The following is a 70941-nucleotide window of genomic DNA, read 5'->3' as shown; positions in this document are numbered from 1 at the left end:
ACTGTGTTTGACAATATCTTATGATGATAATATAGTTCTCAAATCACACATAACCGATGTGTTATGTGTGTTCAATAAATTTGGGGCATGAGTACATTAATAAATAATGAATATTCATACCTATGAGCTTAAGAAAACTGGCCTGGAAGCTAGAATATTCCTTTATTATATTGTTTCTATAGAAAAATATGTTTTGCCTTCCAAACAACTGACTTTAACTGGATTTTTGCAGAAGTTGGGGTTGCTGCCATGGGGGTGGGTTACATGACACAAACCACAGTCTCTAGCCTGGGCCTCTTGTGACCAACCCACACGTTTAGAAGCCTACGGAGTCGGCTCAGGGAAGTAGCCATTGGCTGAAGGACAAAGTATTGCTTATAGGGTGATACCCTAGGATGTAAACTCACAACAGAGAGCGGGAAAATGGTAAATAAAACCCAGCCTTTCTGCTTTAAAGTTAATTGCAACTTAGTTAACCATTAACCGTTCATTATTTTCATTCAAAAATAACTGGGCAATCTCCATTCTCTCTCTCCGCAAACACTTTGAAAATAACACCAAAGGGATTTTAAAAAATTGCATTAACTTATAAGGACAGAAAGGACAGGATAATAAATAACAACAGAGATATCAGCAGAATTGTGGAAGACAGAAAGTGGGTGTGGGATGGGACAATTTTTTGGCACATGTAATTATGTGAGAGTTGGACTATAAAGAAAGCTGAGTGCAGAAGAATTGATGCTTTTGAACTGTGGTCTTGGAGTCCCTTGGACTGCAAGGAGATCCAACAAGTCCATCCTAAAGGAGATCAGTCCTGGGTGTTCATTGAAAGGACTGATGTTGAAGCTGAAACTCCAATACTTTGGCCACCTGATGCAAAGAGCTGACTCATTGGTAAAGACCCTGATGCTGGGAAAGATTGAGGGCAGGAGGAGAAGGGGACGACAGAGGATGAGATGGTTGGATGGCATCACCGACTCAATGGACATGGGTTTGGGTGGACTCTGGGAGTTGGTGATGGACAGGGAGGCCTGGCAGGCTGTGGTTCATGGGATCACAAAGAGTTGGACGTGACTGAGCAATTGAACTGAAGTGAATTAACTTAGCAGAGCAGAAGGAGCCCAAGTGAGGTGCTTATTGTAGAGGGTGACGGGGGAGTGGCGGACATGGGGGTGGAGGTCTCTCTACAGACCTCTGTGAGGCTCAGCATCTGGGGGCACCAGTTAACTGGAGTAGGAGTGAGGGGTGAGGCTGAAACCAGGGAGACAACTTACAAATCTGAATCAAGAGGATCACCCCCTAAGGAGCTTATCTGACCCCCAGCAGTCAGATGACTACTGTCCCACCCTGAGAAGCTTCTTTTAAAGGAAAATTGAAACTCGGGAGGCTCAGGACATGAAGATTCCAGGCAGGGCATGGACTTGGATGAAAATTAGCAGCTTCAGTGAGGCTATGCACATTCTAGACTTTGGGATGCTTAATACCACTTCCTACTCTGCTCACAGACAGCCCCCATCAGAGGGACGTTGGAGAAAAGACAGAGTTAACATTGAGGTCTTCCAGTGAAGAATTCATAGCATCACCCTGGGGCATCACCACCAGGCCATGCGGCTCCCCCCTACGCAAAAGAGGCCCTGCATCCTCTTTTTAGCGCCTCTCTCTCACCTGCTAGATTGGGTCAGCAGTATCTTGAAAGTGAGATGAGAGGGATAATTACTCTTTTTTCAAATTTAATTGTAATTCTTATCAAAGTAATACATGTACAAAGTTTTAAAAGTCCAACAATACTACAAGGCTCCAAAATGAAAAATGCAAGTCTCCCAGCTCAGGCAACCCCCATCCCTGACTTCTATTCCCCAAAGGCAATTATTTTCCATTCTTTTAGCCATTTCTTCTCTGTATTTATAAATAATATGCTTATTCTGCTAACTTCCGTATTTTTCCGTTTTTTGGACGTTATGTATTGATTCCAACTCTGGACATTTTGGATTTGGCTCTCTTCCTCCACCATCCACATAATCCCTCCTTCAAATGCTCAAAATAATGCCACATTTTAGTTGTCTTCAAAGTTGATCAATAGCTTCCTTTTCAAAAACGTGTAAACATAGTTATATTTTTTTTAAAAAGAAAGTGATTGTCTGAACTTGAAGCCAGATAAACATAGCATCACTTTGAGCAAAAGAGATAACCCAGGTGACTGGTTTGACTAAGCATGTTTTCCGTTTAGTGGCAGAGAGGTGGTGATTCTGAGCAAGCAGAGAAGGAAATATAATACTAGCAGGTTCCCGGCATCAGTACAGACAGTGTCGGCTTATGATGGTTCTATGTAACAACTGTTCAACTTGATGAGGGTTTGACAGTAATATGCATTCCATAAAAACCATATTTCAAAGTTTAAATTGTGATCTTTTCTCCGACTAGTGATACACAGCATATACTCTGTCCGAATCCTGGGGAGGGGCAGTGAGAGCCGCAGCTCCTATTTAGCCACATGATCACCGGGGTGAACAGCTGATACACTTAAAACCATTCTGTTTTTCACTTTCAGTACAGTGTTCACTGTATTACATGAGATATTCAACCCTTGATTATAAAATTGGCTTTGTGTTAGACAATTTTGCCCAACTGAAAGCTAATGTATGTGTTCTGATCATTTTTAAGAGTGGTGAGGTTAAGCTACAATGTTTGGTAGGTTAGGTGTATTAAATGCATTTTTGACTTAGGATATTTCCAACTAATGATGGGGTTTATTGGGATGTAACCCCAGCATAAATTAAGGAAGATCTGTAACCCTAATTTACATAGTTGCGATAAACCCTGTCTATTAGCTTTTCACCCTTGAAGTCAAACTATCCACAAGGCAAGGACGACTTATGATGGTGACAGAGCTGACTATAGATGCTTTCCTTCCGGATGTAAAGGTAAAGGCACAGATAGCAGATAATGGGTAGGAGAAGAGACAGGCTGAAAGGCTTATGCTGCGGAGGGTTAAACGGTACTGCATAGGTGGAAGAGAAACTGGAGGAGTAAGCATCAGTGTACAAAGCATCAGTGTACAAAGGGGGCCAATAGAATTAAATTATAAATCAGAAAGCTGGGGGCAAGGAGTAGGAAGTTTATGTCCTTGTATTTTATGTAGACGAGTCAACAGGAGTCAGTGTCTTAAACTGACCAAGAAATTGGCTTTTTAAAAAACCTGAATGATTTTTGAAAATAATTTTTAAGACAGGCAAGTGAAAATAGTAGTCTCTGAAAAATGGCCTGAGTATCAGGGTGAACACTGTTGCTTTTCTTTAAAAACACTCCCAAACTATTGGAAAAATTTTTCATCTTGTGCATACCTTCCCTCTTGTTACAAAAGGGAAATGCCTTGTAGAAGCACACCTTTTTTAAGGTTTTTAAACCTTTCATTTTATATTGGAGTATAGCTGATTAACAATGTTGTAATAGGTTCAGGTGAAGGGACTCAGCCACATATTCACATGTATCTATTCTCCCCCAAATTCCCCTCCCATCCAGCCTACCACATAATATCTAGCAGAGTTCCATGTACTGTACCGTAGGTTCTTGATGGTTACCTGTTTTAAATACAGCAGTGTGTACATATCCATCCCAAACTCCCTATCTCTTCCCTTCATCCTTCCCCTTCGGGCAACCATAAGTTCCTTCTCTAAGTCTGTGAATCTATTTCTGTTTTGTAAGTTCATTTGTATCATTTCTTTTTAGATTCCACACACAAGGGATGTCATGTGATATTTCTCCTTCTCTGTCTGACTTACTTCATTCAGCATGACAGCATGGTTTTCCATCCATGTTGTTGCAAATGGCATTATTTCATTCTTTTTAATGGAAGAAGCACACATTTTTAAAAGTTGAATTCAGTGTGAACACAGGACCCCAAACTACAAATGTTCATTTCGCAATGGCCATGTGTCACTATTCCTTCAAACACCACACACTTTCCAGACACCTTTAAATGGTAATCTAAGCTTAATGGTCTCTTGTTGAGAGACTTAGGAAGTTGCCATTGGCTATGGGCAACATTCAGGGAGCAGGATAATGATTTTCATTGCTCTTACTTCTGGCTACAAGAGCTGACCGCTTATATAAGGAGGAGAGGTGTACAGAGTGAGAAACTTCTCTTTATTATGAACCTGGTTCCTTGTATCAGGCTCTATTTATAGTCTGGAATCTTCTTTTAATTTCTAAGCAGGCGTCTCTTACTTGCCCTGGTCCCACCCATACCTGCAAAGCTGGGTGGAGGAGGATTAGAGAGTCAATATGTAATATATCACTCTGGACGCTACAGCCAGGTGTCCCAGGCTGTATACTGGGTAATCACTTCCCTTCATCATCTTTCTTCTCAATCAAACTTCTTAGGGGGAAAGGGGCACGGCTCATCTTTGCAAAGAATGTGCCCCTTAGTAGGCTCTCAGTTTATTGAGAGGATGAAATTCCTAGCAAGACATATAAAAGCATCCTCCATCTGATGCCAGCTAGCTTTTCCAGCCTCTTCTTCCCTCCTGGGTCCCTGCACCTGGAGACATTCTCCTCTGGGCGCCCAGGCCTTGGTAGATCCTGATTCCTCTATCTGGAATGCCTTTCTCCATTGTCTTAAGGGCATGTCTACAAGACTCACTTTCTTTAAGGCAACCTCTCCCGTGAAGCCTCTTCAGGGAACTTAGGCAACAAGGGCTCCTCCCAAGTGTTTTTGACAGCTGGTATCATCCTGTTGCTCAATAGAGGTTCTTTATATTCAGCAATTATCACCAGGCCACTATGGCAAGGAAAAATCTAAAGCAATATCTTGGCTTATGCTTGTGGAAAAAATATAATCTAGAAGCTCATCAATCTGGCTGAGAAAGGTATTAGGTGTCCCCCCAAGGGCAGAGGTCAGGAGAACACTGTCACTGAGGGATGCAGCCTTGAAAGAGCCAGCACTCCTTAGAACATGTCCTATGGAGCATCCCAGGGGATTCGGCAGAAGAGGCTCTCCAGAGCCCTGCTCCCAGTCCGTGGCGGGTGCCTTTCCAGTCAAGCTGGGCCCAGTTACATTTGCTGACAGATTTGCACTGTATTCTTTTACACTTGAGAGCTAGACATTTAAAAAAAATTTTTTAATGGTGTGATTTTTTCAAGCATGTACTTACAGATCCTTATATATCCCATTACCCAGCCTTAACAATGATTAATATTTTGCCAGTCTTATTTATCTATCCTTCCACAGGTTTTTAATGGGAGAGGGGAAGGGAGAGTAGGAGCATCTTAGAACATGGGTATCTCAGGGTATATCTTTTCTTTTTTTTTTTAATCTTTTAGCCATGCCGCATGGCATGTGGGATCTTGGTTCCCCGACCAGGGATTGAACCCACGCCCCCTGCAGCAGAAGCACTGGGTCTTAAACATTAGACCACGAAGGAAATCCCTTAGGGTATATCTTTAATAAATAAGTACTTTTTAAAAAATGTGGTAAAGTACACAACCATAACTTTGCCATTTTATCCATTTTAAGCACACAATCCATTGGCATTCACATTGCTATGGAAACATCACCACCATCCATCTGCAAAACACTATCATCCTACACTGAAATTTCACCTCCACTGAACAACAGCTCGTTCTCCCTTCTCCAGAGCCCCTGGTAACTTCTGTTCTACTTTTTGCCCCTGTGAATTTACCTGTTCTACACAGCTCATATGACTGAAATCAAACACTATTCGTCCTTTTGTGTCAGGCTCATTTCACTTAGCATCATGTTTTCAGGGTTCATCCATGCTGTAACATGTATCAGAATTTCATTACTTTTTCAGACTGACGAGGACTTTTAAAATAATAATCACAACATACCTAACAAAATGAACACTGATTTTAACAGTCATCTGATGAGCTAGGCTGTGCTATGTTCCTGGTTCCAAAATTATCTATTGAACTGTTATTTACAGTTTGAATCAGGCATCAAAAGTCCATGTGTTGCTGATAAGTTTTTCCAGTCTCTTTTAATCTATGATAATTCCTCCTTTGTTTTTTTTTTCATGCTATTTATTTGTTGAAGAAACAAGGTCATTGGACTCATAGAATTTCCTCCATTCTGACTTTGCTGATTGCATCCTCATAGCATCATTTAATCGTTTCCTCTGTCCCCTATCCTGAAAACCAGTGGTCAGATCTAGGGTACTATTAGATTCCAGTTCAGTTCCCTTGATGCGCTGTGTGCTTCCTAGTACATCACAGCAAGAGTTGCCTGGTGTCTGGCGGTCCCACTTCTAGGGATACCCCTAAGATCAGTGGGTTCAGGTACTGCCAGCCTGACCCTCTCATTGATAACATGGCATTTAAAAATTAGTGTTTCCCCCTCAAAAAAGCTAGTGTTCTCAAGTCTTTGTAAGGGATCTTAAGCATGCGTATCTATGTCTTTCTGAGTGTGTGGTTTTAGTCACTAGGCTCAGCCGAGAGCTGTCGTTTATTTGTTCTGTAGATTCTCAAAGCTCCCCGTAGTCCTGCTCAGTCTGTGATCTTGAATAGCCACTCCTGGAACTCTTGAGCTCTCAGATTACACCCAGGACAGCTCTCTATTTCCCGTTAGTCCTTGAGTTGCCTACAAATGGGTGCACACTCAGAGCCACACAGACCTACCTGAAACGAGTTCTCTCTAGGCTGTCTTGATAGCCGGTGCTAATGGTTAAGCTCTCATGAGAGTAAACGTTCCTTCTGTCTATTCTAGCCCTCTTCCCGGAGTTGAATTCTGTTTCCTCTAGTTTAGGGCTCAGTGGCACTGACAGCAGACCTTGTAGACGGGAGCTGGGGAAATGATGCCCCAGGCTAAGACCCATCCCAGGGAGCCTACACGCTTCACAAATTTAAGGAAAGATTGGCAAGGATTAGAATGTGTTTTATTGTAACTTCCCAGCTTGTGTTTGTTACTTTTCTTTTAAAATTAAATATAGGTTAAATTATTTTTTTCAAAGTAAATGTCCAGAGAATATTCTTTAAAAAAAAACAACCTTGATAACTTTTCAAAGTTGATGTAGTGCTTATTCTGTGCCCTTAAAAATTAGTAGAAAGCAACAAGCATCAGGCTTAAAAGTCAGTCTGCCTCTTACACATTCTGTCTCGTTAGGGAGAAAGGATGGAGGAGATAAAGGAGGGAGAAGGCAGAGGAGAGACAGTGGGGTGGACGAGCCTCAGATGAGGGTGGCCAGAAGGAAGAGGAGAGCTTGAGTCTATAGACAAAACAGAGCAGGAGCCAGGATGCTAGCTCTCGATCAGCTATCCCAGAGAAATAAAATACAAACCATGAATGTGAGCCGCATAGATGATTTTTAATTTTCTAGTAGCCACATTAATAAAAGTAAAATTAGATGAGTGACATTCATTTCAACAATGCATTTTATTTCACTCAATGTAGTGTCATTTTGATGTGTAATTAACATAAAAATTAATGTGCTGTTCTACATTCTTTTTTTTTTGTCCTAAGTCCTCAAAATCCAGTGTGCATTTTACACTTTCAGCACATCTTTATCTGAATGAGCCACATTCAAGTGGTCGATGGCCACCTGCAGCAGGCGGCTATCATATAGGATAGCGATGCTCTAGATTTTGACAAAACTGCCCGGGCTCTTCCTTCAATTCTAGTCTGTACAACAGAGATAACTCTCCCTTCCCAGATCCCTTCCCAGGGTTGTATAGGATATTCAGGGGCTAATGGGTGTAGGTCCTTCACAAGCCTCAACCTGAGGAGAAAGAAAACAGTGTCTGTCAGCACCTGTGAGCAGAATTAATCCATCAACTTATCACTGGGTCATCTGGACTCAGCATGTACTAAACTAAGTGTAAGTACGCAGTGCCACAAACATAGTCTTCCCTGGTAGCTCAGTTGGTAAAGAATCTGCCTGCATTGCAGGAGACCCCAGTTCAATTCCTGGGTCAAGAAGATCCCCTGGAGAAGGGATAAGCTACCCACTCCAGGATTCTTGGGCTTCCCTTGTTGCTTGGCTGGTAAAGAATCTGCTTGCAATGTGGGAGACCTGGGTTCAATCCTTGGATTGGGAAGATCCCCTGGACAAGGAAATGGCTACCCACACCACTATTCTGGCCTGGAAAATTCCTTGGATTGTACGGTCCACGGAGTTGAAAAGAGTCAGACACGATTGAGTGACTTTCACTTCACTTCGATTTCACAACAAAAATCAGAGTAATAAAGATGAGGTGACCAACTGTGGTTTCTCCATCCACTATCACAATCGTTCTATTTGTTTTCAAGTTGAAAGGATATTTCATCCTTTCAATACTATCCCAAGCACCCAGGGATGGTAAGATGAAACAAACGAGCTTCTTGCTCCCAAGGAACTCATAAGCAGTGAGGGAACACAAACACAAATGTATAAGAACCAAATAGATGTGTTTCCCTGGGATTCTTGTTTGCAGGTGTCAGAAACCCCAATTCCAAATGGCTTAGGCAAAAAGGAGGGATTTACTGGCTCGGATAACTGAAAAGTGCTCGGTACCTGTGACTGGAGGCCCACCTTGCTGCAGAGCCTCTCATATTCTCTATCTCCTGCTCCATGAGACAACCCCAGCAACCTCTGGCTCACAGCAGTCCCCCATGCCCCTCGCTGACACATTCAAGTCTGGCAGGAAAGGGAGTGGGTCTGCGAGTTGCCTCAGTCAACCGGTTCCAACAGCTCCTTAGCTCTGATTGGGTCCTGAGCTGGTTCCTGGACCAATCACTGTGGTCCTTGGCAAGGGGCGTGGCTTTCCCAGAAGAAAACTAGGAAACCTAAATTGGGGTGGATAGATGTTGAATGGCCAAGAAACAACAGTATGGACTAAGAATTATGGGAACACAGAATAAATGTTACCAGGGCTGGCTCCATGAATGTGTGATCTGCCATCCCACTCTTTAAAGGTCCCATGCTTAAAGCTCCGCTGTCACAGTTTGAAATTCTTAATCATTTTTGAACAAGGAGATCGATGCTTTCGTTTAAATTACAAATTCATAGCTCATCCTAGTTTGGACTAAAAATACATACACGAGAAAGTGACTTTGGAACTGGATTTTGAAAGATAAAACACAATAGCAATTTTCCAGGCAGAGAGGGCTGCGCTGTGGGAAAAAGGAGGAAATTCCAGGCAGAAGGGTCAGCATAAGCAACAACGTAGTGATGTGAAAGGTTCAGTGAAAAGCTGAAACTACTAGCACCTCAAGTGGTTGGGAGGCATAGTGCTGGTGGGAGTGACCCCAGCTGAGCTGGAAAGAGGGGCAGAGAAGGACCTGGAGTGGCAAGTCAGGAGGTTGGCACTCAATAAGTATTCCTTAAATAAATTAATAGATACAAGCCAAGTGAGTTGCAACCTTAAAGTATTTTTAAAACCTATATTATTCCAAATGATCCTTACAAAATAACTGCCCAATTTTCCACCTTATTCTTCTGCTCCAGACTAAGGCTAACTTTTCACTGTGTAATATTAGCATCTACTGATCCTTATCATCAGCGTGTTAGCAAGGTTAGCATTCCACCTCTGTGACTTCACAATCCAAGTATTTATGAATCAGAGAGATGTTTCTAAGAACGTGTTTTCCAATTGTTTACTTTATAGCAATAGTAGTGTGCTTTAATTACAAAGATGACGTTTTTAAATCTAAATAGAACCAGCCTCAATTGTGTGGGAGTGCATTGCTTTGGTGATAAAGGAGAAACACAGACAGTGACTCAGGTAGAGCACTGTTTCATTTTCATTTCGCGTTTCCTTTAGTTCTACATGTCAGGACATGTAGCAGAGCCAAAGCAGAGGTGTGCTGTGGGGAATGTGAAAGTTAAAACTAAAGCTTTCTATAGAAGAATGAAAAGACATGGTCCCCATTCTCCCAGCCTCTCCCCTTTCGAGGCCAAAATGAAAGGGGAAAAAAGAGGTGTTGGCTTCCTTCCAACACATAGCCAATGAGCTGGTAAAGGTCAGTATTTTGTTGCCTAATTCTTTTTTAAAAAGTGTGACGGAGACAACATTGGTTCTTCTGAATTGAGAATCCTTTTGAGTTTCCACACTGGCCTTATTTTACTTGAAATTAAATGTAAGAAGATAAATCAACGTTCAGTATCTGCTAAGCGCCAAATGTGGTGCCTTTGTCTGCCTTGTTCTTTCTTGTCCTCCTAGCACCTTGAACAACACATGGTATGAGGCAGGCATTTGAGAAATATTTGATGGATAAGTCAATGAATTTATTGCCCACAGTAATCTTATGTGGCTGTGGCAACTTTTCAGGTCAGAAAACAGAGGCCAAGACTATGAGCTGGAAATTGAGGGAAAGAGATAATCTGCCTGGGCAGGGGGTGTGTCGAAGGCTGGCAGAGATAACATGGGGCTTCCTTGATGACTGACTTTTATGCAGCCAGGCAGGTGTCTCTTCTATAGAATCCTCGGTCAACAGAAAATAACATCAGGAGAAAAGGGGCTTTTAAAATGTCATATCCCCATCGTGGTCATCATCATCAACATTGACTGTAGACATAGAGCTTAAGATCAGATAACTGAAAAACTGTCAAAAAAATTCAAAATTTATACCACTATATTTATATAAGTGAGGTAAGAGACCTGGGTTCAGTCCCTGGGTGGGGAAGATCCCCTGGAGAAGGAAATGGCAACTCCCTCCAGTATTTTTGCCTGGAGAATCCCCTGGGCAGAGAAACCTGATGGCTACATGTAGTTCATGGGGTCACAAAGAGTCAGACAGGACTTAGCGGCTGAGCACAAGCACGTGCAAGTGAGGGACAGCCCTCCAAAGGGGATAAGTCCCACATTCATGAAGGAACTTCAACTTTGCAATGGAAAGAGGGGACTAACAGTGAGTTCACTTTCAGTACACATAAGGGCATTATGGTTCGTGGATAATTTTTATCTCGGATGAACAACACACAAGAGCAGGGTACCACCATCTCCTCGGTTCACCTGGCCTTCCATCCTGACCAGTCGCGGCTTTCCGACGCCTCCGCCTGCAGCCTCCTCTCCCACCCAGTCCCCCCCAGCCCTGTACCAGCTGTTTTCCTAAACAGCGTTTGGCGTGTCTATCCACTGCCGAAAGACCCTGTGACCCACCTCTCCCCTTATGTCCTGGGACACAATCCAAACTGATTATTACAACCTTCAAGGCCGGTCACACTGTTCCCCACCCACTGGCTCCCAGTCCCCTTCCCCTCCACGCACATGCCTGCCCAACAGCTGCTTCACCATTCTCCAGACCTGCTATGGGTGTTCACAATTCTGTGTTTTCACTCATGGCACGCACGTCTGCTGTGTGCCAAGTCCGTGTCTGGAACAGTGCAAGGAGCTGGGGATGAACGGACAGACCAGCAGGGCACGGTCTCTGACTTCCTGGCACCGCCGCCTCTGCCTCTGCTTCTCTCTATGCCTGGAATGCTGCCCTCCTCCCCTGCCCAGAAAGTGCTCAGCTTCAACATCTGAGCTCAAAAGTCACTTTGTCCATCAGCCTTTGCCAGCTCTCCTGGGCAGAGCTTTCCTGCCCCACTTTAGCCCTTATGACATCAGCTTTACCTCTTGTCAAAGTCTGTCTGTCCATGAGCTGTGGGCATCTTCCAGGCAGGGCAGCAATACTGGGTATCTGCAGCTCTCATCATACCATCCAGCACATCGTTAAGTACCCATTAAACGTCTGCTGAAACAAACAACCGCCATGTGCTGGATACTGTTTCAGGCATCTTCGTTTGCCACCTAAACAAGATTTTAGACTCCTCAAGGGCAAAGGATACTCTGGCATTGCCCTTGTAACCCCAAGACGTCTGAACATACTGCCGAGCACATGATCTGGCAATAGGACAGAATCTGAAGGATTGACTGGTAGGTATAAAACTCACCGGAGTGACTCACTCCACCCTCAGCCACTCGAGTTTCAAGTACAAGTTCATCATCAGATGATCTCAGTTCATCACATTTTGGGAAACAGAACAAAAGTCCGAAAAGCCCTACTCCGTTTACTCAGTCAATAGCCGGGCTTGTGTTTGTGGTTAAAGCAAATTATGGAATAATTGCAAATTTGGCAGACAGGATAGTATCACGAGGGCACGGGAATCTGGAATTTGTCACGTGGGAGACTTCTGAGACTTTAGGAGTGCGGTAAGGTCAAAACTAGAAGGTTCTAGGCATTCAAGAAGACTTGGGTGGGTGGGGGGGAAGGTTTTTCAACCAGAGAGGCAAAGTTAAAGGAAAATGAGCACATTCTAAACCTCTCTAAGATTTGGGTGGTAGTGGAACTTAGCAGAAGTTCTGAAGGGAATTAGACCTGTGTTTGAGTCAAGTGCCTAAGATTCAGCCTTTCTGAGCTTTGGTTTCCTCATCGATAAAGCTGAAATAATAATACCTGCCTCACGGGGTTATTACAGGGATGAAATAAGATACTGGATATTCTTTAAAGTGCTTACCATTGTGTCTGGCACGCAGCATGTGCTCAGTATATAGTAATTGCTAAATATGACCTAGCCTCCCATTGATTTTTTTATTTCTTTTAAAATCAGTCGGTAAGTCAACCTGACAGATGGCGTTCTTCATCGGGTTCTAGACATTTCTGATGTATCAGGGTTCTTTATGATGTGTAGGCTTCACGACTAAGGCAAGGGAAAGAAAACATTCCCTGCCTTCCACCCCTCTATCACTCACTTTTCAGCTCTGGGGACGTTGCAGGTGGTCAGTCAGGATGCCCATCCTGCCCATCCCTCTCACAAGCAGCTGTTCTTTACCTTGACCCCATCTTAGCAAATGGAGCATCTTCTGGGGCAAAGGGCAAGCAGGGAGCTCAGAAGTCTTCTGTTCGGTGTAAGAATTTATGATTCTGCACACTAAGAGAAATAATTCAGAGAAAGACAAATGCCATATGATATCACTTATATGTGGAATCTAAAATACGACATAAATGAACATGTCTATGGAACAGCAACAGACTCACAGACACAGAGAATAGACTTGTGGTTGCCAAGGGGTAGGGGGTGGGGGAGGGAAGGATGAGGCGTTTGGGATCAGCAGAGCCAAACTAATACATATAGGATGGATAAACAAGGTCCTACCATATGGTGGCTCAGGTGGTAAAAGAATCCGCCTGCAATGTGGGAGACCAGGGTTCGATCCCTCGGTTGGGAAGATCTCCTGGAGAAGGGAACGGCTCCCCACTCCAGTATTCTGGCCTGGAGAATTCCATGGATTGTAAAGTCCATGGGGTCGCAAAGAGTCAGACACGACTGAGGGACTTTCACTTTCACTCCACTGCACAGCACAGGGAACTACATTCAATATCCTGTGATAAACCATGATGGAAAAGAATATGAAAAAGAATAGACATAACTGGGTCAAAGCTGCACAGCAGATATTCACCCAGCACTGTAAATCAACATATTTCAATAAAATAAAAACAATTTATGGTTCGTACGAGAGCCACTTTTCTTCTGTGAGTTCAACATCCCACCGCATCCAATCAGGGCGCTGAACCTTGTCAGAGCTCCCCAAGTGTTCCTGTGAGCATTTGCTGAGAGGCAGTAGGTGTCAGGGTCAAGCACCCCGACTTGGGAACCAGCCTAAGCTAAGTGGAAGTCTCTCAGTTGTGTCCGACTCTTTGCAACCCATGGACCATACAATCCACAGAATTTTCCATGCCAGGATACTGGAGTGGGTAGCCTTTCCTTTCTCCAGGGGGTCTTCCCAACCCAGGGATCAAACCCAGGTCTCCCACATTGCAGGCAGATTCTTTACCAACTGAGCCACAAGGGAAGCCCACTTGGGAACCAGCTTACTTGAGCTCAAATCCTGCTCTAACACTCACTAACTGTGCAACCTCTGTCAATTATTTACCCTGTCTGTGCTTCAGTTTCCTCATCTGCAAAACGGAGATGTCCACAGTAATTACTTAATAGGGCTGTTATGAGGATGACAGTCATTAACTACAAATAAAGGGCTTAGCCCATAGTCCGGAACACTACACAACAGCCTTTGCTCATATTACTTTATGTTTACTTAAGAGAGGGATCTAATCCCCCCGAGGGTCCTAGGAGTTTAACTTTTGATAGCCCATCCCAAGCCCAAAATGTATTTGATGTCTTCTTCCTTAAAAATTCTTGTGCAACATATTTAAATTCAACATACCCACATTTGTTTCATATAAAACAATATTTAAGGCACGTACTAATTAAAACAGATGCCCTCCGGCAAGATGCCTTCTATCTACTGCCTGGTTCTGGTGCCCAACAGTGAAGCCATGACAAGCTCATGCCCGGTTTGATGGAAGCAGATGATTTCCAAGGTCTCTTAGGCGCTGGTGTTTTGTAGTTTGGAAAATCAGTGCCACCAGACTCTGGGAACCTGCTCCAGTGGCCGCCTACCTGGCATCACCCATGTCTCCCATGCTGCCGAGCTGGCATAGAGATGCCAGTGCTGAGGTGTGATCTGTGCCACAGGGAGCAACTGCCCGGAAGGCACAGTTGCCCCAGCTGTTCTGCCTCTGTGCCACTCACACGTGCCACAGACCCGACTGTCTATTCTAAGGTGGAAAAACAGAAAATAAAAGAGGCTGGCAAAGAAGTGAGCCTGTGTGTGTTTCAGTCGTGTCTGACTCTTTACAATCCTATGGACCATAGCCTGCCGGGTTCCTCTGTCCATGCAATTCTCCAGGCAAGAATACTGGAGTGGGTTGCCATGCCCTCCTCCAGGGGATCCTCCTCCAGGGGATCCTTCCAACCCAGGGATTGAACCTGCGTCTCTTACATCTCCTGCATTGGCAGTTGGGTTCTTTACCACAAGTACCACCTGGGAAGCCCAATGTAGTGAGTGGAAGGATTAAGGAGATGCTTCATGGGAAAAGTGCCTACAGGAGTTTTTTGTTTGGATGCTTAAGAACCAAGAAAAATGCATTGGTAATCACGATCATTCGGGATCCTTCCATCCTCCACTACGCCCCGTGTAGCACTTGAAGATAGAAATGAAGACCCTTCTCTAACTCCGTGCAAGCAACCTGGACAATGATGGAATAGGATGCCTCTCCCCGTAATAAAGATTTAAATCTATTGCTAAATGTGTACAGCACTCTAGCAGCACTCTACTAAAGGTAGGGGAATGACTAAATAAATCATATCACCACCACTGGCCATTAAAAATTATGATAACAAGATAGCAGTGACCTCTGGGAAGTAGAGAGAGGCAGGCATAATCAGGAATGGTGGCATGGGGGCTTCTAAGGACTTGATCTGGTGGGCTACTTCTTTACTCAAATGATAGGTCCTTGAAGTTTTACTATTAAAATGGGTATATATGTGCTATAATCATCTGTATGTGTGCTACATTTCATAATAAAATGAACAACACTTTTGAAAAGAAATAATTATGGTAATAAAGACCATATTGAATTCAGCTTAATAAGCAAAAGAGCAAATTTCAACATTGCTTGCAATCCCAATCACAATTATGTTTTTAAAAATCATATGCGTGAGAAAGAAGACCAGAGGGAAACACACCAAACTGCTAATAATGCTGAGATGATGGGTAATCTTTTTCTGTTGCTCATTTCCCAAATTTTCATAATTTAAACAAAAATTATACTAAATCCCCCAAAGGAATTTTTAAAAGTACGATTTTTAAAATTATTTTCAAATGACTTTTCACAGCTACTATCTCACTGCTTCTTTTGTAAAATATTTATTTATTCATTTTTGGCTGTGCTGGGTCTTCATTGCTGTGTGGGCTTTCCTCTAGTTGTGGCAAGAGGGGCTATTCTCTAGTTGAGGTGCAAGGGCTTCTCACTGCGGTGCCTTCTGTGATTGCGAAGCACAGGCTCTAGAGCATCCGGGCTTCAGCGGTTGCAGCACATGGGTTCAGCTGTCCCGCAGTATGTGGGATCTTCCCGGCCCAGGTGTCTCCCGCATTGGCAAGCGGATTCTTTACCACTGTGTCACCAGAGAAGCCCTATCTCACTGCTTCTTACAACAGTTTGGAGGGAGTCAATATTAAAGAGTCAATGAGTGTGTGTTAAGTTGCTTCAGTCATGTCTGACTCTGTACTACCCCATAGACTGTAACCCACCAGGCTCCTCTGTCCATGTGATTCTCCAGGCAAGAATACTGGAGTGAGTTGCCATTTCCTCCTTCAGCTGATAATAAATATGAACTAAATTTTATAGACCGGAACATGGAAGAAGCGTTTATGGCTTGCACTAAGTCACGCCATTGGCTGGAGGAGAAACTTCGACTGGGTCCCGGGTCTCCCACGTCCTGATAATCCTCAGAGTTCGGGGACTCAGGTGTCCAGGGGCTCCAGGATCCCCACTCTTAGGTGCATAAAGCTACTACCTAGGCTTTGGTCCTGTGGTCCAAAGGGGGTGTCTATGGCACAGAAGACTACATACCAGAAGTTCCCCAAAGATGCAATCTCTGCCTTGGATACTCCTCTCACAGCCCCTCCTAGCTAGCAAGGCACCAAGTTCGTGGGTAAAACTCCTTGGAAATACTCCTTGGAAATGTTAAGAGAGAGAAGGAGGAGGAAGAGGAGGAGAAAGGAAGGAAACTGTGTGGATGGAAAGCGGGGATTGCTCTCATTGTTTTCTTTGAGGCGTCCTCCCCTGAAGATGGTCATTTCCTGGATGTAGCTCAGCTTCATCCACAATTCTGCCACTGACTAGACAGACAGAAGGGCTTCCCTAGTAGCTCAACTGGTAAAGAATCTGCCTGCAAGGCAGGAGACCCTCGTTCAATTTCTGGGTCGGGAAGATCCCCTGGAGAAGGCATAGCATAGGCTACCCTCTCCAGAATTATTGAGCTTCCCTGGTAGCTCAGATGGTAGAAGAATCTGCCTGCAATGTTGAGACCTGGGTTCGATCCCTGGGTCAGGAAGATCCCCTGGAGGAGGGCATGGCAACCCACTCCAGTACTCTTGCCTGCAGAGTCCCACGGACAGAGGAGCCTGGCGGGCGACAGTCCACGGGGCTGCAAAGACTCGGACACAACTGAATCGATTGAGTGCACACACAGGGAGACAGAATGGGCTCTGGGAGAGACTCAGGGGTTTCCCCAGAATGCCTTCCTTGACTGGTAATTAATGATACCACTACCGAAGACTGGCTGTGTGTCCTCCATCCTCAGGGAATCCTTATGTGTTAGATGCCTTTATGAGGGCCGTTTTTCAGCTGACGAAACTTAGGCAGAGAGTGAAATGACTTATACAAGACGACACGGCTGAAGACGTGCTACAAGATGATGGGCTGAATCCCGAATCAAAGCGCCACCTGCCACATTCCAGAACCCACGATATGATGCCTCCTGTTTCCTGAGGGAGAAGACTCTTATATTAGTAATTCCCCAGGCAAATCCACTTTATAGAAAGTGTGGGTTTTGGAAAGCAGAAGAGAGAACAGAACTCCCTTCCTGAGGTGCAGAAGTGGGCTGGGTCAGGAGGAGAGGGCTCCGAGCACTCTTTCCCTCACTTTTCACTTGGCTCTCTAGAGCTGTGAGCAGATAAAATCTGGAGGTTTGAAGAAGAATAATGGAGGGTGGGGGAAGGAGTGGGAAGGGACTATTCCCTGGACTAAAGAAACTGCTAAAACCTTTAAATATCTCTTGAGCTTTTTTTCCCTCCTCTCTTTTGGCTCCCTGCAAATGTTTTGATGTTTAGATTTGGTTGCCACAGTGGGCTGTTTTTAGCTGCCTAGTTCCATCCCCTCCCCTTTTAACTTTTTCCCCTTCCTTTTGCACTTGCCCCAACATGAAGTTTCCAATTCTTATCTCACTCAGCAAAACATACTGGGGCTGGTTCTGAATGTGGATTCCCCAGGCGTTTTCTCCAGCGTAAAACCTCAGCAGTATTCAAGTCTCTGCTTAACCCTCTTTCATTTAGGATTAACCCCTGAAATAACTCTATCCAGGCTTCCTTCTCATGGAGGGGACAGGCATTCTTTGCCTTGTGCAGAGAAGCCCTGGGGTCTGAGAATCCTCTCCTGCCCCTCCCCTAGATGATACACGGGTGGGTTCAAAGTCAGGGTAAACTGAGGACCCAAAGAACTCAGGTATCATCACCCCACTGGGGCACACACCCCGGGGCTGTCGCCTTCCCCGGCTCTTTGCCCGGTGTCTCTCTCCACCCAGGCAGGTTTCACAGTCCTCCTGGGGGCTGGGGGCAGGGAGGCGCGAGGCAGTCCTTTTTGTTTTCCTTGGATAAGAGCTTCATTCACAAGGGGGTGGACGGACTTCTCTGTCAAGATTCTTATCGCTTTTCGAGTTTCCCTGGGAGGGCGACGCTCAGACTTCTGCGAACAGCTGACAGCGTTTCTACCCAGGTGTGACTTGGGTATTCAGAACCAAGAATTATTAGAATGAAGCAGGTTTAGCGAGAGAAGCGGGAGGTACCATGGTAATAAAAATAAACCGACCTGGGGTTGTGGACTTCTCTTGCTTAATTACGCTTCTGTGGTATTGTGTTGCGGAGGTTGGTCTGGTTGTTTGTTTACCTACGCTCCAAGCTGAATTTCCTCTTAACGACGGGACAGAAACCTCCACAAATCTGGCTTGGGTGTATTAATGGATTCCTAGTTTAAAATGTAAACTGGTTAAAGATTTCTGTAGGCATTTCACAAAGGGGAAAAAAACTGAGGGGGGGGGGCGGAGGGAGCGGGTAGCTTTCACGGTTTCACCCCCATCTCGTTTCGCTTTATAAGGGTGGCGTTCACTCGAGGGCAGTGGAAGAGCAGCTAGAAAAGATTTGTAGAGGCGCTCAAATGACTTTCATGCAAATTTGCAAAGGCTCTTCCTCCTGCTCTCGCGGTGTTCTACGGGCTGTTAGGACGCGCCCGGGGTTTACCTGGCCGCCCCGGGTCTACCTCCGGGTGCGTGGGCAGGAGGGCTGGGTGTGGGGGCGTGGAGGTGGGGCCGGGAAGTCCGTTACCAGGGTGAAAAGTAAAGTAAAAACAACGGCCCCACGCTTCCCGCGCGACTTCGCTGGAAAGTCGCTGAGGTTCCAGGCGGCATCCCCTAGGACCCTGCGTAGGACCTCCAGGCTACCCGACGGGCCGGGGGCGGGAGTGGGGTTGGGGTTGGGGGGCGACCTCCAAGGCCGCTCTCCGCGGGGTCCTGGGGCCCGAAGCTTGGGGGGCGGGTGTGTGTCCCGATGAGGCTCTGGTTCTGGGGAGAGGAATCAGGGTGCTGGGGACTCAGCTTTACCTATAGCTCTGAGGGTATCTATCCCAAGCTGCTGGGCAATCGGAGAGGCTGGGGAGACGGGCCGAGCCCCCTAGGGCGCGGGGCTCTGTGTGTAAGGGAGGGAGACACACACAGAGAGGCCCTTCCATCACGGCTGTGAACAGCCGAGTGGGGCGGGGCTGTGGGAGCGGTCTGTGCTCCCAGAGCCTTCTAGTTCCTACCCCAAATTGCCACACTCGGACCCTGGACCGTCTCTCTCTTTCCCTAAAGGCAGGTGGAATCAGGTACCCCTAAACCCCACGGGCGCGCAGATCTCCCTCTCCCGCAGGTGCCAACAGAACTGGCCACATTCGTGCCCACCCACATGTGTCCATGAGCAGTTGAGGTCGTCTCTGGTCCTAGACAGCCGGGGTCGGGGAATCAGAACTGGAAACTCGATTTTAAGATTCAGATCCAGTTCTGACGAAGACTCGGCTCGAGTCTGGGCCGCGAGATCCCGCCCTTCCCGCCCCCCGACTTTAGGGAGAAAAGGATTTCTGCTGCAGGGCCTAATTTGCGATGCGGTTAACGCGTCTCCAGCCCGGGCGGTTGGGTCCCCGCGCGATCCTCTCTGGGCTCAGGAAAACACGCGAAAGCCGAAGGTGTATTTTCCCGCAACATTGCCAGAAAGCCGGGCGACCCCCGCATGGCCCGGCCCGAGTAGACCAAAGCACCTTCTCTTTACTTCTCTTCCTAGTCTCTAGGCTTCAACCTTAACTTTTTAGCCCTTCTCTGAGTTGACTCTGATTTTTCCAGGTCGCTCATCTCTTCACGGGCTTGTTCGTTTCACTCTCAATTTCAAACGCTTACTGGCTGTTAAAAAAAAATTCCCTGCCGCTCGCCCTGGCCTCAGCGTCGGGTTCCCAAGCCGCCGGGAGGCGGTTCCGCGTGTGCGCCCATGTGGGGTGTCTGCGAGCCCCGGGCGTGGGCGCACCGTGCCCGCCGGTCGCTGACAAGTCGATCTTCTCACGGTCCCGGCCGCAGAGGTCACCCCCGGCGGGTAACGGTGTGGATTCACCGTAGGGTGCCTCTGAGCTCTTCTCCCACACTGGGGAAATGACACTTCTCTTCGTACCCCGTCCCCTACTTGAAAGGGAGGCTTTTGACGGGGAAGCGGAAGGGGAGGGGGTGTACTTTCCCGAAGCTCCAGAAAATGACCACGCATTTTAGAGAAAGGTCGTTTCTAGCTTCCCAGTCTCACCTAGTCTGGGCAGCGTCCAGGACCCACCTCTCCAACCTCACCGCACCCCCCCCCCTCCCCCCGCCCCAGCCTAGCGGAGGGAGAGATGCCAGCGCGGTGGAGTCATGCCGCTGGCTTGGGCACCATTGGCTCATGCCTGGAGTGCGCACATCTGGCGGCCAGCCCGGGCGGCTCCGCTCCTGATATGGAGCGAGAGGGCGGGCGGGTGCGTGCGTCCCAGGAGAACTCGTCGCGGCCGGCTCCTCCCAGAGCTTGCATCACCGGTCCCCCTCTCCCCTCCTCCTCGTTGGCCCCTCCCCCCGCCCCCCGCTCTCCCCTCCCGCCCTCCGGCCCAGCCTAGTTCTGCTGGTTCGCCGGGGAAGCTATTAATAGCATTACGTCAGCCTGGGATTGCTAACCCAGAGTATACGGGCGCGCCGCCAGCCCGAGGGCTATAAAACGGGTGATGCAACACGCTGCCAGCCACAGTCGCACGCAGAGAGGCGCGCACTGCACAGCGCTCACCCTGCGCCGCCGCCCCAGCGGACCCGCCAGCCCGCGCGCCGGTCGTGAGCCCCGCTGTGCTCGCCAGCAGACCCCGCAGCCAGCCAGCCAGCCAGACCCCACCCCGACCCTGCCCGCCCTCCGGACCCTGGCCGCCCCGAGTGGATACAGGAGGTGAGCGCGGCGACGGTGGCTTGCTTTGATTATCTTTGCGCCCCTCTAGTAACCAGTCCCCGACCCCCGTGCCCACCCCCCCGGCACTTGCCCCTCAGCCTCTAGCTTCGAAAGAACTCTGGCTGAATCTCTCTCCCAGCCACCGCTGCTCCTCCGCGCTTTAGAAACTTTCTCGCAAAGAACTTTCTCTTTTGACTTGGGGCGCGAAACGTTCCTGACAACTGAGAGGTCGTCCGCTGGCGTCGGAGCACAGCTCCTCGCCGCCCTCGCGTTTACTTACTCCCCGGGCGCGATCGAGGGGCTCAGATCGGTGGGTGCTCAGAGTGGCCGAGCCGGTCGGGCTCGCCAGCCGGCTCCATCCCTGGCTGGGTGCGCGGGCACTTGCTGCTCCCGAGCCCAGCTTTCCCGAGACGCGCGGAGGCCGGGGCTCGCGGAGCGGCTGCCCCAGGGGCGGAACGGAATGAATGGGGAAGGAACGGGCGAGCCGGGGTCGCGGGCGCGGCCGCTGGGGGTCGCCCTGCCCACCCCGGAGCGCGGGGCTGTAGGACCGCGCCGGTAGCCAGCGGCGAAAGTTAGTTGGGATAAGTCTTAAGAGGTGGCGCGCGCTCCTGTCGCTGCCCTGGGGCAGAAGGCGGAGAGCGCGCGCCGGGTACAGGTGCCGGAGACTTCTTGTTCCAAGTTTCTCACACGCTTTTCTCTCGTACCTGTGACTCCAGCTCTGGTCTCTTCCTCTGGCGGCTCGCGGATTTCTCTGCTTTTCGTCCGGAGAGACCCACCGTCGGGGGGAAGGAGGGAAAGCGAGAGTGCGAAGCCAGTTGAGATCTTTGAGGGGTGGGATCTGTGATCCAGGGACCCGGGACCCTGAAACTTGCACTGCCTTTAGTGGCTTGGAGCCTCAGCATCCCCAGCGGGGAGGTGTGGCCATGTAGAGGCTCCTGGCCACTCCGCCTGTTTGCGAGCACAAGGTGCTGGTTGGACCGGATAACCATTGGTCCTTTCTGGACAAAGGTTTTCAGATTCTAGAGTGGTGTTAACTGAAAGAAAAGCAACCTAGGAGGGGCCAGCCTCTGAGGCAGTGAGGGGAAAAGGACTTCTGTACGGGGCATCTCTTCCCTTCCCAGGGTGCTTTCCACTGGATGGTTCTCCTTCTCTGCTCCCCCCACCCCATTTTCAGATTACTTCCTTTCCTCCTAACCATTTTCTTTCCCCTAATTTAATTACCAAATCACCGTAGGCTTCTTTTCCTGTGAAGGAGTTGCTCACCGCTTAATAGAGCCAGGAAAAAATAAGCTGGGCACTAGAAAATGTGGGTGCTCTCTGAGTGCATCTATTTCAGCAGTGTGGCTGACAGTCACATCTGTTCCGGGGCCTCCCTCCCTTTCAGTTTAAATGAAGGAGAAATTGGTATGACTGTCCCCTTGTTTTGCAGTTCCTGTTTGTTGTAGAATAACACTGCAACAGGTAAGCTGTTGCTGTAAGGATTATCTGAATGAAGACCTGGCTGGGTTGCAGTTGTTACTGCCTAAATGGTCTCAGAGACAGCACTGCAGGAGGCACTCCAGGCACATGGTGTAGATAAAATACAGCACCCAGCGCCTGTGGCAGCCTCTGGATCCTTCCTCTCTTAACCCCACCATTCTCTCTCTCCTCCTTGGTCTTTTCTCTCAGTTATTCTCCTCCTCCCTCCCCATACTCCTTCCCTGTCTTAATCCTATCAAAGCCTCCTCTGTCGTGGGCACAGACTCCTCAGACTGTTGACCCTTCATCTACCTGGCCATTGGCTCTCTTCTCCGTTTGCCTTTTTGCTTGATCCTCACGATGTTGAATTTCTGTTGGTGATGGAGCAAAATGAACAGCAGGTCAACAGCTTGACCTGGGCCGGGCCACTCACCAGCTTTATGGTGACCTTGGGCAAGTCACTTCACCTTTCTGGACCCCATTTTACTCAGTTGCAAAATGAATATCTGACTTAAATGACTCTAGTTTGGGGTGTCTATCCCATTGTACAGAGCTCATGATTTCTTCCTTTTTCAGATGGGCTGGGCAGGGGACAGGGTCAGTGGTTCCCAGTGTTCCTCGGCCCGGGGAGGAGGAAGTACTCAGCCAGGACACCAAACCAGAAACGGCTTCATGTGTGAGAGCTGGCTATTTCTCAAGTACTTAAGACCAGTGGAGACAAGCTGGTGCCAGCGAAGAGTGGGGTGGAATTGATCTGATGTGTCAGAGCCCGGAGGTCAATCAGAGTGCAAAAGAAGCTGTGACTGAGTTGAGTTTCTTCAGGGCTCCAGTTAATTTCTGATTAATAGGACCTAATTTCATTAACAGGAACATTACGAGCCCCCACCCCACCCCCCTGAAATGGGGGAAAGTGGATCACATCGCAGTAATAATGGCTTCCCAGGATGTGTGTAAATCCACCTTCACGTTTGATCTTCCTGACAGCCCTGTGAAGGGACTGGGGCAGTCAGTACTGGTCTCTCTTTACAGACAAGGTGACTGAGGTCCAGGAAACATACCCCTGAGCGCTGAGCCTGTGAGTGGTAGTAGGTAGGCCTGCAAGCATCATCTCTGTTGTGATGCCTAGTTTTCCACCTACACCTGGAGTGTCTGTGTACCCACTTCCAGTGGGCTAGGAGAAAGACCAAGATGGGAAGTTAGTGAAAGAACTGGCTCCCTACTATGTTTTACAACTAGTGCTTAGTGGAAAAAAGGTGAAAATTAAAAGTGAAAATTCAATGTAGTCGCAGCTACTAGGAAATAAAATCTGGGAGCTGAATTTCCAGTCAGAGACATAGATGAGTAAAGTTTCACTTTCTTGAAAATGATGAAACTACTGATGATATGACACGATTTTTGACTAGAGATAATGATGCAGAAGCCAAATGCAGGTTCTTTGTAACAAGTCTGGACAATTTTAAGATCAATATAGAAAGTCAGCTCAGAAAATCCTCTGAAATGTTTTTCTCCAAACGGAGATGTTCAAGGGTCTCAACTTTCTGAAAAACTGAAGCTTTACCTTCATTTTTCTTCTCAGGGACACAGCCTGAGTCTAGGTTTATCACACTTTTAAGAGAACGAGGCAACAAAAAACTAGAAAGTATCTCAGTTCAGGTCAGTCGCTCAGTTGTGTCTGACTCTTTGTGACCCCATGGACTGCAGCATGCCAGGCTTCCCTGTCCATCACCAACTCCCGGAGTTTACTCAAACTCATGTCGGTGATGCCATCCAACCATCTCATCCTCTGTCGTCCCCTTCTCCTCACACCTTCGATCTTTCCCAGCATCAGGGCCACCCAAGACGGACAGGTCATGGTGGAGAGTTCTGACAAAACATGGTCCGCTGGAGAAGGGAATGGCAAACCACCTCAATATTCTTACCTTGAGAACCCCATGAACAGTATGAAAAGGCAAAAAAATAGGACACTGAAAGAAAATATCTCAAGAAACTGAATATTAACCAAGTGCAGGAAAAGCCCAAATCTCTACAGATACCATTGCTTTACTTTCTGAAAAGCTTTTAAACATTTTCACAACCAGTTTGCATCTTCAAGGAAGCCTACCCAATGCTTTTCATAAGGACATTGCATACCACTGGCATTCTTGAGTTTCTTTCATCAGGACTGCTGACTTTATACTGAGAAGGGGGAAAAAAATCCCAAACAGCAGACGTCAAGCCCTGAAAGCTCATTAATAAACTTGGGAGGTAAAACGGAGCCACACTCAACTGCAGTGGAATTCAAACTGCCTGTGTGGAAGCAAGCCGTGCAATTCTCCAGACAAAGGCCAGCCCAGTGGTAGCTCTGAATTCCATTCCTGAACTATTGGGTTTTTAATAAAGTTGGAAAGGTAGGGAAAACACAAACGCCTGGGAGGATCTTAAGTCTTTCTGGCTTTGGAGAGCTGGGTTCTCAGAGTTTAGTACCTGCTAGAAAAGTCTCCTCCCAACATCGTAAGATTATAGGATTTAATTGATAGGAGAGCATCAGTTCTGATTCATGACATATGGCTTTGGGGAGAGAATTAGTCAATTCATACATTTCCTGGGTTTCTTTGGATAGTCAATGGTGGTATTTGTTGACCTGGAATTCTTGCCTCCATCAGTGGGTCTTGGATCCACTGGGGGATGTAGAGGTCAGGTGTTCTATTCACTAAGTGTTTGAGATCAGAGAGAGTGACCAGCCACCCATCTACCTGGACCCCCTCAGAGCCAGCCCTGGGCTGGAAAGATCCCTGGGAGGCCCGGTAATAACGTATTTCCTAGTTGCATTATGTTTTCCCAGAGCATATTCAGGTATTCTTTCGTCAACGCCTTGCCCAATTCTCTGGGAAAATAGGGTGATTGTTATTAGCCTTCTTTCTCACAGAGGAGAGAGAAGGCTCTGGGAGGTATAATGATGACAGAGGAGGAAATGGGCCTCTAATCTTGACGTTCTGACCCCAGTCTGGGAATTTTGTGGATAAAAGATGCCCTAACACATACTCCCTGAATGCAGGGGGCAGCCCGAGTGTGCACCCAGGCAGAGAAAGCTCAGGAATTCATCTCAGAGGTCAAGCTTTCCATAGCTCTTTGTTTCGTCTCCTTGTCCATCCCTTCAGCTCCAGGGCCCTCCCCCCCGTCCCCACACCTGCTCTCAACCCCCGAGAAAACTGTGCTCTGCTTTTTGTTTGCTTTTGCAACATAAAGAATCATATTCTATATTCTGTAAAGTGGGAGCATAAGTTCTGGAGTCAGACTTCATTCTAAATCCTGATGCTGCCGCCTACTAGCTCTGTGACTTTGGCCAAATTATTTAGCTTGCCTAAATGTTAGTCACCTCGTCTCTACAGTGGGACTGGGACCTAAGTGGGTTCTCATGAAGGTGAAGTGAGATAGCGCACGTAAGGAGGCACTGGTGAAACGTTAGCAGCTTGCCAAAGGGCTTCTTGGTGGGATGTGGCTAATGACCGTAGGCTCCCACATGGAGAGGGGTACTCCAAGGGCACCGCCCACCCTGACAATTCCCACATTCATCGCCCTTGCAGAAGTGACTGCAGGGATGAGGGGCTTGGCCACTCCTGGAGGGAGTATACGGCAGGGAGAGATTTACGGAGGGCTGTTGCAGACTGGAACTCTGGACCCATTATTTCTGTCCCTTTCCCGTACCTTTTCCCTTGGGGTTCCCTGGACTGTAGAATGATGGAGATAGATGGGACCTCAGAGGCCGTTTGACTTGACCTTGACCGCCTCTCACCCATTTCACGTATTCAGTCGGATGATCTCCAGCGGTCGGCAGGCATTGGGAACAGCCAGAGCCAGGGGCGGGCTCTGGAAAGATCCATAGCGGGACTCTGCGCTGATGCGGCAGGGGCTCCCAGACGATTGTCAGATGGAGGCTGAGCTCAGGTCTCACACTGCTCCCTAATGCCAGGTCCAGCCCCAGCCCCCTGTGCCCCCAGCCACACCCCTCCAACCATCGCAGGGCTGAACACTTCCTCAAGAAAAGCCCACATTCTGAGCGCCTCACTTTCCTTTGCTCTGAGGTCTTTCGCTTCCCCAACGCTAACCTTGAGGGGTGACCTGAATTCCCACGCCTCGGTCCCTCTTCAGCTGGGGTGAAACAGCACACCTGCTCCCGTGACTGTCCTCACTCACGGACTCGGATCCGACTGCCCAGGGAGAGGCTTCAGAGGTTTCCTGAACTCAAGGCTCCCCGTTCCTTGCTTTTACTTACCACTCACAGATAGATTCTACTTGGTTTCAGATACCCTCCGAGTTTCTTCTTGAAAAAAGAGAGTGCACATGGGGTTACATAAGAGTCTCTCTGATTTTTTTTTTTTCAATGCTCTTCCTCTTTCAGGACTGTTTGAGGCTACATTTGCATATATGCACACCAGCCAACACTAACAGCTCCTGTGAATTCAGAATAGCCTGAAACGCCACCCCTTATAAACTTCAACCAGGCATTTTATCCACGTCACTGAACTGCGTGTTTTAAGAACCTGTTTTACATAAGACAGGCTGGTGTGAAATGAAAACAAAGCAGAAGCCCGAGGGCTAATGGGACCTTCCCTTGGCGGTGGGAGGTGGGACTTGGGTATTGGAGGTCGCAGGTGCGGAGGTGAGGGTGGGGGGACTTGATCCCAAGCCCCCAGATCCCTGAAGTAGTTTGGGTTTCCATGTGTCTTTTCAGCAAAATGATGCTTCAACACCCAGGCCAGGTCTCTGCCTCGGAAGTCAGTGCCTCTGCCATCGTCCCCTGCCTGTCCCCTCCTGGGTCACTGGTGTTTGAGGATTTTGCTAATCTGACACCCTTTGTCAAGGAAGAGCTGAGGTTCGCCATCCAGAACAAGCATCTCTGCCACCGGATGTCCTCGGCGCTGGACTCGGTCACCGTCAGCGGCAGGCCCCTCGAGATGTCAGTCACCAAGGCCGAGGTGGGTTCTCCCAGGGGTGCCCGTTCTCCCTGCACTTACTTGTCACCCAGCTCGCCTGCGCCAGGCATGCTGTAGGCAGGAGGCCACGGTTGGCTATTGGGCCTGGAGTTTAGAGGAGAGTCAGGGTTAGGGATAATGTTGGAAGCCAGCAGAGTGTGGAGGGTATGGAAAGCCAGGAATCTGTAGATTACCTTCTGTGCCCAGTTGTTCTGAAGAAGCAGAGAGTGCGGTGATGGTTTTCAACACCACAAGAACTCAGACTGTGGAGCAAGGACTAGCCAGCCATGCTCACCGCCTTGGTACAGGTTCTGACTGAAGTTCACGTCTGTCTCTGACACCTGTGCGGTTCTCCACTTGTCAACCTTTTATAAGACGCCTGGGGTAATAGCCATGCTGAGAAGTTTGGGAGGTGGTTGCTGGTGATGCTGGGGTGGCTCTCAAGGACTTCAGAGCTGAGGTCTCCGCTGTTCTGTGGCCTTGCCCTCCTGGATGCAAGATGGGAATGTTTCTGGCTTACTTATCTGGCATGATCACTGACTTTGGGCAAGAAGTAGCCAGAAAAGAACTGAGTTTAGAAGGAAGTTGGGTGGGGGGGGGGGGGGAATCTTTTATGATTCTAAAAAGGGAGGTGGAGGGGGTAATAATGTCTCCTCCATAGAATTGATCCAAGGGGTTAAATAAGATGGCATTTGTCTCATCCACTCTGCTTCTGTGTTCATCCAGTCATCTTCTGATCTTAGATCAGTTTAACAAGTAGACTTTTCTATAGGGAAGGGGATGCACCTAATGGCCTAGTTGAGAGTTCTGGTCTCCTTGGTGGTGACTGTAATTCACCACCCTGTAGGCATCCTGTGTGTCTGGGCAGTGCGAGCCTCCTCCCCAGGTCCTGGTCGCCTCTGGGAAGGCAGCTTGGGGTGACAAGGCAGCTGTGACCCAGAGAGGATGTGGGATAAAGAGACACACGCCTGGGCTTACATCCAGTTTTGCAGCCTGCTAGTCTGGTCACCATGAGCTGGTGACTCCTGGGCCTCCTTGAGCACAATACTCTTGGCCACTCTTTGCCTTACTTCCATGTCCATAAAGTGAGGGGATTGGGACTTGCCTGGTGGTCTAGTGGTTAGGAAGTCACCTGCCAGTGCAGGGGACACGAGTTCGATCCCTGGTCTGGGAGGATGCCACATGCCGTGGAGCAACTAAACTTGAAAGCGGAGTGCCTGAAGCCCCTGCTCTACAACAAGAGTAGGCCACACACTGCAACAAACAGTAACCCCTGCTCTCTGCAACTAGAGAAAGCCCGCCTGCAGCAACAAAGACCCAGCACAGCCAAAAATAAACAAATTCATAAATAAATTCTTCTTAAAAATTGACGGGGTTGAACTAAATGGCGCTTAGAAAGGCTTTTCCACGTCTGACAGTGTGTGACTCTTGAGATTTGCTCTACTTTCAAGTACTTCCTCTTATGAGAAAACTTTGAATCCTCCTCCTACAAAAATATCTGTAGAGTTAGTTGCAAAGGAGATGCTAGAGTTGCTGATTTCTTGATGAAGACATCTATGATGAAGTTACTGATGATAACTGAAGTTTCCATAGCACTGACCATAAGCTAAACCTTGTGCAGAGGGTTTTATTGACATTAATTTGACCCTCATTACAATCCTATGAGGTAGGTAAGATGGTTGATCCCATTTTACAAATGAGGAAACTGAAGCTCAGAAGAGCGTAATAACTTGCACAAGGGCTCACACCTGATAGGCGGTGAAGCTGAGATTCAAAGGCTGTTTAGTCTAAACCCAGTGTCTGCCTGTGTGGTTCTAGGATCTAAGACATAAAGGGTAGAAATGCTTCTCGTTGTGTTTCCCCTTTGGGCTTGGTTTCCTTATGTTCTGAAGCCTCCGTCTCAGCCTAAGCTAAGTTAGCATCATCTAACCCAGAGTCAGTAGGTGATCATTATGGTCCAGGATCTCTTCCGTTTGAGGTGAGGCTCCCATGCCCTTTTCAGCTGTCTGGAGCAGTGACAAGTGACATGCCAAGGCCTGACATTAGTGGCCTAAACCATCGCCCACTCTGCCCACTGTGAGTTCACTCCAGCTGGACTCCAGTCTCTGAGTCAGTCCAGAAACTGGACTTTGCTGATTCATCATCAGTACTCAGACAAAGTCAGAGTGATCGTCGTTGGAGGACCAGATCCTAAAGCCAGATGGGGTTTTCTTCTCTGAGGATCCCAGGGCTGACTCAGGGTGGGGCTCCAAGGGAGAGATCAATATCATCAATGTTTGTTGGATGAGTCAGTGGATAGTTCTAGTTCTCCACCCCCAGGTGGCACCAAGCCATGGGCTGATGACGCCTTTTGATTGAGGAATAGGCTTGGGTTCCTATTCTCTAGGAGCTGCATGGGCTTCCTCTGAACTTAGGAAGGAGGTGCTATGACGATGCTCCAGGTGACGATGGAGATGAATGGAGTATGAATAAAAGAGGCAGGGGGAATGGGTGGCGAAGTGATGCTCCTGAGGTCATTCTGGGGGAAAGGTCATACTTACTGAACAAAATCTGTTTCTTGCTCTAGTTGATTACAGTTATTACCAGTCGTTATCACTTTGAGTATCAAACTCCTATTTTAAAATCCAAATAAATGCTTTTTAAAGGTAAAATTTTAGTTTACTAGTATTGACAATATAATTTTAACAGATCTTTGATTTCCACTGTTCATTCTTAAGTGTGAGTGTGTGCATGTGAATCATGTGCTTGAGTGTGTGCGCATGTGTTAAGGTTTCATGCAAAAGTCCAGAGCTTTACTTCTTCTGAATTCTTCAGGGCTACCCCGGTCTGTCGGTTTTAGCTGGAAATAAAAGGCAGTGTATTTAAGGTGGGTTTAATTTCTGACCTTCCTTTAAGCTTGTGCCTCTTGAATTTTACAGGTAGCCCCTGAAGAAGATGAAAGGAAAAAGAGGCGACGGGAAAGAAATAAGATTGCAGCTGCCAAGTGCCGAAACAAGAAGAAGGAAAAGACAGAGTGCCTGCAGAAAGTGAGTGCCTGTTTGCCTTGCCCCCCCCCCCCCCGCCCCGTTGCTCACACCTGGCCCCCTCCGACCTCACGCCCATGAGCAAGAGGAGTTTGAAAGACTCCACCCAGAAGTGCTTTCCCAGGAAGGACGTTGTAGCTGGTGGCAGAAATGCCAGTTACAGAACGAGGAAGCAGTAAAGCTGTTAGTAAGATAAATGTATCTGGATGTATAAGATGCCGGTGTATGAATTAAAAACAAAGAGATCCGTCTCATGCCCACATTCATCCTCAGCCAGTCCATATGCGTCCAGAAGCTTCCAGGCTGTCGGATATGTCTGTCCAGTTCAAGGGGCTTCACTCGCCCATTTTCCTGAGAAAAGGAAGCTGCCAGCTTTCATTTGGCTCACTGTGAAAAGCCTTTAATTAACCTCTTCAAACAAGTTATTTCCTTGATCCGCAGGCAGAGGTTACACTTTCTTTGCATTCTTATCTGGCTCTTAACTCTGCAGCCCTTCTTGGCACAGCCGATAGTCTGTGCTTCCAGCTGCGTTCTCCCCTTCCAGAAGGGAGAAACACCGATGGGAGGGGTGTCTCCAGGCAGGTGGAGCAGATCCCTGGTGCAGTCTTTGCACGGCTGTGTCCCCTTCCCCAAGTGAGGACAGGCCAGGGCAGAGTCTTCACTTGGGTTCCACAGGTTGCATGGAGGGGGGCGGGGAGGGGTCAATGAAAATTAAGATATTTTGTTTATTTCTATGTACATTCTTTCTGTGGAGATGAGCTTCTCAGTGAAATCAGAGAGTCATATAAGAATATAAACACCGTGAGTCTGGATTTCCTTCCAGCCCCCAAGGTCCTTTCAGGTCCAGATGACCTGCCTGTGGGCTATTTGATTCTTACAAAGGAGGTCTCTGCTGTTGGTTCTACAGCTGTTCCATTACTGTTAGGGTCACAGCCTGCCTCCACCTTGAGTGGAAACTCACGGGTATCTCTGAAGGAGCTCTAAGTTCAAAGGCTTCTCCAAGCTCTGGACTCTCTCAAACCTAATGCTGCTCTCCCAGCTTTGTGGGGCTTCATAGCAGGGCACCAGCGGCATTCTCCTGCAGGCCATTCCCTACTTGATGAGCCCCGATGTGTTCCAGCCGTTGCCCCTGCCATCCAGAGGCCACCAGCAGGCCACCCCTTCCTCACTGGACCTTGGTTCCTTTCCTTGTTTTTTTTTTTTTTTTGGCTGCACCAGGCAGCTTGTGGGACTTTTGTTCCCCAACCAGGGATCGAACCCGGGCACCAGCAGTGGAAGCAGAGTCCTAACCACTGGACCGCCAGGAAAGTTCCCTTGGCTCCTTCCCTAATACCACTGTTGCTTGTGCCCCAGGAGTCGGAGAAGCTGGAGAGTGTGAATGCTGAGCTGAAGGCGCAAATTGAGGAGCTCAAAAACGAGAAGCAGCATTTGATATACATGCTCAACCTGCACCGGCCCACGTGTATTGTCCGGGCTCAGAACGGGCGGACTCCAGAAGATGAGAGGAACCTTTTTATCCAACAGATAAAGGAGGGAACACTGCAGAGCTAAGCAGCGGTGATATGGAGCAACTGGGGAGTCCTCATCAAATCCTCCTTTTACATCTGAAACCCTGAAGCCATTGGAGATCTGACTTCCTATGCACCTCTTGAATCCCAGCAGCTAAGAACCATCAAGGCGGGAGTGCCCTCCATGACTCAGCCAGGCCTTTCCACTCCACTCCAGGGTGGACTTTGGACCGGGGCAAGGGCATCTTTTGCCTCCACTCCAGGATTTAAGCCTTAACATCCCGGCCATCCTTGGATTCTCCAGATGACCCCCAGTTAGGGTCCTGCCTCCCTCGCGTCTGGATCCTGCAAAATTCAGGACTCCCACCATTAGGATCCATGCAGAAGAAGTGTCTGTAACCTCGGGTGGGTGGGGTGGGGCCACCTCCTCCACTGCTGCTGCCACTGTCACTTGTAGGGGACATGGAGTGAGAATGGCATCTCGTGAAGTTGTGCAATGGCCAGGGTTGTGCTTTCTAGCAAATACGCTGTTCTGTACAGGAATTGCTGTGTGCAAGGCGTTCGTTTCAAAACTAGGCGTTGTGCTCTACTGATGTTTGTGCTGCACGACACCGCCGTGACTTTTTCATGACTTAGCTCAGACCTGGTTTCTGAGAGTTTGGGGGGCTGTCACCACGTGCAGTGTCTTGCTAAGTGTTCAGGTGGCCAGAAGGGCTCGCCAGCCCTGGGAGGAGAGAATTGGGCCGGGCAGCACTGAGTACAGTTTTGTGCCAACAGAAAAGACCTTTTCCGCTTGGCTCTCAGGCGTTAATGCAGGCCCTCTATTGCAAACTCAGTTATAAAGTCGCAGGAAGAAAGCAGAAACAGAGTCCAGCTTCCAAAGGCTTAGGAGTCTCTGCTCAGTGACTTAGGTCAGGAATTTTTTTCTAGGCTGGAAGAGCCAAAGAATATTCCACTTTTCCTGTTCTTGCGATTGAGAACCACATTCAGTGGACACACATTTGAAGCCAGGTGATGCCTAGGCTTTAGCATTATTAGATGTTAATGGCATCGTTTCTGTCATGCAGATGTTTGTAGAAATCTGGCCCAGAGCATTTATAGCTGTGAGAAAGTCTACTCACACTGGCCAGGAGGTCTCTGGCTACTATCTGTTTAAATTCTGACGTTTCTGTGAAATCCTCAGAGTGTTTAATCCTACTCAGTAGTATCATTACAGTTTTCTGTAAGAGAAAATATTACTTATTTATCCTAGTATTCTTAACTTGTCAATATAATAAATATTGGAACCAAGACATGGTGAACTAAAGTGTGGTGCGGTTTCTGTTCTTTTAAATCAGTTGTTCATTGAGCTCTAACCATTCTCCTCTCCTCCCCTTTGGAGATGGTGATGTAGGGCGTGATCAGAGCTTTGACTGTTCTTCAAGTATTCTTTGTTCTCTGGGGTGCCACCAGGTGGGCTTTTTGACTTTCCACCCTATTCCTCAATTTCTGGTTTCTAATGCTCAATCTCATTGATAAACACTGGGACACAGCAGCAAGTATATCCTTTAGACTTTTGGTACAAAGGTAGAAATTTTATATCAAATCTGAATACCTGAACTACCTGTTTCTCTGAATATACATAGGCCTAACATGTACACCTGTTGTTCAACTTGAACCTTACAATCTGTGGTAGAACTCTTCATGAAGGCTTCACTTGGATTACATCTCTTATAATGTCCAAATATGTGTCTCAGTGTTGCAAATAAGCATTTCAAATTTTGGAAAAGGACGGTGGGGAGGAAGAGAAAGTATAATTTCAGACAGGATTGGTGTGGTAATTCAGAGGAAATAGTCCACCTAATTTTCTGGAATCTCCGAAGCATGCGATTCCTTTAGGTCTCCAACAGAATCACCGCCCCTTGCTCTTGCCCTGTGCACACACCTGACACTCACAGGCTGGGAATGAAAATTGGCTCCTCTGACGTCAGTGCCATTTCACACAGCAATCCTGACTATGTTGACTGTTCATACATGTGGATGAAGCCTGCTCCTTTGAACTCATGTTTATTTCCCTTAAACTATCACCTGAGACACAAGTATCCTAATTTTACTGTTTTGATTACATCTCAGGGGCAGCTCCTAATCTATACAGAGCATCTGGTGGAAGTACCATTCACGCTTCTTTCAGAAGATAATCTGTTTTCTTTATCTTGGTGGAGGGGGAAGAATTTCCTTGCATTAACCTTCTGCTTGTGCCACCAATCAGCCGTTAGGAAACTCAAGACAGTTTTAAAGCTGCCATGGACAACAATGAATTAGAGCGGAAGGAAGGGGGAGGTGGCTTTTGCAAGAAAAAGTGATCTGAGAAACGCACTGTAAATCATCAGTCGAGTTGAAAGTTCTTTGAACAAATGCATTAAAAAGTTTTGTTGTCAGTCACCAAGTTTATGTTTCCACTTAAAAAAAAGGGGGGATTAATATGTATTTACCATCAAGTTGCTTAGTTCATCTTGTTTCACACTCAGCAGCAAGGGGAGATGAGTGTTCTGAGAGGATAAACTCGGATGGGACCTCTGCTGGAGTCAGACGCCTGGTTGACAAGGCCTTTTCCTCGGGCCGTCACACCTGCAGGGGTGGTAGTGTCACCCTGGCTGGACATGGAGAGCACACCCTACCCCCTGTCTCCTGCCCTCATCCTGTCCCCGTGTCTTTTCCTGAGATCTGGCCTGACACTTGCTTCCGAGTGTAACAGCCATAGGGGGAGCCCAGGACAGAGTTTCTGGGATGAAAGCTTCCACTTTCTGCCAGAAGCTAAAATGCTGACTGTTTTCCATCTTTATCCTAATTTCTCCCAAGGGCTTTGAATAAACCTGAAATCCAAACCCACAGTAAGCTTCTCCGGTCTTCTCCATCCCGTGCTCTTCAGTGGGGTTTTAGCAGTTTCTCGATGGAGTAGTGTGTTTTTTTTTCCCATTTATTTTTATTAGTTGGAGGCTAATTACTTTACAATATTGTAGTGGTTCATGGATGTGCCTAAGGAAAAACCTCCGAGGAGGCCAGGTTTACCCAGTGAGAATCCTTCTCAGTTCTCACCATGGCTCTAACCACAGAAGCTTCTCTGTCTCACCGAAAACTGCTGTCAGGAAGGAAATCACACCGAGGCTTAAAGGGCCAGCTGAGACTGACGTTAATAATAGCTGATATTTACTGAGAAATGCTACTCAGTACTTTACATGATCTCATTTAATCCTCACAGCAACTATTATCCCCATTTTACAGATGAGGAAATGGAGAGCTAAGTAGTGTGCCCAAGGTCACACAGGTGACCTTTCTAAACATAGGTGACATATGTTTTTTAACTATAAAGCTTCTGAGCAGAAATGTTTGTGTGTATGTGGTAAAATACACATGAAATTCACAACTGTAATTTTAAAGTGTACAGTTCAGTGGCATTCACAATACCATGTAGCCATCTCCACTATCAAGTTCCAGAACTTTTCATCAACCCCCCACCAAAAAACCCAGTACTTCTCATTCTCCCCTCCTTCCAGACCTAGGGAACCACTGACCTAATATCTGTCTCTATGGATTTGTCTCTCCTGGATGTGTCGTAGAAATAGAATCATTTTAATATGTGGCCTCTTTCACTGAGCATGTTTCCAAGGTTCATCCGTGTCGTAAAATGTATCAGTACTTCATTCCTTTCTTTGGCTGAATAGTATTCCACAGCATAGATAGATTACATTTTGTTTATCTAATCATCTTTTGATGGGCATCTGTGTGTATTTAATGGAAAGATAGCCCTTTTCCTCAAGCTATGACTCCCTAAGGTGGGAGTTCAGGCATAGCATCCAACTGCAGATAAGAGAATTTGGAGCAGGGGCCTTTCTCAGAACTTTCAAGTCACAATTTAGAAATCGCTTATTCTGTGATTAGCTCTGTGAGAGTGGCGGTGAGGCAGGGTGTCTAACAGTACGTGTTCCCTATAGGTGTCAAGGCTTCCAAACAATTTCTGCCCGGTACAGAGATATTACTCTCCAGGAGGGCACCTAGCTGACTCTTGGAACTGGAGCTTACATTTCAGGCTGCCCATCCCCCAACTCACCATGGGAGGACCTGTGCTGAGACCAAAGAGGTAGGTTTCCACGCAGGGGTTGTTTGCACAAGCATAAAGCAAGAAGGGCAATGCCAAAGAATGTTCAAATTCCTGCACAATTGCACTCATCTCACATGCTAGCAAAGTAATGCTCAAAATTCTCCAAGCCAGGCTTCAACAGTACGTGAACCGTGAGCATCCTAATGTTCAAGCTGGATTTAGAAAAGGCAGAGGAACCAGAGATCAAATTGCCAACATCCACTGGATCATCAAAAAAGCAAGAGAATTCCAGAAAAGCATCTGCTTTATTGATTACGCCAAAACCCTTAACTGTGTAGATCACAACAAACTGTGGAAAATTCTGAAAGAGATGGGAATACCAGGCCACCTTACCTGCCTCCTGAGAAATCTGTATGCAGGTCAAGAAGCAACAGTTAAAACTGGACATGGAACGACAGACTGGTTCCAAATTGGGAAAGGAGTACATCAAGGCTGTATATTGTCACCCTGCTTATTGACTTATATGCAGAGTACATCATGTGAAATTCTGGGCTGGATGAAGCACAGACTGGAATCAAGATTGCTAGGAGAAATATCAATAACCTCAGATATGCAGATGACACCACCCTTATGGCAGAAAGTAAAGAGGAACTAAAGAGCCTCTTGATGAAAGTGAAAGAGGAGAGTGAAAAATCTGGCTTAAAACTCAACATTCAAAAACCTAAGGTCATGTCATCCGGTCCCATCACTTCATGGCAAATAAATGGGGAAACCATGGAAACAGTGACAGACTTTATCTTCTTGCACTCCAAAATCACTGCAGAGGGGGCTGTAGCCATGAAATTAAAAGACGCTTGCTCCTTAGAAGAAAAGCTATGACCAAGCTAGACAGTATGTTTAAAAGCAGGGACATTGCTTTGCCAACAAAGGTTCATCTAGTCAAAGCTATGGTTTTCCCAGTGGTCATGTATGGATGTGAGAGTTGGACTATAAAGAAAGCTGAGCACTGAAGAACTGACACTTTTGAACTGTGGTGTTAGAAAAGACTCTTGAGAGTCCTTTTTGGCTGCAAGGAGATCAAACCAGTCAATCCTCAAGGAAATCAGTCCTGAATATTCACTGGAAGGACTGATGCTGAAGCTGAAAACTCAATACTTTGGCCACCTGATGTGAAGAACTGACTCACTGGAAAAGACCCTGGTGCTGGGAAAGATTGAAAGCAGGAGGAGAAGGGGAAAACAGAGGATGAGATGGTTGGATGGCATCATTGACTCTATGGACATGAGTTTGAGTAAGCTCTGGGAGTTGGTGATGGACAAGGAGGCCTGGTGTGTTGCAGTCCATGGGGTCACAAAGAGTCGGATACAACCTAGCAACTCAACTGAAATTGGGGAGGATCTGAGGTGATCTCCCGGATAATTCAATCCCCAATTCAGTCCATATGCTGCCTTGGGTTCTTTCCATAACATATATACACACATAGAATTATGCAAATTCTAAAAACAGGTCTTCTTGTGAAGGTAGTTAAACCAGTCCAGTGTGAATACATTTGGTGGGCCCAAGCTTTCTTTGTGAGGCTAAGTACTGTATCATTCAGAACAAAGGCTTAAGAATCAGGTAGACCTGCATTCAAACCCTGCCTCTGCTAACATCAGATCTAAGAGATAGCACCTCAGTTTCTTCACCTGTGAACTGGGAACAGTAGCAGCAATACCAAACTCAATGGACTCTTAAGACCAAACGTGAACACTGCATGGGTTTGGAGAAGCAATTTTTAATGTTACTATTAAAATCACCTCCAAGTTTACTGAGATTTTATTAATGGATAGACTAAGGACTGAGACTGCCAATTCTACATTGTTCGATACAATTAAACCATGAGCTCAAATGGCTCAAATGCATCCCATCCTCTGACATTCCTATAGGTTTCATCCAGTTGCTGAATTTGGGGGTGGGGGATAAAAGAGAACCAGATAAAACTTTCCTATTTGAAGACATTTTTATTTTGGAACCTGCCTGAGTCCCTGGCAGGATGGACCTGTCCTCTGTGGGGGCAATGGGGTGGCCCTGCCTGGAGGGGATGGTTGAGGGATGGGACAAAGGTGTATGTGACAGTGACAGGTCACAAAGGACAGTGAGGATAAATATGGCCGCACAGGGGGTTTAGGCTGAGAGAGTGGTCACTTCTTTCACTAGGACTGCAGTTTCACAGCCTCTCGCAGAGACAAAAAGCCAGAAGCAGAAGCGCGGTGAGGCTGAGCGGGAGCCTACCATATCTCTGCAACACTCTTGAAGAGACTCCCTGCAGCATCCTCACAGTGATCACCCGTGCCCATACCCCCACCGCTGCCTCTGGGAGGCTCTGTGGGGTGTGGTGGGGTTGGGGTCCTACCGTGGAGCCGCCTGCGTGACACAGGAGACCGCGGCTCCCTCTTCTGCCAAGAAGGCCGAGGAAAGGAAGACCCAGGGGCCCACCTCACCAGGGCGGCTTGTCGTGATCACAGCCAGCCATGAGCCGGGAGTCTCTGCTACCGTATCACACGGCCCAGAGCAGCGCCGGAGCAGGCCTTTTCAACACCACCAGGGGCAAACTGCAGCGGCAACTGCGCAAGGGTGAGTACGACATATTCAAGTACGCCCCGATCTTCGAGAGCGACTTTATCCAGATCACCAAGAGGGGAGAAGTGATCGACGTGCACAACCGCGTCCGCATGGTGACCGTGGGCATCGCATCCACCAGCCCCCTCCTCCCCCTCCCAGACGTCATGCTACTGGCCCGGCCGGCCACCGGCTGCGACGACCACGCAGGCCGAGGCCAGGCCACCAAGGCCAAGAGCCGCAAGGCTGCAAAGACCTTAGAGCTCACCAGGCTCCTTCCCTTGAAGTTCGTGAGGATCTCCATTCACGACCACGAGAAACAACAGCTGCGCCTGAAGTTCGCCACCGGCCGCTCCTGCTACCTGCATCTGTGCCCCCCGCTGGACTCGCGGGAAGACCTGTTCACCTACTGGGAGAAGCTGGTCTACCTCCTGCGGCCGCCGGTGGACTCCCAGAGCAGCACCTACGCCATTCCAGCGGGGGACATGATCTGCATGCCCGCGTTCGAGGAGGACAGGAGAAGCCCGGCGGCCGTGGATTTCCAAGGCCGGGGCGATCAGGACCAGGTAAGCGTCAGGAGCCTCCACGCGGGCTCCGAGGTGGCCGGGGCCACCTCTGCAGCTTTTGCCGGAGGGGAGGGCCTCCAGCTGGACTTCTACAATCCCGATCCTGTGCCCGATGGGGCCAAGGCAAACACCAAACCCAGAGAGTTCGACAAAGAGTCAGCAGCGGGGGCGATGACGCAGGTGGCCGCAGCAGACGCCACAGAGGGCGATCTGAATGTGACCAAGTCCCATGCCTCTGAAGAGCGGAGCATGGCCCTTGAAGTCACCGTCACCAAGGGCCCAGGAGGAAGCAAAAGCAGCATAGCTGTGGCAGGCGCTGCCAAAACCTCCCTGAGGACCAGGAAAACGGCCTTGGAACATGCTGCCAGAAACTCGGAGTACCCTTCCAGCACGTCCACCAGCCTCTCCCCGGAAGCCAGCGTGACTGTGGTTGGATTGGAGGCCACCAGGAAGACCGCCAAAGGAAAAGCCGGCCAGGAGGACGAGGGGACCCTCATCTCAGCCTTGCCGCAGGAAGACCAAGAGAGTGAGCAGGAAGACAGGCCCCGGAGAGTGCCGCAGGCCCGCAGGGGAAGAAGGGAGAGGAGGGAACACCGGGAGGAGCGTGCTCTCAGGGGCTCGCGCCCCCGCGGGGCGGCCGAAAGCCGCCACAAGACCGCGGGGGACAAGGCGATGAGGAAGACAGCCGGCAGGTCCTCAGGCGGCCGGAGAGCCATGAGGGACGACAAGAAGGAGAAAGGCCACGGCGGCCTCGGGGACAGCGAGCGGGGCGCCGCGCACAAAGGCATCAGCCACGCTCCCATCACCAAGGAGTCCAGGACCTCGCACAAATCGGCCAGGAGCTTATCTACCGGGAGTTCACTTTCCAACAACAAGAGACTCAGCAGGATCAGCTCTTTCTTGAGGAGCGTCCGAGCCAGTCTCACTACAAAGACAGTGGCCTTGTCACACAATAAAGATGTGCACATCTTGGAGGAGGTGGTGGAAAGGAAAAGAATGGAGGCCATCATAGAGGGAACAGAGAGTGACCAGGGGCTGGAAATCGCTGGGAGTGCGACATCCGAGGCCATGGAGACAGTGACCGTTGAAGCTCATCAATAGGACCTAGAGCTGGAAGCTGCAGAGGGGACCAGGGCTCAGGGAAATATCCCTGGTGAGCATATGTCAGCTTCCTTACTGCAGTTTAAATAAAAGAACCATACAACCTGAGAACGGCCTGCAGCGTTCTCTCTGCACTTCCAGGTCCCGCAGCCCGGCCGTGATGTCACAGTGGATTCTGTGATGTCAGCAGAGCCGCAGCCTGAGACTGGTCCAGTCGAGGGCAGCCCCACCTCACACACATGCCCAGCGCCGACAGCGGTGCCCCATCCCGCCTCCACTCCTTTCTGGCTTTGCTGCTCAGGGCCGTGGCTGAAAGTCAGACTGTGGCCTGGAAAACTCTCCTTCACCATCTCCCGATCCTTTCTGTCAATGTTTATTACCCCTGCATGTCTGTAATCAAAGTGAGAACAGAACTCCCATCCCCTCGGGCTGTTCAATGGACAGAAAGAAGTTGCAGCAATGTTTGCTGGCCGTCAGAACAGTGAGCGCTCTCATCTAGACTTAACCATTCCCCTCCCAGGTATATACCCAGGAGAAACACATGTGTTCTAAGAAACCACTATGAGCATGTTTATAGCAAAAGAATTTAATAACAAAACACTGGAAACAGCCCAAATTTCCATCAACAGGATTAATACAGCAGGATAGGAAGAGAGTGGGATATTCAATAGTGAGAATTGGAGCTATACACACTATCACAGATCAACTTCTCATGATTTTTAAAGACATCAAAGAATGGGATGTAATCTACTTACAGAACCATTCAGAAATAAGATCAATGTATTGCACAGGGGTGGTGGTGGTGGTGGTTTAGTCGCTAAGTCATGTCCGACTCTTGCAACCCCGTGGACTATGGCCCGCCAGGCTCCCCTGTCCATGGGATTTTCCAGGCAAGAATACTGCAGTGGATTGCCATTTCCTTCTCCAGGGAATTTTTCTGACCCAGGAATAGAACCCAGGTCTCCTGCATTGCAGGCAGATTCTTTACCAACTTAGCTACGAGGAAACCCCTGCATGGGGGTAGGTTTCATAAAACTGTACCAAAAGTGAGGGAATAGTAAACGCAAAATTCAGGACAGTTTTCTCTAGGGTGGACAGGCTAGATCAAGGAGGTGGTCCAAGGCTGTCAGTGTTGCTGGGAACTGTTCTGTCTTAGGCAAGACAGTGGGTACACAGGTGTGTTTCTCACATTGTACTATCTCTGAAATCGGATGGTCCTACGATCGCTGTGGCAGTTGTGAAATTATTGCCAATGCCTTTCCCTCATGTTTTCACTTTTATATATGTACAAAAGTGATCTGTCAGAAACGCCTGGTCTCTTCACGTTGCATTTATTTAAGGTAAATTACAAGAACTCTGGTTATTAGGAAAAGAAGGAACAATATGCCTATTTTACAGATGAGACCACTGAGGCTCAGAGAAGGTAACCTGCTCTAGTCACACAACAGGATCTTTGCAGAACAGTGATCTACCAGCCCACTTTTTTACACAAAGTCTTGTCTTAAGTATGGGAAGGAGGCAAGCAAACACGCCTTAGGCAGGACCAGCTCAGGAACCTGAGGCACCAGCATTCTTAACGCCGTGTTCCAAAACCACAGAGAGGAGCATCAGTTTTACTGGATTGGGAAGTGGGGGCTGGGGACACACTGTGAATCAGTTTTTGAACTTCAGTGAACCCACAGCACTTAGCTGGCCTTATCTCCACGGCTGTGTCTCACTCCCAAGCTTCTAGCCTCTGGCGTGACCTGCGTTGCAGCCGTAAACAGGCTCCTGCCTGGAATTCCAGGGTCCACTCCTGAATGGAGCTGCCTCTTTCTGCAATCCAGTCCTCCTGCTAATTAAACTCTTGAATGCCAGGCTTAGAAGGGTTTCTCCCTACACAAGCTTCAGGGACTTTTTTCTTCCTGGGGTTCCAACACCAGATCCTTAAATCTCATATAAGGGAGATTGTTTGTTAGGTGACGGCTTCCTCGTTGACTAGACCTTCAGTCTGTGACTTCCACAGATCGCAGTGTGGGGAGGCGGGGGAAGGGGAGGTCTCTTCTGTTTGCGGGGGGATGGTGGGCTCTTGGTGATGGTGGGGCCACCGATGAGAAAGGGAGATAGCCTGAGACCTATACACACACACTGCGTTCCCCAGCAAAACAAGTTTCCTGACCCCAGGATGAGTCAAGTTTCTCTTAAGAAACAAAGGACATGCCATGCCAAAGATTAGATACCAGTTGACCCTGTGAGGAAAACAACCTCGGAATCATTAACCCAGGGCTTCTGAGAAGACTAGGAGCTGCTGGAGGGGACAGAATTAATGGTTTACCCTTCACCAGCTTTCCCCTGGACTCAAGGTGGAGAAACTACAAAAAAGATCACATTCACATTCCTTTGATCTTATGATTTCCACACAGGCAAGTGCAGAGAAACACTAGTCTGGAGGAAGAAAATGCAACAAAACCACGTGCGTAGCCCTTAACTGTTTATTAGGTTCTTTCATGTACGTGCCCCCTTCCAAAGCTCACATCTCTTCATTTTGCAGATCAGTTAAGGGGAAGTTCAGGAGCATTTAAAGGACTTGGTTCAAGGTGGGAGGTGATGGTGCAGAGAGTCCGCCACCTACGTGCAACAGCTTTCAGGCAGCGTGCCACCCCGGTCCCATAGGGAGGTCCAGAGACGGGGAAGGAGGCTGGATAAGCTACAAGGAATTATCACGACTCTGAGCGACAGGCACGAGGAGAGATGTGTGTTTGGGGGACAGGATCTACTCAGAGGAGGGGTGCTGGGGCACAGGAAGGAGCTGGGGGTTAGGGCAGGCCTCTCAGGAGCACTGGCAGCTTTGAGGATGAACAGGGCTCTGCCAGGTGGAAGAAGGATGAGGAGCAAAGGTAAAGGTGGGGGAGGCTGGGAGAGAGAGGTGGGTAGACCATCAGGCCACGGGAAAGATTGCGGGCAAAGTACAAAGGCTTAAAACATCACGTGTGTTGAGCAACGGCAAGTATTTCAGTGCAGCTTGTTGGAGGGCGAGAGAGGAGGGCGGTGAGGCTGGAGAATTGGGTCTTGGGGAACCCTGGGGTACTGTCTGAGTGACTGGGACTTGCGGGACCATTGAAAAGCCAGTGCCTGGTGAGAGTTAGAGCTCTCTGGCTCCAGGGTGGAAAGCGGATGGGCAGGGGGACTCTGGAGACAGGAAATCCTCCAGAAAGCCACTGCATTCATCCTGGCCTGAGTCAGGGAGCCCCAAACTTGGGGGACAGAAGCGGGCAGTGTGGGCAGAAGCGGACAGGCGGGAGGCGTTGAAGAGACGGAACGGGACAATTTCCTAGCCCACATCCTGAAAGACAGGGAGCTCATGGTGTAGGTCTGGCCCTCATCTAAAGGGAGAGGAACTGACCAAAGTGGAGGTGACTTCCCCCTGTGGCCAGATCAGTAGAAGGGGTGCCCAGAAGAGAGGCTCACGGGAAAGCAAGGAGTACTGGGTTAAGATAAAAAACAACAGCTTCCAGATGGCTGCAGGTAAAACATCACGATGAGGCAGCCAAGAGGGATGGTGGGGCTCCAGCACTTGGAGACCCTGGAGGGGGGAGACCCCCAAGCCTTCATCAGGGCAGAGCTGCCCACGAGTGACCTCCTCCCCTGGGCAAAGAGGCACCTCCAGAGAGCCCCTTGTGGCCACATGCTGGTACTGCAGGCTGGTTCTTGAACGAAGGGAGCGTGGACTGAGGTTGAGTCACAGGGACCGTTTCCCTTTGTACATCACAAGAGCCTAAAGCCAAGCCCCGAGCTGCGAGCGGGGGAGGTGAGGGGGCCTGGGCAATGAAGGTGTGTCTCATCCAGGCGCCACGGCTCCAGGCCCCCGGCAGTGGGGTGGGCTGTGCTGTGTACTTGGTCACTCAGTCGTGTCCGACTCTGTGCAACCCCATGGACTGTATGTAGCCCGCCAGGCTGCTCTGTCCATAGGATTCTCCAGGCAAGAATACTGGAGTGGATTGCCATTCCCTTTCTCCAGGGATTCTTCCCGACCCAAGGATCGAACCCAGGTCTCCCACACTGCAGGCGGATTCCTTACCGTCTGAGCCACCAGGGAAGCCCAAGAATACTGGAGTGGGTAGCCTATCCCTTCTCCAGGGGATCTTCCTGACCCAGGAGCAACCCGGGGTCTCCTACAGTGCAGGTGGATTCTTTACCAGCTGAGCTACCCGGGAAGCCCAGTGGAGGGGCAGAGTGTGAAATAGCTGAAAGACAGGTCTGAGAGGCTGGGAATCTGGACCCACGGGGACGACGAGTGACCACCAAAAACAGGGCTGGAGCTAGTGTCTGTGTCCCTCTGCAGCCTGGAAGTCATTTGAGAAATGATTGTTGATCACCTACTGTGGGCAAGATAGGAAACCAGAGACCACAAGGATGTTCACAAAGACACACACACACTTATAAACACAAATCACAGCATGGTAGGGACCCCAATGGATAGAAGGAGGCTTTGTGAGAACCTACTGTATAGCACAGGGACCTCTACTCAATGTTCTGTGGCGACCTAAAGGGGAAGGACATCCAGAAAAGAGGGGACATGTGTACAGGCATAGGTGATTCACTGCGCCGTACAGCTGAAACTTATACGACATTGTAAAGCAAGCATCAGTTCAGTCGCTCAGTCGTGTCGGACTCTTTGCCACCCCACGGACTGCAGTATGCCAAGCTTCCCTGTCCATCACCAACTCCCGGAGCTTGCTCAGACTCACGTCCATCAAGTCAGTGATTCCATCCAACCATCTCGGAGAGAGAGTGAGGTGTGGGATGAGGGTGCAGTGGGAAATGAGGCTGGAAAAAGAAGTGAGGTCACAGCATAAATGAGAACCCAGAATGTTGCTCCACCCCTCTGAACCCCATGATATTCATTACTGCAAATAGGACCTGAAGTCGAGGGGTAAGGGCTGTGCAGAGCTGGTTTCTCCAGAAGGGCCAGGGAAGCCCAGATCTCCTCCTTTGCCAGTTCAGAGCATGTGAAATGAATAATGCAAGCCAATGGCTCCCCACACACTCTCTAGAGGATGTTACCTGCCGCAGGTGTGCCAGGGTATTGATACCCCTCCTCCTGGGAGCACGTGGAGGACCAGGCCATTTGGCTTCGGCTGCCAGGAGCCCCACCTGCTACCCCGGTGTGTCATTCCAACGTTGTCATCTTCTACACATGCCATGGCCTGTGAAAGGCTGGGAGACATCTTTCTAGGTAAGCACGCACATGTAAGTAATGCAGCTTGAGTGTGAACTGTGAGTGCAGCAGGCAGGACGTACCTTCCCTGAGAGCTGGCCTGCTCCCCGCAGCTTCGGATGATGTTCACCATGTCACCCCTCTTTCCTCTTCCTACTGACACTGTCACATTCCCAGGACTCTGCCATAACACAATAGATGCTGGTTCAAGGAGAAATTAGAAAAACAGGAACAAATACAGTGCTTCTCATAAAACTTCTTATAAAGCTAAATTAGCTTTTTGAAGATCTATCCTTTGCTTTGAGATCATGTCCTGCCTCCTTGTTTTTTAACATTTTATTTTGAAGTGCAGTTGAGCTTTACACAACATGAGTTTGAATTGCCCGGGTAAACTCAATTTTTTACTGAATACATACCACAGTACAACACAATCCACAGTTGGTTTAACCCGCAGATAAGTAACTGTGGATTCAGAGGGCTGACTGTAAATTTATATGTGGATTTTCACCTGGAAAGGAAGAGTGGGATTCCTAACCCATATTGTTCAAGGATCAATTTATAACATTCATACAAAAAAGTGTGTCATCGTAAGCATTTCCCTGGATGAAGCTTCATAGATGAACAATCCCATGAAACTAGCACCTGGTGAAGAATCAGAGCATCTCCCTAACCCTGGACATGCTACCTTGCAGTCACTCAAGGGTAACCACTACCCTAGCTTCTAACACCGTAGATGAGTGTCATTTGCTTTTCAACTTTACATAAGTGGAATCATATACTATGTACTCTTTGGTTCTGGTTTCCCTCTCTTAACATCATATTTATGAGGCTTGTCCATGACTTTGCTGGCAATCATCCATTTATTTTCACTGCTATACAGTATTCCATTGTGTGACCATAATTCACTCATTCTGTGTTGATTTGAGTTATGATCAGTTTCGAGCTACTGAAAATAGCGCTACTATGAACATTTATATGCAGATCTTTTGGTAAAAATATAAAGTTCTGTTGGGCATAAACTTAGGAGTGGCATTGAATATATGCATACGTTCAGCTTTTGATTATACTGCCAAGCTATTTTCCTTCCAAAATGACTGTGAAAATAGCAATTTCCACCAGAAATGTATGAAAATCCTGGTTGTTCCATATCCTTGCCAATATTGGATACTTTTTTTTTTTTTTTGCTTTCATTTTAGCCATTCGGGTGGGATATAATGCCTTTTCTCCCTTTTTCATGATAAAAATACACTTAAAAATATATAATATGGTGACTTACAGAAAATGGTAGTTTTGTTGTAAAGTACTTAATAGGCAAAATTCAAAGTTGGTTTACAAATTAAGTTTGAAATTTCACACATCTCTGGACTTTTAAAAGTCTTGTATAAACATTTCAAAGGGTTTTTCATTTTGAGGGAGTTTATTTATTATCTATTTATTTACATTTGGCTGCGCTGGGTCTTCATTGCCACTTGTGGGCTTTCTCTAGTTGCAGCGAGCAGGGCTGCTCTTCACTGTGGTGCAGCTACTCTTCTCATTGTGGTGGCTTCTCTTGTTGCAGAGCACAGGCTCTAGGGTGCCTGGGCTTCAGTAGCTGTGACTCGTGGGCTCAGAAGTTGCAGTATGCAGGCTCTAGAGTGCCGGCTCAATAGTTGCTCCATGGCATGTGGCATCTTCCCGGACCAGGGATTGACCCTATGTCCCATGTGTTGGCAGGTGGATTCTTCACCACTGGACCGCCAGGGAAGTCCGGGAGTTTGCATTTTTAAACATCTCCTACCATCTCATTCTAGTACCTTTTTGCCTTATAACAAACTACCCCAAATCTTTGTGGCTTGAAACAACAGTCATTTTCTTATATCTCATAGATTCTTCTACATGAGGAATATGGGCAGGGCCCAGCAGGGTGAATCTTCCACTCCTTGTGGTATCAAGCGAGGTTGACAAGTAGTCTGGCCTGGAGAGTCAACGGTAGCACCACTCACAAGTCTGGTGACTTGAGGAATATGATAGAAGGTGGGACTCAGCTGGAACTGGTCAGTGGGAATGCCTACATGTGGCCTCTCCAGCATGATGGTCTCAGGTAGTCAGATGGCTTCCCTCAGATCAAGTGCCCAAGATAACCAAGTGGAAGCTACTTCCGAATGAGCCTCAGAAGTCACCCGGCCTAACTTCTACTACATTCTGTGGTTACAACCAATAAGGCCAGGCCAGACTTAGAGGGAGAGCAACTAGAGTCCACCTCTTAATAGGGAAATGGGAAGCTCACAGTGAAAAAGAACATGAGGGTGGCAATATCACCGTGGCCCTGTTTGGAAATTAGAGTTTGCCGCTCCCACCCCACGCCCGTCCTAACGATGTAAACCTGCTCCTCAGGCACATCGTGCCTGGGGAGCCCTGCGGTAACTGTGGTGAGACCACCTATCCACTTCTTTTATGCTCTTCTCCGTGCCCCATTTTCACGTGATTGTCTTACTCCCCTCTCTTCCTTTCCCCTTTCAGTTGATGAAACTCACAAGGACCCTAGTCCCTTCCTCCCTATCTCTCTTCACATACCTTCAAGCTCTTTGACCTCTGAGGGACAGATTACTGGAACACCTAGAACCACAGCAGGTCAAGCCCAGAAGGATCTTGCCTAATCCCATGTGCACTTTACAGATGAGGAAGTTGAGGCCTAGAAAGGAAAGGGACTTTCCCAAGATCCAACTTCAAGTAAATAGTGGAGTTCTGGCTAGCACAGCACAAAAGATAGCCTACAATGGGTCTCAAAGAATGTCAACGCTTGCTTTCCATTTTGGACTTCCTGAAACTAAAGTCACTGGTTTCTGTTTCAGGTTCAGTGCCTTACCATCACAATGTCCTTTTGGCCTCTTGGTTCAGGAGTGAAATCGATGCTGGCAGATTTCTGTGCCCAGAGAGATCTGTCCCAGCCCTGGCCTGGGTCTCAGTCTCCAGAGATGAATGGGGAAGGGGGGATCACAGATACAGCAAGTTGGGATCCACACAACCAGCCTCCCTCCAACCACCGCCTTGCACTCCCGACGTAAGTAGCTCCTTTTGATCCCAAAGTCCAAGAATTCCCTGAATTCAAGAATAAACTAGCAGCCAGTTTTGAAATTTTCTAGGCACCCGGGATCTAACTTAGGCTGACGATGACTGAAGTCAGGCTGAGGATAAACCAGAAGTGACATAAAACAAGACACAATTCTTAAGGCCAGGCCCTAGAGACAACAACTCTGTTACATTAAAGTCAATTTCCTCTGTTCACTCCAAACAAGAGGAGTCTGGGGCCTGGAGCAGGGATCCCAGGCAGGACCACCAGACATCCCACAGCATATTAGCAGCTGGACATTGAGAGAAGAGCAAGAACTTGGGAAAAAAGGGGGCTGGCACACTGCTCTTGATTCTGACTAGTAATGACACGGAGAACAGCCAGCTAGGGACTTTTTGTAACCCACCAGTCCAGTGCTTTTGGCCACAGTGAGCAGGTCTGTGAGTCGGTGAGAAACTGAGAGTGATAATGGGTGTGCTGTCAGGGAAGTCACCTTAGGCAACACCTAATGACATAAGTCACTTTAGGTCAACAGTGAGTCACCCCCAAGACCATCTGTGTGCCTGGAACGGAGGGAGAAATCGTATCTGTGCAGTATTCTGTCAAGAAGAAGTGTCAGTCACTCAGTCGTGTCTGACTCTTTGCAACCCCATGGGCTGTAGCCTGCCGCGCTCCTCCGTCCATGGAATTCTCCAGGCAAGAGTACTGGAGTGGGTTGCATTTCCTTCTCCAGGGGATCTTCCCAACTTAGGGGTTGAACCCGGGTTTTCCACATTCCAGGCAGATTCTTTAGTGTCTGAGCTACCAGGAAAGTCCATTGAGAAGAAGGGATTGAACTAATTCTTTTAATTGGTACAGCCTGTAACCTCCTTTAGGGGAGTGGCCAGTCTTACTGTTTCTGGGTCCCCAGGTACAGCACAGAGTTTGGTTCATATGAAGGGCCCCAGAAATGTTTATTATAAAGATTTACAGTCACCAGTCCATTCATTTATTGTTGTTCAGTCACCCAGTCATGTCCAGCTCTTTGCAGCATGCCAGGCTTCCCTGTCCATCACCAGCTACTAGAGGTTGCTCAAACTCATGTCCATTGAGTTGGTGATGCCATCCAACCATCTCATCCTCTGTTGTCCCCTTCTCCTCTTGTCTTCAATCTTTCCCAGCATCAGGGTCTTTTCCAACGATTCAGCTCTTTGCAATCAGGTGGCCAAAGTATTAGAGCTTCAGCTTCAGCATCAGTCCTTTCAATGAATATTCAGGGCTGATTTTCTTTAGGATGGACTGGTTTGACCTCCTCATTGTCCAAGGGACTCTCAAGAGTCTTCTCCATCACTACATTTTAAAATCATTCATTATTTTAACGTGCATCGAAGCACAACGGTGACCTTCCATAGTCCCTTCCTCCCTCCTCCCAGCAGCTCTCTGCCAGCTCTCACTGATGGGAGGCCCAGGACATGGAGAGATATCACTAATATTGTGGTGTCTGCCTGCGAGGCCAGACCCTCCCCAGGGGCCCTCTACTAAGAGTGGCAGACACAAGTCATGGAGGATCCGGTGTCTTTCTTTTTTGCTGGGGTCCCTTTCTCCAGTCCATGTCTCCTTCCTGCCAAACAAATAAAGGAACAGCTTCCTTTCCTCCACACCCACCTCCTGGAGAGAGGAAAAAAAGGGAAACACCGTCAGCGAACAGTGTCATTTCCAAGCCCGTGGTTGACCAGAGCCCGTGCCTGGCCCGCATGCACACAGTCTGCGCTGTGGCTGGGTAGAACTTTTAGGAGCAGCTGCTGCCCTGGGCATAGGGCCAAGAAACTGGGAACCCACTCCATGTTTCCCTCCAAGTTCTGCCATCTTTCTCGTTGCGTCTTACTTGGGACTTCCACAGATAATAATGGTAGGATCGATTGAGTGCTTCCTCTAAGGCAGCTGCTGTTTGAAGGACTCTAGGGATTATTGTGTTTAGTTCTTTACCCACAACTCTATGAAGTAGGCAATATTATTCCCATTCTTCAGATGAAGAAACTGAAGCACAGATGGGTTCAAATAACTTACCCAAGACCCCCAGAGGTGGAGCCAGGCTTAAATTCCCAGGGGTCTGATTCTGGACTCCACCATGGGCCAACTCCATGGACTGTATAGCCTTAGAAGCTACCAGACCCTCCACTGTGGAGTGGCCAGCCTAGAGCCAGCAGTCAATGAGCTTTGTGGCTTAGAACCATCCATGGTACTTAGAACCGTGGGTACTATACCAGGGACCAACCTCCCCCGGGCTTTGGGGACATTTCATCTCCCTTCTTCCTCTGCCACAGGCAGCACCCTTCACTCGGGCTCAGGAGCGTTGGGGCCACTGGGGAACTGAGTGGGTGGGGTAGCATGTTCCTTCTTCTAGAAAAACAACCCAAAGTCCTGTCTTGCTGTCATCTGCATATTCAGGCTGTGACACTTCAGACACTCAAGGGATGACTTTCCAGACCCCAGCAAGAAACCCCAGTCAAATGAGAAGACTCTTTAGGGTCCCTTGAACTGCAAGGAGATCAAACCAGCCAATCCTAAAGGAAATTAGTCCTGAATATTCATTGCAATGACTGATGCTGAAGCTGAAACTCCAATATTTTGGCCACCTGATGTGAAGAACTGACTCGCTGGAAAACACCCTGATGCTGGGAAAGATTGAAGGCGGGAGAAGTGGACAACAGAGGATGAGATGGTTGGATGGCATCACTGACTCAATGAACATGAGTTTGAGTAAGCTCCAAGAGTTGGTGATGGACAGGCATGCCTGGCGTGCTGCAGTCCATGGGGTGGCAACGAATCGGGCACGACTGAGCGACTGAAATGAACTGAACACCTTTCTAGCAAGATAGGAGGGAAATGGCCCTCGGGAAAGTCACTCAGCCACATGCTCTTAGGACCATCCACTTACTAGATAACAAATGTCCGCTGTGCTTCATTCTGACTGGCCAGGCAATACTTGCCACTCACTCACCCACTCTTGCTCCTTCTTCCTCTCCTCTTCATCCCCTCCCCGTAGGCTGGCTCCAACTCCACTGAGAAGCTTTGTCTCTCTGCTCCCAAGTCCTGCCTCCAGCTTTGTTCCCTTCTGCCTTGACTCATATCTGAGAATCCCTCCTCCCACTGGCCAGCCACCCCCTTAACGTGACTTGAATCCCCTCCCTTGGACTCCAACACATTTGAGGATGAAGCTTCAAGGTCCAGGAAACAAGAAAAACACTGATAGAGCTTTCAGTGGGCCCAAGATGAGGATCTGCAGACCTGAGGGTGTCCTGAGGATGACAGGACTTCCCGCTACAAGGCAGGGCTGCTGTGCTCTCTCAGGGGAGGTGGCTGCCTTTGCCCTCCTCCACTCCAGAGTGGGAGTCCTTCTGCGTTTAATTCCCTGGGTTGCTTTTGGTGGCATGCTAATATATGCAAACCAAATGCAAATGAATATAAAAAGCTATGTGATTTACTGGAAATCAGTGGCTCCCTGACAAGAAGACGAGAAGACTGTAGGGAAATTTTGGAATCTACTTCCCAAGAGAAATTTAAAAATAGAGTGTCCTAAGTTGGGGTTTGGGGAGGGGTGCGGTTGGAAGTCATTCGGAGGAAGGAGCAGTCTGGTTCTGTGTTGTTACTAAGTGACCCAGCAAAAGTCAGTGGAAGAGAAAGCATCTAGCTGCCAAGCCTTCCCCACTTCTCCTCTCTTGACTGCAAGCTCTGGTTCAGCCCCATGCCCTGCCAAAGCCACTTGATGCTGGAGGGCAGGGCACCCAGGGCATTACAGCATCTTTGAAATGAGGCATTATTTACATCCCACTCCACCTGATAGCACTCTGATATTCTCCTCTCTGCTTGCATCTCCTACGTTGACCCTCTTCTACTTGTCCTCGTTGGGTATGGCCGGTCAAGTGAACAGAATGTTCTGGAATCTGGCCAGGGGGGTTAGGCAGCAGTCTGGACGTGCCTATAAAAAAAAGGCTTCAGAGGATAGCTCTGGGATAGGTCAACTCAAGCACAAAACCTTAGGTACCTCATTTGCAGGGAGAGGGAGACCCCTCCAAGAAAGGACAGGAGAGAAGAAAGTGGCCCCAGAAGCAACAGCTTCCATTCTTCTGCCCCTAGGCTGGGATGTGGAGTAATTCCAAAAGGGAGAAACTCACGTCTTCTTGAAGATTAAAATCTTTCCACCAGTGTACTAAGCTTCATGAGAATGTTTTTCCGTATGTTAACATAACTGTTTGATGCTGCCATAGAAGTCATTTTCTTCTGGTTTTTTCCTCCAGGTAACTAGAGCTCAGATGCTTCTGGTTGTGAAGGTAATACTCCAGAAAACTCTTAACACATGTGCTGAAAATATTTTAAAACAAACTTCCCCAAGATTCAGGAACCACCTCACTGCTTCCCTGAAAGGAGGTAACCCAAACTGAACCCTCCACTCCAGGAGAGAGGAGCTGTGTTCTCTGTCTGCTCCTAACTAGGTAGGAAGTATGCTGAAAGCCAGCTTTCAACCATTCAGTATTTGGGGTTACTCAGAGAAAAGAAAATATGCTCTTCCATATATTTAAAAGGGAAGGGTACACTGTGTATCAAGCATGTTCTGTGCATCTTTTAAGTCTCCCAGTGGACATGTATCACTCCCATTGTACAGATGAAGAAACTAAGGCTAAGAGTTCAAGGCATTTGCCTAAGGTCACACAGCTGATCAATGGTTTTGGCAGAACTTTCTACTGCTCATGAGTATCCATTTTCTCTTTTTCTTTCTAGGTATGTCTTAAACGATTTTCCTTGGTCATCTTGCAATTAGGCTAACCACATCACTGAATTCTGGCCATTGAAATAGGGGACAGAAATGATTTTGCCACTTCTGGTCCTTGTTCTATCATGCCTTTTCCCATCACTATCTGGATGACCCAGGGCACTGGGAAGCTGTGAAAATGGGAGGAACTTGCTCCCTGAGTGACTACATGGAGCAGAGCACCCTTCACCCTGCCCTCTGACTTGGGTGAGGTAAACATTCACTGTGCTAATCCACTGAGAGCTTAGTTTGTCCTAAGAGCATGGGGAAGGTAAGATCTGAAGCCCAATCCATCAGGCTCTAAAGACTCTTCTCTCTCATTAAGCCATACTGCCACAAGTCCTGCAGAAATAACACAAATCCAACTCTAAAATATTGCCTAATCCCACAGCTCACCTCTCTCCTGCCACGTCTCTCCCACAACCAAGAACAAGATTCTTGTTTTGTTTGTTTATTATTATTCAACTCTTTGCTTATTATTATTCTTGTCTGTTTATTATTCAGCTGTGCCAGGTCTTGGCTGTAGCACGTGGCATCTTTTGTTGCAGCCCACAGACTCTCTGGTTGCGGCACGTGGGGCCTTAATTCCTTGACCCGGGATCAAACCCAAGTCCCCTGCATTGCAAAGGAGATTCTCAACCACTGGACCACCAGCGGAAGGCCCAAGAACTAGATTCTTAAAGACTTTAGAGGAAACTGGGAAGGCCAATACATAAAATCAAGCAGACAATTGGCAAATATTTGTTGATGGCCTACTACCTGCCAAGTCTAGACAAAATTATTGAGGTCATGAGCTCATCCATGCTCTCCTGGATGGGTGTGGGTCAGAGGATAGAGGGGGAGGTAGGCATAAGCCTATTCTTTTGTAGCAATGATGAGGTTAATGAATCCTTGATTCTCCCTTTGTGTTCATGAGCTGCCTGGGGAGTGTCTGATTTTATATTTGAGAATAGACTTTCAACTAAGAAACAGCTTTCAAATTCGAAATACATTATTTTCCTGAAGTTTCACATTTTACAGATGGGCAGACTGAGACTCAGAAAAGCTTAGGTAGGGCCCCAGGCCACAGCGGCAGCAGTTAAATTTGAACTCTGCTTTGTCTGATTCCAAAGTCCTTGCTCATTGCACCCTCCCTGTGTTTCTTAAGCCAGACCGCTCTTCAGAATCACCAGGGGAACAGTTCAAATACAGATTCCTCGGCCTGGTGCCAGACTCCCAAGTCACTGACCCGGGGCTGGCCTCAGCATTCTCTCTTCACACGCACATCCCAGACAAAAGCAAAGACCAGCCAAGTTGGGGTCCAGTCCTTGCAATGGGGAAGACTAAGAGGGTACATGGATACTGAGGGAGTGGGCGGAAGGAAACAAGAAGGGCCTTCTATGGCTTCGTCCAGGGCTGGCCCTGCTCACAGTCAAGATCCTGGCCGGGAGACCCAGAGAACAATTAACGAAATCAAGAAAAGGCCTTTCCTCCCAGCCGTTCTCCTTACATCTCTACCGTGGGAAGAGGGTATCTTGCCTGTGGAATGCTGCAGCACAGTCATCTCTAGACCTATTTTTTTAACCTTCGCCAGGGATGAAGAAAGAAAGGTCTGTCAAGGTTCAGAAAATGCTAGTCATTGTCCTGATTCACCAGACTGCCTTGATTTAGTGCTCATTGCGTCCAAGACTGTCCTCTGAGAGGTGCTGGAATGAAACTGACTGCCGCGTCATTGTGGAAGCCAATTCATGAAGAAAGGAGCCAAGGACGGCTGGCAGGTATTGTTTAGCCACGAGGAACTGAAATGTTGCTTGAAGAAACACTTTGGCATATTTGCACATCAATAGGCCCTACAGGAGCTCTCCTGCCATTTTTCGAGAGCTTGGTTTGTACAGGTTCGCAATCCCCTATCCATAGGTTGACCCTATCGTTTACCATCCAAACTGGGCAGTTGTAACAGTGAAACCTGGGGGAGCTATTAAAAATTTCACCAGGACAAGGGTAAACCAGAATGTCCCAAGCACACTGGAATGTATCCCAAACCCCGAGGACAAGTGGGTCTCAGACTCAGACTTTTCAAAGATTTTATAGATAATGCTGCACATCTGTGTCCATGTGTGTGTGTCCTGTGTGTGAGTGTGCATGCTAAGTCGCTTCAGTCATGTCCGACTCTTTGCAACCCTATGAACTTTAGCCCGCCAGACTCCGCTGTCCATGGGATTCTCCAGGCAAGAGTTCTGGACCACTTCAGGCCCTCTTCCAGGGGATTTTCCCAACCCAGGGATCGAGCCCACATTTCTTGTCTCCTGCACTGGCAAGTGGGTTCTTTACCACTAGCGCCACCTAGGAAGCCCCTACACATATAAACACCCTAGAGGGGTCTCGGGCAGCTCCTCATGCTCAAATATTATATTCCTGCAGCAAATGTATGAATGTTCACAAGCAGGATAAATAGATATGGATACTTGAGGTCAAAGTTTGCGATCTAATGATGTATGAAAAACGCCTGTTTTCAGGAAATTTTGGAAATTTTTTTCAAATTGTGGAAATGGCTTGTGGACCTGTACCAGGAGCTCTAAGTACTTTCCATGGTGTGACAAAGATGCTAGCCGCTCCAGTGTAAAGATCCTCCCCTTCGTTGATAGCGGATAAGTGGACCCCTGGCCATCTGGAATTTCCCAGTGTTCCTTGCAGCTCGGTGTGGTCATGTGACTGAGATCTGGCTGATGAGGTTTACAGGTGGAAAGATGTGATCAGGACTTGACGCACATGTACAGGTACAGATGCACCGGTTGTTGATAGAGGGCATCCATTCTGATTAGTCAAAATCCGTGTTGTAAACACTTTGAAAATTACTTCTGGTGTGAAACTTCTAGGAAGTCTCTTTAAAGAGATGGGTGTACACTTCTCCCCTCCTCCCTCCTGGCTGGAGTGTGGACATGATGGTCGGACCATGAGTATCCACTCCACTTTGGACCTCGAAGCTGAAGGCCACACTCTGGAAAGGATGAACCAGAAAGTTGGAAGGATCTTGGGTTCGGATAACTCCCTGGATGGCCTACTACTGGAATTTTTATGTGAGAGAATAAAATCTTATTGACTTGTCACAAATTCTTTATATTTTCTTGTTTATTCACTAAGTCGTGTCAGACTCTCTGTGATCCCATGGACTGCAGCATGCCAGGCTTCCCTGTCCTTCACTATGTCCCAGAGTTTGCTCAAGTTCATGCCCATCAAGTTAATGATGCTGTCTAACCATCTCATCCTCTGCCACCCTCTTCTCCTTTGGCCTCTGATCTTTCCCAGAGTCAGGGTCTTTTCCAGTGAGTTGGCTCTTCACATCACGTAGCTGAAGTATTGGAGCTTCAGCTTCAACATCAGTCCTTCCACTGAATATTCAGGGTTGATTTCCTTTAGGATTGACTGGTTTGACCTTCTTGCTGTCCAAGGGACTCTCAAGAATCTTCTCCGCACCACAATTCGAAAGCATCAGTTCTTTGGCTGTCAGCCTTCTTTGGGGTCCAACTCTCACAACCGTACATGAATACTGGAAAAACCATAGCTTTGACTATATGGACCTTTGTCAGCAACGTGATATCTTTGCTTTTCAATACGCTGTCTAGGTTTACCATAGCTTTCCTTTCAAGGAGCAAGCATCTTATAATTTCATGGCTCCTCTGTCCATGGAATTCTCCAGGCAAGAATACCAGAGTGGGTAGCCATCCCCTTCTCCAGGGCATCTTCCCAACACAGGGATCGAACCCAGGTCTCCCTCGTTGCAGGCAGATTCTTTGCCGTCCAGTCACCAGGGAAGCCCAGCTTTCAGAGAGGCTTTTAGATCCCTGTATCTTAGCTGGGCGGTCTGGTTTTGTGTTGGCTGCAGCCTGCAACTCCTCCTTCCTATTGGATGAGCATCTCCCATTGTACAAGGTCTTGGTAAATGGCTGCTTTGGAGACCGAACAGGCCAGGTGGTCCTTCTCTGTGCCCAGGCATCCCGGTTGAATCCCAGCTTGATTCAATATGATCCTTCGGCTAAGACTTCGGTTTTGAACAAGAGATGCAAAGCACAGAGGTGCTAGAATTCTTTTTCAGGGATGAGGGGTCCAAACTAGGCCGTTCTGACTGACAAGCATTTATTTCAAAAGCCTTCTGCTATTTTCGGCCTATTTCCTCAAAGCCCCACCCTACACTTTGCTCCCAATAAATTCCCCTTTTGGTTACGACAACCAGACAACTGTTTCTTGCTGCTGAAAGCCTTCCCCCAGTTGTGACAGGCTACAACCATCAGTAACCTGCCAAACAGCTGCTCCAACCCTTTCTTGCTAACAGAATCCCATGTTTCCATTTGTTCACCCACCAGGCTCAAGTGGACAAATCATGATTGGGCAGTCCCATTCCTTTGTCCGGTGATTGGTTTAGTATTAGACCTGGGACCTAGGTCTGACCAGGGAACCAAGAAGAAGTTGCTAGTAGCTTCTGAGAAAGATTTTCCTCACCGACTGCATTGTTGCCCTCTTTCTTCCTGCTTGAGAAGCTGCTGCATGAGAAAGGAAGCTTGGAGCCACTGCAGCCATCTTAGCACCATGAGGGAAGATAGTGGTAGCCATGAAGAAGACAGAGAGAGAGGTGGAGGAGCTTGAGTCCTCGATGATCTCTCAGAGACATCACCCCAACCCCAGAACCACCTCATCTGATCTGCTGCTTTGTCATGATCAATGAGTCCCATCATTTAGTTCTTTATTTCAAAAGTTTTGTTATTTGCAACCGAAGGATCCTGATCTACTGATTCACTGAATTTCACTGTTTTCAAAATTATTAATCACATGTTGTTGAAGTTAGAAGAAAACCTGGGCAATCAACTAGCTGTGAGTTGCTTTGAGCTGCTTTGTGATAGAAGAACCTGAAGCAGATATAGAGACAGAACCAGAAGGAGAAGCCAGGCCACCCGAGTCTTACCTCTTAGCAGGTACTCCAGCACCCCGAGGAGACTGAGTGTTCAGGGCAGGACAGTGTGGGGAGCATCTTTTCTGTAACATCTTACAGAAAATCCCAAATGAAGTTTCTGGCCAACCCAATTATTAGTTTTGTGAGCACAAACTTAAAGCAATTATATTTAAAATTTATGACTTTAAAAGGTTTGAATACTAAATCAGATTCTCAGGATTTTTTCCCCCTTTGTTCAGTTTTGTAGTTTTTACTCTCAGAAAATAAAATTCTCAAAATCATATAGCTTCTTTGTTTTGTGTTTGAGTGATTCATTCCTGTTTGACCTACTTTCTGATCAGTTATGTATTTGCTGTGTAATAAACCACATAGAACTTACTGTCTTAAAAAAAAAAAAAATAGCTTACTAGCTACAGTGCAGGGTTGAGCCGTGTTACCTTCCATTCTCTGACTCAAATTCCCAGCTTCTTTTTATTTCCTAATCAAGACTTCTTTTCTGGTTGAGTCACAGGCAGATCTTTGAAGCAAAATCAGGACGTCAGGTGCAGAGGTGGGGACAGGTCAGGGGAGCCACTTTGGGGGTCACTGTTCTTTGCTGGAAACAGAGGAACAGGGAAGAACTGCTCAAGGGAGTTGGGGCCAAGAAAGCACTTGCCTTTCCTACATCCTTGCTTTTATCTCCCTGTGTCCCCATACTGGGCTTCTTGACTCTTTTCATCTTCTCAAAGAAAAGAAACTCAAGAAAACACTTAAGCTGAAACCAAAATGATCTCCGCCCCATTCAAGACAACTCTATGGCCACAACTGTCAGTGGTACCCGTCTCTTGGTCTCCCAGCACTATTTTCCATGCCTCCTCCTTCCTCATCCCACGTTCCAGCAGGAGCCAAGTCCGACCCTCAAATTTATCCTTCATTAGGCCTTTCCTGAGACATCCCCTGAGACTTAATTTTCTTGGGCTCCAAAATCACTGCAGATGGTGACTTCAGTCCTGTAGTTAAAAGATGCTTTCTCCTTGGAAGAAAAGCTATGACAAACCTAGAGAGCATATTAAAAAGCAGAGACATTACTTTGCCAACAAAGGTCCGTCTCATCAAGGCTACGGTTTTTCTAGTAGTCATGTATGGATGTGAGAGTTGGGCCATGAAGAAAGCTGAGCACTGAAGAATTGATGCTTTTGAACTGTGGTGTTGGAGAAGACTCTTGGACTGCAAGAAGATCCAACCAGTACATCCTAAAGGAAATCAGTCCTGAATATTTATTGAAAGGACTGATGCTGAAGCTGAAGTTCCCATACTTTGACCACCTGATGTGAAGAACTGACTCATTGGGAAAGACCCTGATGCTGGGAAAGATTGAAGATGGGAGGAGAAGGGGACAGACAAAGGATGAGATGATTGGATGGCATCACCAACTCAATGGACATGAGTTTGAGTCAACTCTGGGAGCTGGTGATGGACAGGGAAGCCTGGTGTGCTGGAGTCCATGGGGTCGCAGAGTCGGACACAACTGAGCAACTGAACTGAACTGAGACCCCCCAAGAAAGGAAGTGAGCTTTGAGAGCCTGGAGGAAAGCTCTGACTCATCAACCCCCACCCTCACTCAGAACCTGATTAGGGGGGTGGGGGGCTCACCCACCTTCAGTCTCTCCCCCTTTAAATCTGCCTCCCTCACCTGGTCCTGTGTTCCCAGGGCCCAGCACATCCTGGGTTCCTAAAACGTGTTTGCAGAATGAATTTATGCAAATTCATTGAAATATGCAAATTAATTCATTGCAAATGAATGAATAAATGAAGGAAGGAGCATGAAGCAGAGCAGAGACCGCTGGATGGAAGAGCCTCCAGTCTATGGAGCTGGCAGGGCGGTGAGTCACACAGCTCTCCACACCTCTAAGGCAAACTCTGAAAACCATTAGCAGGCCATTAGCTCTGACTCAGGCCCAGCTGGCAGAGAGTGGGCTTTAGTCACTCAGCTGCGGGGTTCACACACGGGTGCCCATCCCGTGGACCAACAGCCTTGCCTCCGAACCCAGCGCCTCTGGCCAGACCCGGGCTCAGGCCTCCTGCCATCGTCCTGCCTGGGCAAAGCCGCAGGGTGGAAGCTGTCTCACGGCCTGTGTATCCCCAGGAACAGACTCACCAAAGCGGTTATCAGCTGCTCATTAGGTGCCAGCAGCTTGAACACACAGATATCTTTCAGGTCACACAGTGGTTCTGTGAGGCGGGTCCTCTTCAGCCCTTTGCAGACGAGGAAACCAATGCAGGCGAAGAAGCTGTGACTTCCTTGAGACCACGCAGCCATTTTGATAGCAGAGACCCAGGGCTGGGTTTAGACCACATCCTTTCGCTCTCAAGGCCTGTTCCTTCCAGCAACCATACAAACTCAAACGCATCTGGGGCCTGGAGGAGGGAAGCCAGCATCCCGGAGTCCGGGCTGTTAATGCCCCTTCCCTGACCCACGCTGGGCAGGGGAGGGGTCCACCCTGAGGGTCCCGTGGTTGGGCCCCTGCAGCATCGAGATGCCCCAGATGGGGAAGGGAGGACCCTTCTGAGACCCACAGGGCCTGGGTGGGGTCTGATGGCCAAGGGTGATCCTCCTGGTTCTATCCCAAACCCCGAGGACTTCCTCCTTTGCTGAGAGTCTTGGGCCCACAGCAAAGGGCTGGGGGTCACGACACAAGCCACACTCTGGAAGGACTGAGTATCCTGGGGGTGAGAGGAGAGTCAGAGCCCATGAACCCAGCAAGGGTGAGATGGTTCAGTGCTTGACCCCAGAGCAGGACGATTGATTAAGAGAGTGCGCTCGTGACGGGAATTCAGACAGGACAGAAGTTCTTGTGACCTCGTGGACTATTGCCCACCAGGCTCCTCTATCCATGGAATTCTCCAGGCAAAAAGACTGATGTCAGTAGCTATTCCCTTTTCCAAGAGATCTTCCCGACCCAGCAATCAAACCCAGGTCTCTTGCATTGCAGGCAGATTCTTTACCATCTGAGCCACCAGGGAAGCCAGAACCATTCTTATTACTAGCTAGATGTTGTATTTGCAGCTTTTGCTTGATTGAGTTTGGGTTCATATTCCCCCATATCTCCTCATCCTCCCTTTTGATTTGTACTTTGGGTGGTTGGGAAGTCACAGTGATCATTAATTGCAGGTCTAGAATATGCTAGATGAGTCTTCAAAGTTTGGTCCCTGGACAGATTGTGGCACCATTTCATGAAATGCAAATTCTGAGCCTCACCCCAGACACACTGATTCTGAAACTCCAGGCGGGGCTCATTAACTAGTCTTTTTGTTTGTTTGTTTTTTTAATTCTTTTTTTTAAATTTATTTTTATTAGTTGGAGGCTAATTACTTTACAATATTGTAGTGGTTTTTTGCTATACATTGACATGAATCAGCCATGGATTTACATGTGTTCCCCATCCCGATCCTCCCTCCCGCCTCCCTCCCCATCCCATCCCTCTGGGTCTTCCCAGTGCACCAGGCCCGAGCACTTGTCTCATGCATCCAACCTGGGCTGGTGGTCTGTTTCACCCTTGATAGTATACTTATTTCAATGCTATTCTCTCAGAACATCCCACCCTTGCCTTCTCCCACAGAGTCCAAAAGTCTTTCTGTACATCTGTGTCTCTTTTTCTGTTTTGCATATAGGGTTATCGTTACCATCTTTCTAAATTCCATATATATGCATTAGTATACTGTATTGGTCTTTATCTTTCTAGCTTACTTCCCTCTGTATAATGGGCTCCAGTTTCATCCATCTCATTAGAACTGATTCAAATGAATTCTTTTTAATGGCTGAGTAATATTCCATGGTGTATATGTACCATAGCTTCCTTATCCATTTGTCAGCTGATGGGCATCTAGGTTGCTTCCATGTCCTGGCTATTATAAACAGTGCTGCGATGAACATTGGGGTGCACGTGTCTCTTTCAGATCTGGTTTCCTCGGTATGCCCAGGAGTGGTATTGCTGGGTTGACTAGTCTTTTAATAAATTCTCTGGTGATGTTAATACATGCTAAACCCACTGCGCTAAGTGTTTACAAGAAACCTCATTCAATCCCACAAAGACTAAGGAAGTGGGAATTAAGATCTCAGACTTACAGATGAGAAACAGGGGTTTGGAGAAGTTAGTGACTTGCCCCAGGCCCTCACCTGGCAAGTAAACTCTGGGTCTGTGGGGCCCCCTGCACAATTGCCTTCCCCTCACTACTGCAATGCCTCCCAGAGGAGGAATGTATTTGCCCTCAGGCAGACGCGGGAGGCAAAAGTAACTGGTAAAGTTGGAGCACTCCCCCAGGCTGCTGAATAGATAGATCTGTTCTTGTTTAGTTGCCATGTTGTGTCTGACTCTTTTGGGACTCCATGGACTGTAGCCCACCAGGCTACTCTATCCGTAGGATTTCCCAGTCAAGAATACCTGAGGGTGGCATTTCCTTCTCCAGGGAATCTTCCCAACCCAGGGATCGAACCTTCATCTCCTGTGTCTCCTGCATTGGCGGGCAGATTCTTTACCTCTGAGCCACCAGGGAAGCCCAGTGAAAAGTTTACCTAGCTAATTTTATATGGTTTGCAAGAACAATTGCACTGTAATCTTTTATGAAAAGAGGCAAATATTTAGCCCTAGGGCTATCCCACTATTAAGTCGGCACTAAGAAGCCATCCCCAGTGGTTTGCAATGCAACCAGAACACCATCTGCTAAGCATGCATCTCAGCAGCGCGGAGACCTATGGGTGTGACCGAGGATGATGGCACTATCAGTGACACGCTGAGCTCCTCCAGCCTGAAGAAACTGTCCTAGAGGCTTTGTGATTTCTCTTTCACCCGGTATTATTATGCCCCTTTAACAGATGAGGATGCTGAGGCCCAAAGAGGGTGGAAGACAAAAGCTCCCAAGTAAGGGGGCAGCGTTCTGGCCTGCCTGGCTCTAAGGAGCGTCCCTTCCAATATGCTATCCTCTGAGAAGCCGGTTCTCAGAGCCAGGCAGTCTTGTCCCGGCCTCCGCACGCAGGCCCACTTCCCCTCCCCGTTCCCTGCCCCAGAAGTCGGCCCACTGGACGCCTCCCGCACAGGTGGGGAGAGCGCGGGACACCGGGGACGGAGGAGCCCCAGCGGGACCCGCGAGTGGCCACACGATGGCGCTATGGTTCAGGAGACTCGGGTGCTGCCCGACACCAGCTCCGAGGACCTGGGACCCTGGCAGGACGGGGCCCACCGCGCCAGAGCTGCCTCGAGAAGGACTGGACCCCGAGCGAGCAGAAGGGTTGTTGAGGACGCTCTCCCAGGCCCGTGCCACCGGAACCCCTCTCCCCCCTCTCCTCCATCCGGGCTGGGGCACGGAGGCCTCCTCCGGGAGCGCAGCAACCGGTGGCGAGCCCCGGACTCCGCAGCGGCCAGCAGGCAGCGGCCAGCATCGCGGCTGCTCGCTCCCCGCCGTCCCTTCCTCCTTCCCCCTTGGCTCCTCCCCCGCCCGGCCAGCCAGTCCCAGCCCGCTGCTCTCAGCTCAGCTTTTTTTTCTTTTCTAGCAATTGAAGTACAGTTGATTTACAATATCGTGCGAGTTTCAAGTGTACAGCAGAGTGATGCACATACACTTTTTCAGATTATTTTCAATGATGGGCTATTACAAGATACTGAATATATAATTGAAAAGGATGCTCGCAAGTTGAGGGTTTTAAATATTGCAAAACGAGGCATCACAAATGATCTCGTCACTGAGATTCGGGCGCTTACTTTAAAACTCAGCTGGTGAATTTCCCTGACTTCCCCCGAAATAAGTAACAAGAGTAGGAGTCAGTCTTGTGCCTTCTGTCACCTCTCATTCCCAAAGAGGTGAAAAACACCTCTTGGGGAGGCGGAACTTTGTGTTCAAATCCTGGGTCAACCGATAAAAATGACGTGACACCAAGAGTTTTTTCATCTCCTTGAGCCTCACTTTTTGCATCAATAAAATGGAAATAATACTAGTACTCACCTCATGGGTTATTCAGTTCAGTTCAATCGCTCAGTTGTGACCGACTGTTTGCAACCCCATGAACCGCAGCAGGCCAGGCCTCCCTGTCCATCACCAACTCTCAGAGTTTACCCAAACTCACATCCATTGAGTTGGTGATGCTATCCAACCATCTCATCCTCTGTCATCCCCTTCTCCTCCCATATTCAATCTTTCCCAGCATCAGGGTCTTTTTAGTATTGGAGTTTCAGCTTCAACATGAGTCCTTCCAATGAACACTCAGGACTGATCTCCTTTAGGATGGACTGGTTGGATCTCCTTGCAGTCCAAGGGACTCTCAAGGGTCTTCTCCAATACCACAGTTCAAAAGCGTCAATTCTTTGGCGCTCAGCTTTCTTTATGGTCCAACTCTCACATCCATATATGACTACTGGAAAAACCATAGCCTTGACTAGACGAACCTTTGTTGGCAAAGTAATGTCTCTGCTTTTTAATATGGTAATATGCTGTCTAGGTTGGTCATAACTTTCCTTCCAAGAAGTAAGCGTCTTTTAATTTCATGGCTGTAGCCACCACGTGCAGTGATTTTGGAGCCCCCCAAAATAAAGTCAGCCACTGTTTCCACTGTTTCCCCATCTATTTGCCATGAAGTGATGGGACCACATGTCATGATCTTAGTTTTCTAAATGTTGAGCTTTAAGCCAACTTTTTCACTCTCCTCTTTCACTTTCATCAAGAGGCTCTTTAGTTCTTCTTCACTTTCTGCCATAAGGGTAGTATCATCTGCATATCTGAGGTTATTGATATTTCTCCCAGCAATCTTGATTCCAGTTTGTGCTTCTTCCAGCCCAGCACTTCTCATGATGTACTCTGCATATAAGTTAAATAAGCAGGGTGACAATACACAGCCTTGACATACTCCTTTTCCTATATGGAGCCAGTCTGTTGTTCCATGTCCAGTTCTAACTTTTGCTTCCTGACCTGCATACAGATTTCTCAAGAGGCAGGTCAGGTGGTTCCCATCTCTTGAAGAATTTTCCAGTTTGTTGTGATCCACACAGTCAAAGGCTTTGGCATATGGGTTATTAGAAAAGTTAAATATGTGTAAACCATTTAGAGTAGCGCTCTGACACGTAGGAAGTACTCATTAAATGTTACCATATTTACTTCCCTCTGACACACTGCGCACACCAGTGATTTGGCACTGAGTACAGACAGACAGCCTCGGGCTTTTGGTTGACTTTTCACGTAGGCTGTCTCAAGGCCAGAGGGCCGTCTTATGTAACTGCATGCTCTGGGTCTATGTGCTCTGTGCTCCTTGCCTGGGGCATGTAATTAGACTGGGTCATGGGTCACCACAAACCACAGCCTCCAGCTCAACCCCTGAATCTATCTCATCTCCTCCAGGGGGTGGGTTCTCACATAAATCTGCTGATGCAAGTGCTGAGTGCTCCCATTGTCTGCTGTGGGGCACATGGTTCCCAGTTCTGAGTAATGAGAGTCTTTTTTATATATCATTTTATTTATTATGCTTCCCGCGTAGTTCAGTCAGTAAAGAATCGGCCTGCAATGCAGGAGACCTAGGTTCAGTTCCTGGGTCGGGAAGATCCCCTGGAGGAGGACATGGCAACCCACTCCAGTATTCTTGCCTGGAGTATCCCAATTTATTTATTTATTTATTTGTGGCTTCGCTGGGTCTTTGTTGCTGCAGGCAGGCTTTCTCTAGTGTGGAAAATGGTCGCTATTCTCTAGGTGCAGTGTGTGGGCTTCTCACTGCAGTGGCTACTCTTGTTGTGGAGCATGGGCTCTAGGGCGCTCGGGCTTCAGTAGCTGTGGCATACAGGCTGCGTTGCTCCATGAATGTGGGATCTTCCCGGCCCCAGGATCGAACCTATATCTCCTGCATTGGCAGAAGGATTCTTTAACCACCGAGTCACCAGAGAAGTCCCAAGAGTCTTTTTTAATATTTATTTTTATTTATTTCTTTGGCTGCACTGGGTCTTAGTTGCAGCATGTGGGATCTTTTAATGGAAGCATGAAAACTCTTAGCTACAGCTAAGAGTGTGGGGTCTAGCGTCCTGACCAGGGATCAAACCTGGGCCCCCGCCTGCCTTGGGAGCTCCGAGTCCGAGTCGAAGCCACTGGACCACCATGGAAGTCCTGATGACTTATATTCTCCTCTAGGCCAGGAAGCCCTGCCTGCTCCCTGGGGCTGGGGAGATTTCAGGAGTGGGTTGGCGATGGTGTCAGACTTGTTCTGTTTCCACTCAGGATGGGAGAGACTAGATGCTCCGCAAAAGGCCTGCTTGGGCAGAGAGGAGGAAGCTGGCTCCAAAACCTTGGCTTCTAGAACCTTAGCCAGGTTAAGACAGTGTGGTGCACTTGCCTCTGGCTGGACTTGACCACACAGGGTAACAGGTCAGCTTGTAGATGTTTGTGTCTGGAGTTCTTTGGGGGTTTCTCTTCATATTCTTCCTGATGTCGCCATCTCTAGAAGTCGGGTCTTTAACATTTCTCTGTCTTGCAGAAATCAGTGCTTGGTAAAAGGCCTTGCTAGCAGTGCCTGAGCACTCCACGTGGATTGACTGACTGACAAATTGGCTCCAGAGGGTTTCAGCCAAGCTGGACCTCTAGCAGATCTTTGTAAAAGCTGCGATCTGACTCATTAGATTTCATTAGTAGACCTCGCTGAAGCTGTTCACAGAGCACCCTCAGATGTCAATAAAATCTAACCGCATATGCAAATGAGGGTGTTGGAGGTGTGGGTGACTTGGGGTGGAAGGGGCTCCTGGTTCATGCAGGAAGGCTTCCTGGTTATCGGTAGGGGACGGGGGTGAAGCAGGAAGTAAAACGGATGCAGTTTGACAAAGTGAGAGGAGGGTGTGGTTTGGGGCCATAACCCACCCTTTCCTGGTTCAGATCAGCACTTGAGTCATTCCAGAGTTCCCCTGCCAAGCCCCTGGGAACCTTCCAGTGTATGACATCTCTCAGGAAGCTAGCTGAGTTTCCTGGAAAACCTCCTCCACGGAGAACCAATCCACCACCTCCATGCCACCCCTCAAATCCTTCTTAGAAATCCTACCTGCCTGCATCTTGGAATGAACGGAATAGAATGAATGGAGGATTGAGCCATAATAACCCAAACCAAATACTGGGTTGGAGGGAACTGGTTACTACTTCGTTTCTCATCAGGGCCCCTTAATGGCATCTACTCTCTGGGAGACTGTTAGTTGTTCAGTCATGTCCGACTCTGCAACCCCGTGGACCATAGCCCACCAGGCTCCTCTGTCCATGGAATTTTCCCAGGCAAGAATACTGGAGGGGGTAGCCATTCCCTGCTGCAGGGGATCTTCCCCACCCAGGGATCAAGCCCGGGTCTCCTGCATTGCAGGCAGATTCTTTACCATCTGAGCCATAGCCTATGTTCAATGAGAAGTGTGAATTGAGCCCAGGGGAAGGATGTCTGAGGGGCTCTTGGACTTCCGATCCCTTGCCCAGCTGGCGGAACTGGGCTGGCACAGCCAGCAGCTCTCTGAAATTCTTGCCTTCCCGCTTCCCTCTTGGGACTTTGAAAGGGAAATCTAAACCTTGTGTCTCTGATTCATTTACTGTGAACTCATCAAGTTGGTGTTTGGCAAGAGTTCTTGGATGTCTCGGAAAGGGCTTTTGGTTTGGTTTCATTTATTTGTGTGTGTGTGTGTGTGTATGTGTGGTGCTTGCTTTTCCTTTGAAATAGGAAGTCTTTTTTTTGCCAAGAATACAAGGAAACACCAGATTTGAAGTTGGATCACAGCACAAGACTTTATTTTCTTGGGCTCCAAAATCACTGCAAATGGGGACTGCAGCCATGAAATTAAAAGACGCTTGCTTCTTGGAAGAAAAGCTATGACAAACCTCGACAGCATATTAAAAAGCAGAGACATTACTTTGCCAAGAAAGGTCTGTCTAATCAAAGCTATGGTTTTTCCAGTAGTCATGTATGGATGTGAGAGTTGGACCATAAAGAAGGCTGAACAGCGAAGCATTGATGCTTTTAAACTATGGTATTAGAAAAGACTCTTGAGAGTCTGTTGAACTGCAAGGAGATCCAACCAGTCAATCCTAAGGGAAACCAGTCCTGAATATTCATTGGCAACTGATCCTGAAGCTGAAGCTCCAATGCTTTGGCCACCTAATGCAAAGAACTGACTCATTAGAAAAGACCCCGATGCTGGGAAAGATTGAAGGCAGGAGGAGAAGGGGGTGACAGAAGATGAGATGGTTGGATGGCATCACCGACTCAATGGACATGAATTTGAGCAAGCTCTGGGAGCAGTGAAGGACAGGGAGGCCTGGCGTGCTGCAGTCCATGGGGTGGCCAAGAGTTGGACACGACTGAGCAACTGAACAACAACAATAATCCCTTGTGTTTCCCTCTTTTTAATTGTGCAAAACAAAACAAGTAATATCTAACATTTAGTTTTGCATATTGAGTCCTATTATTATCCTCATTTTACAAATGAGAAAACTAAGCCCAGAGAAGTTAAACAAATTGCCCAGTCCAAATAGTTAGCGAGCCTTATATACCTGCATAGTGCAAAGGGTCCACAAAACTTTGGGTGGCTTACACAAAATTTTTTTTTAATCAGAAGAAAGTCTCAAGAAAATATTTGCATATATAATATTAATACATTTGACTCTACACCAACATGGCCATGAAGGTATTTTTATTTTTGGAGCAGACGCTGTCTAGGTAGCAGACAGAATTAGAGCCTAATAGTGGCAGTGAGGCTGACCACTAAGTACCAAGTGACTCAGACACCAGACTGTCCCCTCCCTGGGGGTGCCAGGTGTGCCGACTGGCTCAGAGCGGCCTGCGCTCGCCCTAGTAGGGCTACAGGGTTTGGACGATCACAAAGGCTTCATGGAGCTGGGAGTTGAGGAGAAAGAGGGTTAAATTGGAAAGCGGGCAGATAGACAAGTGGAGGCATTCGGGAATTCACTCGTTTGCGGGAGACAGAGGCAGCTGATATAGATACCGCTGATACAGCTTGTGTTGATGATCGGTTGACACTCTATTCCAGCATGACTTTTGAATTTTTTTTCTTGTACATTTTGCACCAAGGAACCAGAGTTCAACAGAGACATTCCATCAGTAAGGTTTAAGACCGAATTGTTACTTAAAACTCACAATGATTATTTTTTATACTAGAAGAGGGAACAAGACTTTGTTTTTGTTCATAGTTTTTTTTCTGTTAGATATGAATGGTTATTCTTTAGCTCTCCACCAGCAATTAGCAAATTGTCTGAAAGGTTATACAGTCATCTCACTTCCTTGTTTTTTTTGCCTCAAAATTACATACTGAATGCTGCGGCATGGTTTCCATGGAGCCAACTGGTGGTTTACAAACAGAGCGCCCCAGAGCGAAGGCTGGGGAGCTAAGCTCATGAGAAAGGAGACAGCCAGGACCTGGGGACGTGGGGACCTGTTCCTGCTTTAACCTGAGTAAGACATAAATATATTCACACATTTTTTATTGCACTTCATTTTATTGTGCTTTGCAGATATTATTATTATTTTTATAAATTGAAGGTTTGCAGCAACCCTGGATCAGGCAAGTCTATTGGCACCATTTTTTTCAATAGTGTTTTCTCACTTCGTTTCTCTTTGTCACACTTGGTAATTCTCACAGTATTTCTAGCTTTTTTTGTTATGTTTATATTGGCCATGGTGATCTGTGATCCGTGATCGCTGATGCTATTTTTGTTGTTATTTTGTCACTTTTCAGCCATCAAGTATTTTCAGTATACTTTTTTGGGCTTAATCCTATGGCATACTTAACAGGTGGCACTATGGTGTAAATGTAGCTTTTATATACATTGGGAAACCCCAAAAATTGTGAGACTCAGTTTATTACAATATTAACTTTACCATGGTGGTCTGGAGCCAAACCCACAATACCCAAGGTAAGTATAATATACATTTGTAGAGCATCTGTGAAATGTTTCATTTTTTAAAAAAGGATTTCTCTGGGGAAAAAAAAGTTTGAAAACCACTGCTGTAAAAGCTTCAAGAAAGGTAAGTGAGAAGTCCAGGAGTAAGTTTATTTATTTATTCTCTGCCTATTCTGAGAGTGACCTAAAGCAAATTACAAAACTAGATATGACACGGCAAAGGGTTTTTGTTGAAGTAGAGAAATAAAAGGAAAGGAGGGAAAATCATGGTCAGAAAAGTCCGATGTTGGCACGGTAAGGTTTAGGCACCCATGCCAGGCTGAGGGGCTGCTGGCAGCGGGGAAGCACAACCGTGGCGGTGGGCACGCGGTCACAGCCATCCTCCACCTGCCAAAGGAGGAGATGACTCCTTGGGCAGGTGTCACCCAAGCTCCACGTGGATGCTGCTAAAAAAAAATCTGTGAAAGTGCATTAGAGGAACTGTTTGGCCTTGGACAAGCACCTCCTCCTCCCTCCTGGCAGGCATCCTATCCTATCCTCTGCTTCCCTGAAGACCCACAGATCTGGGCGAAGGGAGGGCTCTGCCTGCCCACCTGGGCGTCCTTGGTCCTCTGGCCACAGTTCCCCCCCACACTTTCCTACACGCGTCAGTCACCTCCCCTAAAAATGACCAGATGGGACAAAACCCAGAATGTCATACCCAAGGATCTCTGCTAAGCAAGAATAGCTAAGGGACTTCC

The 70941-nt window shown here is 47.9% G+C and overlaps 2 protein-coding genes and 1 long non-coding RNA gene across 4 annotated transcripts; all 3 read left to right on the top strand.

Moving 5' to 3' along the window:
• The first annotated feature begins 20864 nt into the window (after positions 1–20864).
• On the top strand, positions 20865–33300 carry ATF3 (activating transcription factor 3). The gene is made up of 4 exons (XM_065936244.1): positions 20865–21069; positions 27239–27482; positions 30398–30505; positions 31856–33300. Exons 2-4 carry the CDS (start codon positions 27243–27245, stop codon positions 32051–32053), a joined length of 546 nt encoding a protein of 181 aa, XP_065792316.1. The 5' UTR covers positions 20865–21069; positions 27239–27242; the 3' UTR covers positions 32054–33300.
• A 5298-nt stretch (positions 33301–38598) lies between these two features.
• GARIN4 (golgi associated RAB2 interactor family member 4) lies at positions 38599–40353 on the top strand. Its single transcript, XM_065935650.1, has one exon. It carries the CDS (start codon positions 38599–38601, stop codon positions 40351–40353), a length of 1755 nt encoding a protein of 584 aa, XP_065791722.1.
• An 8092-nt stretch (positions 40354–48445) lies between these two features.
• LOC136169457 (uncharacterized) lies at positions 48446–56524 on the top strand. Of its 2 annotated transcripts, XR_010663407.1 has the most exons (4): positions 48446–48590; positions 52877–52909; positions 53358–53600; positions 53893–56524. It is a non-coding gene; the product is annotated as an uncharacterized lncRNA (long non-coding RNA). The 2 variants fall into 2 exon arrangements; XR_010663406.1 differs by having other exon boundaries at positions 53358–56524.
• The last annotated feature ends 14417 nt before the right edge of the window (positions 56525–70941 follow it).

This window comes from Muntiacus reevesi, chromosome 5 (assembly GCF_963930625.1).
Source record: "Muntiacus reevesi chromosome 5, mMunRee1.1, whole genome shotgun sequence".
Lineage (NCBI taxonomy): Eukaryota > Metazoa > Chordata > Mammalia > Artiodactyla > Cervidae > Muntiacus > Muntiacus reevesi.
Note: the sequence above shows the minus strand (reverse complement) of the source record. Positions and strands in the feature narration are given on the sequence as shown.

Coding starts and splice junctions, on each gene's coding strand:
- ATF3 (XM_065936244.1), top strand. CDS start 27,243: ATGATGCTTCAACACCCAGGCCAGGTCTCTGCCTCGGAAGTCAGTGCC. Junction 27,483..30,397: donor TGTCAGTCACCAAGGCCGAG/GTGGGTTCTCCC, acceptor TGAATTTTACAG/GTAGCCCCTGAAGAAGATGA. Junction 30,506..31,855: donor AGACAGAGTGCCTGCAGAAA/GTGAGTGCCTGT, acceptor CTTGTGCCCCAG/GAGTCGGAGAAGCTGGAGAG.
- GARIN4 (XM_065935650.1), top strand. CDS start 38,599: ATGAGCCGGGAGTCTCTGCTACCGTATCACACGGCCCAGAGCAGCGCC.